Here is a 52,252-nt window from a genome sequence, read left to right as displayed (position 1 = left end):
TAATTGTCGATTAAGGCATTATGAAAACATGTATTCTTTTAAATAGTAAAGTCAAAAACTATATACAGAATATATATATATATATATATATATATATATATATATATATATATATATATATATATATATATTACACTTTGAACCAAAAATTACCTCCTGTTTTGGGGAAATCAAAAAAATCAGTTATTTATTTTGCCTCATTGAAGTTTACAGTGGTGTGTGTTTCATGTGTTATAGTGTGTTTACATGTACTCTGCAATCACAGCATCCACACAATGGTATCACTTGCGATACACAACGCCCTTCGAACCTCACACCTTCCCCCGACTACCATAGCTTTGTCTGATGCCATGTGATTGAAAGCACAAGATTCAGCATTTGACAATGAAGAACGTTTTGCAGGAGTGCTCTTGGCTACATACTGTTTCCAATACTGTTGGCCGCAGCACATAAATGACACTTTTTCCTTCTTCCTCTTCGATTTTATACACGACGTACCGGCGGTACTGAAGGGATATATCCACCGACCTTCGTAGATGTTGCGAGATGTCTCACCAAAATATGCAGACCGAGAGTGCAAATATGTAAATAGCAACTCGTTTTATTCGTCCTTTTATTTATTAGACCCTTACCTCAACATGATGCAATGCATTGTAAAATTGTCTCGTTTATTTTTGCACAGATCAACACACTATGACTTGAGTGTAGTGAATGACCACTAGGCTTACAATGGCACTGTAATTATTCAGACGGACAAACGGTGTCCTCTCAATAATTATCTACCTTAATCAAGGACAGAGAAGGGGAACAGAGTTGACCTATTTAAAACTTCATAAGGACTGGTTGTTAACGAGTGGGTTACCAAGCACCTACTGAGGATATTATGAGAGATCATTTGAAGGCCTATCAATATGTTGAGAGAGATACTGTGTGGTGCAGATTGACAGTGTGTGGTCGTCATGGGGTTGACCATTGTGGCATTATTCCAGGTGAAGAGTCTGTCATGGTATATAAATTCCACAGGGCACTCTAGTTGGTGTTTGTTATCAGATCCTTATTTGGTGTAAATTTATCAGTGATTGTTCTTTTGGGTGGTGTTTTTGAGCTGTTATAAAGAAAATATTTAAATATGGTAAGTAATTGAGGGTTGCATTATCACAGAGGTGCAAATTATGAGCAAACACAATTAGTAACCAGATAAAATGTGCTGTTTTAAACTGAAATTGCAACCGATAAAGAAGATTCATTGTTCAAATAGAATCTGCAGTTTCTTTCACCATAACTTTTTGAGGGATTGTGGGAAATATTTCCCATTTGGTGTCAAAGCCAATGAGGGTCACTTTTGAAAGCTTGTAAATTAACCTCCAATTATTGTTGCTGCCACCATTTTGTACACCATTTAATTGGCCCGCAGGATTTTCAAAGTTGCTGCAAACGTATCTCGAGAGCTCCTTTCATTGCTCTTAAACCAAGGCAGAGTCACATGAAATTGGGCCCACTGGTTTTCATTCAAACGCCTCAATCATATGGGGTAAGGGCATCCGACCAACCCTGCTCTGAAATTCCACTCACGTAACTACGTATGCGTCAGCGTACCGGCATTTTGTCATATGTTGCATGTACCATACCACTTGCACAATTGCAATCAATGGCTCCTTTTCCATCTCCTCGTGCCATGATCACCTCTGCTTCCCCAGCCTCTGATCCTCTGACCCAAGTGCGTGCTCTCCTATTGCGTGTTATGCAATATGATGGCTTGTGCCGTGACGACTGTGTGCAAATACAGAGTACTGTATATGATTTCAGTCGTACACAATAAAGTTAATGCTCAGAGCTGAATCACTTGAGACTTTGCTTTTGTGGAATCCAACTTCTCATTGCTTTCACCTCGATGTGAGTTCCAGTCATGTCACTAGCCTGGACAACCTATGCCGCTTTACTTTGGTGTGGTCTCTTCAAAATATATAGGCACCTGTTGAGCTTTAAGTAAATTATTATCTCCAAGAAGCAGCGTTGCCTAGGAGAGCATAAAACCCCCTCTCTCTAGCATCAGTGAAGCACTTGCACAACGGCACGTATATGGTGCAAAATTGGAACTCATCTCCACGGATGACTTGTAATACCCTGCCCCACCACCACCGTGTGGCAGCATATGCTACACATTTGCATAATTTGCATCATCTCCTTCCACCCCCCCCCCCCCCACTCCCATTCTGACGACAAAACCCCAAGACGACAAAAAGATATTAACACCTAAAACCTTACACTGCACACCCCAAGTACAACCACCAGATGTCAACTCGTTATATCTAGTGGTTTAGGAATGTGTACAAGTCAAACACGCATGCTCACATACACGCACGAATACACACACACACACACACACACACACACACACACACACACACACACACACACACACACACACACACGCACACACACACACACACACCAAATTATATACAGTACAAACAAGACAACACTTGTGGTTTTGGTGTGAGTCTCACGATTTTAGCTCCAGTTTCACAGTCACATCAGCTAATATCATGGGTTTGTTGGCCTTCCGGAAGCAAATGGAAAGTTTTTGCATATTTTTGCGATCAGTCGTTGAAAGTCATTTCTTCACTCACAGCCAGATTGCAAAACAGTACTCTAGTTGTAGGACGAAGACAACAAGTCATTGCTCCCCACATTCAGGGTAAAGAGTGGGTTTTCAAATAGTGTACCAATGGTCATCCACTATTTATGCACGAAGTAGAGGTGTGTGAATGTACCATTATTAAAGACTAGCAAATGCCACCCATCGTCTCTCTCTCTCTCTCTCTCTCTCTCTCTCTCTCTCTCTCTCTCTCTCTCTCTCTCTCTCTCTCTCTCTCTCTCTCTGCCTCTCTCTCTCTCTCTCTCTCTCTCTCTCTCTCTCTCTCTCTCTCTCTCTCTCCCTCTCCCTCTCCCTCTCCCTCTCCCTCTCCCTCTCCCTCTCCCTCTCCCTCTCCCTCTCCCTCTCCCTGCCTCTCTCTCTCTGCCTCTCTCTCTGCCTCTCCCTCTCCCTCTCCCTCTCCCTCTCCCTCTCCCTCTCCCTCTCCCTCTCCCTCTCTCTCCCTCTCTCTCTCCCTCTCCCTCTCCCTCTCCCTCTCCCTCTCCCTCTCCCTCTCCCTCTCCCTCTCCCTCTCCCTCTCCCTCTCTCTCCCTCACTCTCCCTCTCTCTCCCTCTCTCTCTGTCTCTCCCTCTCTCTCTCCCTCTCTGTCTCTCTCCCTCTCTGTCTCTCTGTCTCTCTGTCTCTCTGTCTCTCTGTCTCTCTGTCTCTCTGTCTCTCTGTCTCTCTGTCTCTCTGTCTCTCTGTCTCTCTGTCTCTCTGTCTCTCTGTCTCTCTGTCTCTCTGTCTCTCTGTCTCTCTCTCTCCCGCTGATGCAGTGTCCCCCTTACCAGTGCACTGGTACTCATTTTGCCAACCTCGGAAGGATGACAGGCTGAGTCAACCTCCTGGTGTATTAATTCAACGGCCCAACAGGGCTTGAACTCAGGACCCTAGGATCCCAAGCCGCCACCCTAACCACTAAGCCAACACCAGGCTATCGCTTCACTGAAGGGAATACGAAGAGAGGAGGGGGGAGAGAAAAAGGGGTGAGAGGGGAAGACAGCATGAGGAGGGGAAGGCAGATGTGTGATGGAGGAGCATTAATTACCATTCATACTGTCACATTAAAATGATTCTGCATAAAATAACAGTGAAGACACGGAAACAAAATAATGTATGAAATCCATCGGCCATACTAAAAACCCGCCCGGAGACGAACACAGCCTGGAGACAAACACCGCCCGGAGGCGAACACCGCCTGGAGACAAACACCGCCCAGACATATCCGGAGGCAAACACTACCCGGACATGTCTGGAGACGAGTACCATCCAAACACGTCTGGAGACAAACACCGTCTGGAGACAACCACTGCCCGGACATGTCTGGAGACAACCACGTCCGGAGATAGAACCATCTGCACACGTCCGGAGTATCAAATAATGTGTGAATAAAATTCTCTGGACGTTTGTTTATAAGCATTACAGCTGAAATGCGATAATAGATGCCCGGAATGTCAAACAATGTACGAAATGGACAAATGAACATTCTTTTTTAGCAGTCGTAACTGCTGCTAGGGTCAATTCTGCATTTTAAATGTTGAAATTCAGCTCAGGTTAAGAGATTCTCGAGGTTATCACATGTATGGAAATAATATAAAGCCACGAACACTGGCGTCTCCAGGAGTTTATAAGCATTGCAATGTATCCAGCAATTCGAAGGTATGATGATCAGGCATTCGATGATATGAGAGGAAAGTGAAATAAATTTCATGAGTGTTTTATCATTAAGAAACCGTTGCAGCTTGTTCCAAGTCGAGACATTATTGAGTAGGCCGAACAAAATGGTGAATTTAGACCCCAGTAAGCTGTCAGATGGCTGACTCAGGGAATTACCAAGGGTGATGCCTTGATCAAGGATATCATTAAATAAGACCATTAATTATATTTTCAAAAGGGGTGTTTTAATTAACTCAAACACCCAGTTTTCATTTGTGCACTGCCTTGGAGTTCCCTTAGGATGCATGCAAAGTTTCAGGCCGCTCGATTTCTTGGTTTCTTGAGTTATGGATGAGACGCACACAAACACACATTTATTATCATAGATTCAAGTGTTTCACATGTACAGTAGCTGTATAATATTTCTGCATTTCCAGTTGCCTTGGTTGAATAGATGAATGAAGACCAGTCCTTTAAGGTCTTGCAGTTGAATTCCGGTATCTAATGGCAGGACTGGAAAAGCTAAATCCCTTGACAGTGAAGATTGTCCATAGAGTAGAGAATTCTTCACCCAGAGGGTAGAACAGATGAGAATTTCCTGGATTTAGTCCACAATTGTTTTTTTTAACCCAGTTTGTAGATAAGCCCACGAGGGGGAGTGCAGTGTTAGACCTCCTTTTAAGTAACGATCCCAATATGGTGGAGATAGGGGACCATTTAAGATCAAGTGACCATAACATTGTGTGTGCAAGGAATCTATTAAGGGTTAGAGTTCAGGATAGTAGAGTAAGGCTATTAGATTTCAGGAAAACAAACCTTGAGGGTATGAGGAGAGAGTTGGGTGATGTAGATTGGGAGAAGCTAACAACAGGACAATCAGCATCAGAGAAATGGGAAACCTTCAAGGAGCAAATGTGTCGAGTGCAGAGTAAGTACATTCCAATGAGGTGTAAAACCAGAAACAGAAAGAGGCCAGGGTGGTTGAGTCGTGAGATAAGGAAGTATGATTAAGGAGAAACAGAAGGGATTTATTAGGTTGTCGTGTCTTCTGCCACCTGTGACACCATTCCAATAGTCATGTGACTGTTTTACCATTTTTAACCACCAATCATAGTTTTTCATTCCTGGTGCTTTTTCCATTCCTTGGCTTGGTTTCGGAAAGAGAAAAGGCGATTCATTTTATTTCTCGGCCGATCTTCATCTTGAAAGAATAATGTCACCTGGAACACCTAAGGGCGGCACGATGACGAGGAAAGGACACAGCCTTGTGGACAGCTCAATCTTAGTTCCCACTGGTTTTGGAGTTCTACCCAGCGAAACATCATTTTTGTGGAACGTCTCTTACGTGTCCTGGTTGTGAATTTTTTTGTTTTTTTCACTTCAACTTCTCATTGGTGTTATGCCCTCCAGAGGTATTTTTGTTTTATTTACAGACATTCCACGTTGTCGCCAAGGCCTCGGATGTATTATCTTGGACTTTTTTGTGAGTTACTTAGTTTTCTCAATTACTGCTCGCTATTTGTTTAAGATCGTCATTCCCGAGTGGAGAAGGTTTTTCTTGAATTTGAAGTCACATTTTCACAAGTGAACGCTTATTCCAATTGCACATCAATCAACCGAATAAATGGTGAGTAGGAATTGTATTTATCATCTTCGCAATTTCTATATTGGTGACTCTGATGTGATTTGAACATGTGACTATGTATGATGATTCATCTTCTTGGTTTCCATCAACCTCATGTACATCTGTGTCACCTGTGAGTTTAAAACTACCTCTGTTAAGGCCAAATGACTCAACTTTTGGCCAAACGCAGAATTGATACGCCGAACCTCTACATCTGAGCAACAACGCCTGCATCAACTCATGGTCTCTGAGGAATTGGGTCATCGGAAACCATCACAGTTACTCCGCAGGATGAGGCAGCTATTCGGGACAACATATAGGATAAAATCCTCAAACATGGTTTTCCTCCGACATCTGCGAAGCAACGCACAGATCATCTTGGCATCTATAGACAATTTGGTGAGCATCGAGCAACTCACTGATGTTGCTGACAACATCGTTGAGGTCGTCGCACCTGTTTCCTCCACCATCAGGACAGATGCCACACAAGCAACAGGATCAACATGTGCTCCAGCCAGCACAGATATCCAACACCCGCAACAAGAGGTAAAGCAGTTGACAGCTCAGGTGGATGCTCTTACTTGTCAGCTAAGAGACTAGCAACACTGAAACCAGACCCGGGCTAACACACAGCATAGATTGTTGTGTGGCTACAGCCGAGTGCTCAATGCCACTCAGAAAGTGAATGCTAGTATCATTGGAGTTTTGGCTCAGATGCATAAAGGTGCCTACCTCCCTGCTTTTTCACCACTCATCCTTATTCCAACCAGGGAAACTTAACCAGCGATTAGCAACGACAGGTCACCCTGGCAGAGACATGACTGGTCGCCTATTTTACATCAGGGACAACAACACCGGCACACACTTTCTGGTTGACATTCGTGCTGAAGGAAGCGTTTCTACCCTTGGAGGATAAGCGCAAGACTTCACCTGCATCAGTCAACCTGCAAGCTGTCAACAATTCTCCCATCGCAAAATCTGGTCATCACAACGAAGGTGGACGGAGGTTATGTTTTCAACCCTGTTTGTCTGATTGTGAGCAGGACATCTCAAAACGTTATGGACGGATTGGGGCAGGTTAGGTGTGTGATGAGGACAAATTGATCAGGTTTTGGTGACGATCCGGATCTGGATCCGAGAATCTTCAAAGTGATTCTTCACCATTGAGTGATGGGGCGAAAAACGATACATAGCACGATATCTCAAAAAGTTATGGACGAGTTATGACAAAACTTGGTGGATGAATTGGTCAGGTGACAAGAACAAGACTGGTCTGGTCTCCTATCACTACTTTCTAAAACATCAACTCATCCTGGGAATTCTTTCAAAGAAACTTGCTCTCCCTCATGCACAGATTTATCCCCTCTCATGTTCAGTTGTCCTACCCTTCCTCACGCCCTTGGTTTACTGAAGCTTGTGGCGAGGCAGTTGTCCTGAAACAACTTGCCTTTGCCTCATGGAAAGCAAACCCAACTGAGGGCAATCTCAGTTCCTTCCACAAAGCTCGGAACAAGTGTGTATCTACCCTCAGGAGAGCCAGAAAACAACATCTTTCTCATCTCAAGTCTGAACTCTCAAACCTCTCTCCCTCCTCCAAATCCTGGTGGCGTTTAATCAAATCTGTTTCTGGTGTATGTTCCCCCTCCATCCCCTCCCTTACCTCAAATGGCCGCACTGCTGATTCCACACGTGATAAAGCTGAATGTCTAAACTCGGTGTTTGCAGCTAAATCCTGTGTCCTAAACCCATCACTATCTCTACCCACTTTACCCAGTCGCACCCAACTGTCCCTGGACTCTGTATCCTTTTCTCCTGACAAGGTGGAGAGCTTGCTTTCAAACCTCGAGTCAGATTCTGCAACCGGTCCAGACGGCATCAGCCTACGTGTCCTCAAAGCCTGCTCTTCTGCTCTTGCTCACCCTCTCTCTGTTCTATTCACCCTCTCATTTGCCCAAGGGCATCTGCCATCTGCTTGGAAATCTGCTAACATCACTGCCCTGCATAAAAAAGGTGCAAAAACAGATCCCTGTAACTACAGACCAATCAGCCTTCTCCCAATCATCAGCAAGGTTATGGAATCCATCATCACTTCAGACATGAAATCCTTCCTCCTCTCCAATGGCTTGATTTCCAATCATCAATTTGGTTTCAGACCAGGTCACTCTACCCTGGATATGCTGCTTCTGCTCTCCCATCAATGGATGGAGGTCCTCAATGCCAGACAGGAAATCCGAGCCGTATCCCTGGACATATCACGTGCTTTTGACACAGTCTGGCACCCTGCCCTACTCACCAAACTCTCTTCCCATGGTATTCAAGGCCATCTCCACTCATGGCTCGCAGACTTCCTCTCCTGTCGCAGTCAACGTGTGGCCCTAAATGGAGTTCTCTCATCCCCTCTTCCAGTCCAGGCTAGAGTTCCTCAAGGTAGCGTTCTGGGCCCTGTTCTTTTTCTGGTTTTCATCAATGATCTCTCGGACTCTCTGGAAAATCCTCTATTTCTCTTTGCCGACGACTCCACCCTCTGCCGTACCATCTGTCATCCCTCAGACCGGCAAGCAGCAGCTTCTTCACTCACTGCAGATCTGGATAAAATCACAAACTGGTCCAACACGTGGAACATGTCTTTCAATCCAGACAAATCTCACACTCTCACTATGTCTCTTCGAAAGGACCGTTTACAAAACCCCCCCATCCACTTTCTCAACAATCCTCTGGAAGAAGTCTTTTCTTTCAAGCTTCTGGGTCTCACTATCTGCCATGACCGTTCCTGGGAAAGTCACATTTCCAACCTCGCCTCAAAAGCCAGTCGCCGACTGGGAATCCTCCGTCGTGCAAAGTCCTTCCTCGGCCCTCTTGAGCTCTTTACTACTTACAAAGCTTTTGTCCGTAGCCTGATGGAGTACTGCTCTCCCCTCTGGGCTGGTGCTCCTGCCTCCCACCTTTCTCGGCTTCACGCTGTCGTAACCAGGGCATTTAAGATCATCGGCATCTCCCGCAATGAAGCTGAGTCTTTGGGCCTCTCATTCAATCACCGCAGGTTGGTCGGTGGTCTTTCTGTCTTCTACCGACTCCTCTCCAGCCTTGCCCCCCTGCTCTCTCTGCGATTTGTCCCCACCACATTTCCACAGGGCGCTCAAGGTCCGCCAACAACCCCCTTCTGGTAAAACTACCAAAATCACGAATCACTGCCCATCTTCACTCTTTCATTCCTCTTTTTTCCCGCCTTTGGAATAAACTTCCTCACGCTATTCTTTCCCATTCTTCCCTCCAGGCTTTCAAAACAGCTGTTAACCACCACCTCTTATCTTCCGCCATCCAAATCCTCGGTCTTTTCTACCCCCGATAATCCACCCAAGCCCACTTCCTTCAATTCCCCTGCTTTCCTTCCTGAAAGTCCCTGTAATGTCCATCTTCTCTTCGCCATGTTCCCCATCCCATCCCAATCCCTCTCCCTTCCACAGTTCACCTAATGTGTCTGTTCCCCACTGTTTTGTCCCTCCCACTCCCGCCCCTCTTGTCTCATTACCCCTCGCTGTGAGTTGTGTGTTTGCTCTCATACAAGCCTCGACCAAGGTATACAAAAAAAAAAAAAGCCAATTAGATTTTGGGTAAAATCTGGATCCAGTTCTATCCTACCAGTGCGAGACAAAACTAAAACTGTTCAGCCTGGCAGAGGTATGCACTCTACCGAGTGCCGTTTCAGTTGAGGTGTGCTCACCCCCATATAAAGCAAGGAGAAGCCGAGGTTTCAGGTATTAACCTTTCGTCGGAGTAGAAGAGCAGACTCTTTTCTTCAGATAACCCTACTCAGAGTTGCCGCTTGTACTTCCTCTGGCCTCTTCTTCAGGCTCGTTGCTAATAAATAATCCTCAAGTTCAGCTCTAAAATCGTGCCAATTACCGCTCCAGTCACCCCTCATTGTCGTCACGTCTGGGGGTGGAATGTTGGCAGCCATGTTGGTCAAGGCCAATGCACGTGGCATTTCAGCGCAGCACGTTGCAGTGTGAGACCACAGTGTTCAGTTATTTAGTCACTTTTGCACGCGCGGTGGTGCTTGAAGGAGTCGGTTCCTGAATAGGATGGGTAACTTGCATCGAACCACTTCTGAATGCACCACGTTTCAGATGCTTATAATAAAGGACGTGGAACCAGTGTTCATTCAGGTCGGCCATGTTGCACGCCCCAGCACCCAGGGGTTTCACGTGGCTCCAGAGGGACATGCACACAGCACTGCAATGCCCTAGTCATCCACTAGGCGGTGTTATGAAACGAGCTTCCATTCGGAACCGGATGTGTCAAAATAACGCGTTGCATGCTGGGAATAAGATCGCCAATTGGGTGGTACTCTGCTGCTAACAGTTTAAATTGACCAATTATCAATTTATAATTCCAGCAATCTCTATGTCTGTGTGTGTGTGTGTGTGTGTGTGTGTGTGTGTGTGTGTGTGTGTGTGTGTGTGTGTGTGTCTGTGTGTGTGTGTGTGTGTGTGTGTGTGTGTCTGTGTGTGTGTGTGTGTGTGTGTGTGTGTGTGTGTGTGTGTGTGTGTGTGTGTGTGTGTGTGTGTGTGTGTGTGTGTGTGTGTGTGTGTGTGTGTGTGTGTGTGTGTCTGTCTGCGACCGATGTTTCTCGCCAACCGCTGGTCCGATCTAATTGAAACTTCCCAGGAATATTGCTGGGGACCTGAGGATGTGCCTTTTCAAGGTTTGATATTAATCGGATAAGCGGTTCCCAAGTTATGGCCATTTATTTACCAAACCAATGACAGCACACGTACTATGACGTCACGATTGATGTCACAAGTCTTCTTTTTTTTCTTTTTTTTTCTTCTTTTTTTTTTGCACGAACCTCCACGCACGTACGGGCACGCATTGTGTGGTTGTTGTTTCTGGCACGCGGTTTGAAAGTTTTCTTTTTTGCACGTACGGCCGGCCACGCACCGACGGGCCCGCACTAGTTCAAAAAATTAACCCATTAGCAATTCAGGGAGAATTAATGTCTGCTAGGAATAGTTCCTCGGTAATGTACTTTAACTGAAAAAGGTAATCCGAGTCGGCGATGGCGGTGATTTGAGGAACTTGTTTTTGTCTGCAGACCAAAAAAGAGAGAGGGAAAAGCGACATAGGACATCATTTTCACTTTCCTGTCTGCGCGCGAAATTAGGATAATAATATAATACATTGCGCAGTCTTCATTCTGCATGTCTGATTTCATCGATTTTCCTTATCGTTCTGTGACGACGTGAAATCACATAGGCGGTGTATAGGCTGTCCGTGTGTGAAAAATTTTCAGACAGAATTTAATGAGTTTTTTTTTTTACTTGCTTCGTCATTCCACCCTATACAGCGGGTTTTTATTGTTCTCGGCGCGAGGTACTCACGGTATCTTTCGTTTGTTTGGATTTTTAAAAGATTTTTTTTTGACGGTCTTCGCCTCAGAAACTCCCGCTTCAGATGCGGTGTTTGGGTCCTCAAGTTGAATTTTTTTTCCAGTCGTCGACGATTGTAAACGGATGAGTTCAACTTCATGGATTTGTTGAGAAGCCGTGTGATGTGAGTAGTGGAATACCACAACGCAGTGTACTGGGCGGGTTCAGTTGTTTTCGTGTTGTTAATAAATGACCTTTAATACAGAGGTGAACTAACTAACCCATTGCAAACTCTTTGCTGATGACACGAAGGTGCATAGTCATTCCCATATATATATATATATATATATATATATATATATATATATATATATATATATATATATATATATATATATATATATATATATATATATATATATATATATATATATAACCAATATTTTCAGGATGACGTGAGAGACGAGACACAAACGGAAACGCTTTTAGGAGATGAGAACTGAAAAAATAATTTTGCGTACTCTATTTGTAGACGGCCAGCTTAACTTGAATCGACATATTCTGAAGCTTGTAAATAGAGTATATCAAGATAACTTTTACATTTATGGATGGGGGGGGGGTCTTTATGTCTGGTGTTGGCTTCATGGTCGGAGTGGTGGGCTTGGGATCCGAGGATCCTAAGTTCAAATCCTGCTTTCCTATTGAATTAATACCAGGTGGGGTTGACTCTGCCTGCCATCGTGATGGCAGTGTGACCGCTCCTCATTTTCATAAATGCCAAGGCGAGCCAATGAAAAAAAGCCCAGAATTCACAAGGTTTCAGAAAAGCGATGATAATAGAAAACCTGTAGAAAACCAAGACGCCAAGGTGAACAACGAATAGCCAAGATCTTGTGAAAAACAGCCAAGGAGTGGTCACACTGATCCTGAGGTTGGCAAAATGAGTGCCAGCTTGCTGGTATCCTGTGTCAGAGTGGCGATCCGTCCAGGATTGTGCCCAATAGCCCAGGAGACTGCTTCAGCAGCACCAACGCTCTGCACAGACTATGGTCCCAATGGAGCGGTAGGGGTCTTTGTGACTGTGCAAGTGCTTAATTTGACTAAGATTGGAGTGTGCAATTTGTGTGTGGTCTCCATTGTATGAGAAGGATGAGAACGGCACTCAGTGTTGAACAGTTTATGTTTTGTATCCCACTGATAGGTCGGATCTGGATCTGGACCTGAACTGAAATCTGATCGCCTTGTTCTTCACACCTACCCAACTCATTCACCAAGTTTCATCTGAATCCGTCCACAACCTTTTTGAGATATCGTGCTATGTATCATTTTTGGCCCTATCTCTCGATGGTCAAGAATAAATGAAATAAATTCGAGTGTCAGGATCTACATCTTCACCAAAATCGAATCCATTCGTCCTCGTCACACACCCAACATGTCCACCAAATTTTGTCCGAATCCGTCCATAACTTTTTTTGAGATAATGTGCTTGCAGACAAACGGGTGTGAAAACATAAATTCCGTCCACCTTTGCTGGCAGAGGTAACAAGAGCGATAATTGCTTTGCAATACATATCCCTTGGCGATGTTATATTTTCTAAGTCCAAAAGGGGTATGACTATGAAAAGTTTACAAAATGCCCTTAAACTCAAACCCGTTCTGTAACTTATCATAATAAAGTTCTGAAACTTATCATAATAGCCTGGAGTTGGCTTAGTGGTTCGGGTGGCACCTTGGGATCCTAGGGTCCCGAGTTCAAGCCCCGTTGGCCGCTGAATTAATACACCAGGAGGTTGACTCAGCCTGTCATCCTTCCGAGGTTGGCAAAATGAGTAATAGTGTACTGGTAAGGGGGACACTGCATCAGTGGCATAGCCGTGTCCCAACCAATGATGCAACCAGCAGCCACAGGCTGCACTCGACAGCGAGAGAGATAGAGATGTAGACATATAGACATATAGACATATCATAATAAAGCCACTAAGTTTCAGTGGAATATGTTAAAGGGGATGGAAAAAAAAGTCTGAAAAACGACAGGTGGGACGGAAGGACAGAGAGCAAACCGTTCGTCCCCTCCGGTGAAACCGTTAAGGGATTAATAAGGATGAATGCGATGGAGGGCAATAAATTTGTTAATGGGCAAAGGGTTGGTGGAGTCATATTGCGAATGGTTGCATGTATTACGACTTCCCACTTTAGTACATGTCGGTGCTTAAGGGATCTCGTCCATTTGTGCAAAATTACTAAGTGTGGATGATGTAAAGTGTGGATACCTGGTTAAATACCAGGGGTACGACAGAATATGAGCCATGAATAGATGGAGAGCTGAGTATTGTAGGGTGAGGAAGAGTCATTGTCAGTGGAAGGATGGTTGTGGAATACTTCAGTGTTCAGTAATAGCAGTGGTGCTACGTAATTTCTATTAATAATTTGGATAGCAGGGTAAAGAGCAGATTTTTAAAATTCACAGACAGCAAGCTTGGAGTGAAGGGATGGATGATGAAATATGGGGATGATCAGACACAACAAAGTTTGCACACGCAATGAATTGGCATATAATTTGTAGATGCAATTCGATGTCAGGAAATTTTAAGGCATCGCACAGGGTCCGCAACAATGGATGGAAAGACTTTATGCAAGGGGTGGTTTTGGATCATGATACGGAGGAGAAAGATTGAGGTGTGGTTGGCGATCTTGAGCTTAAGCAGTCAGTCCATCGACTGCATTGCCAGGCAGCAATCAGCAAAGCTAAGATGAGGGGGAAAAAAATCGAATTGGTTCTATCGGTTGTATTTGCAGGAGCATATTTGTTAATTGATGGAGGTAGTGTTACTCGATGTTAGACAGGAATTAAGTGAAAGCCTCATCTCAATTATTGTGTTCCATTTTTGTCGCCAAGTTTGAGAAGATTCAGCGTAGAGCTATTAAATTGATTTCAGGGAAAGATTGCCGAAACTTTGAGGAGTGGCTGAGGGAGAATGGTCATTTTACTTCGGAAAGGAGCTGATTTTCATATCTCAGAAATATTTACGATAGTCATCATTTCGTATCATCACACCACTGTCTGCCATTGGTGAGCACACTCTAACGTGACATCATTAACCCCTGCCAAATCCTTTGGCGTGCATTTCCTATGCAGCATACCACAGCTCAAGAGATGTTCCATGGTCTAGGGGCCAAGGCTGCAGTCGCAGTCTGCTGCGTCTTCAGTGTATCCTCATCTTGACATGTTTAATTTACATCTTCCCATGTCAACCGTAGTCTGTTCAGGCTGTGCCAGGTTATCCCCTGGCAAGTCTGCACCTGATGGGAGCTGCTCTGATGGCTTGAGGGTCATGTGTTCATTTTCTGAAGGTTGTTCCAGTCTCTCTTCCCACAGTTTCAGCCTTCTCGATGATGAGTTACATTTACATTAATGAAGGGCAAGGATAAAATAGATGCAGGTAAGCATTTCACACATAGTTATTAATGTATCGAGAATATTCTTCCGAGAAAAGTGATACCAGCAGCAGCTTCGAATGGAGCGCCATCACTCACGATGGCTACCACTATATGCTTGGTCCTAGATAGATAGCTCAATGATGGTCAAACTAAAGATTTTCCTCACAGGTCTGCATCGAGCAGTTGCCGCGGCCCTGTGAAAGGACTACCCAATACCACACCATTTATCAAGCCAAGTCAGAACTACAAAGCATCGCAAAATGCAAAGCCCATCCACATCTGCTTTGTACTAAAAAAAAAAAACTGAATTTATTAATTATTGTTCTCCATATTCTCAAAATATGTTTTTGTAGAAAAAGTTATGACAAAAACTCAAATAGTAAGCTAAAAAGCATCTCAAAATGCAAGCAGAAAAAATAAAGAAGCACAGAGGCGATTACACAACCTGGCCATTTCGCATTGCAGACGGGCTGACGAGGTCGATTTTTACTCATGGTGACTTTTCCCTTGGACATTTTGACCCAATTATTAGTCTTCTCCATATTCTCATGGACGCGACAGCCTGGACACGATATGATGCATGCATGCACGCACGCACAAGGAAACCGAAGCCCGAAGCTAAAGAAGAGCTCTCATACGAGCCTTACGAGCTCGTATGTTAGCTCTCATACGAGCCTCGACAAGGTATACAAAAAAAAATAAGAGAATCCAAAATATGAGTGTATATATATATATATATATATACTGAACAAAAATATTAACGCACCAACCTAAATATCTAAGTCAAGATTGCCATTATGGGAAAATGGTCAAACCGATGATATGTTTGAGCAATGGTTCCTTTGTTTTGCTCAAGACAGATGTTCCCATTGAAATTGACCACTCTGAGTGTGTGGACTCACACGTTGAGTAATTCTTCCCATGAGCACCATGGGGCTTGACAGAGTGATGGTCAGTGAGCGTGACCAGGACACAAACACTCCCTATAGCTTGCCCTATAAAAGGCCTCCCCAAAATGTGGACTGGTGCCAAATGTCAACATGCCACAGATGTCACAAATCTTGAGGGAGCGTGCCATTGGCATGCTGAATGCTGGGACGTCAGTACGGGCCATTGCAGCACACTTCAATGTCCACCACTCCACCATTAGCCGCCTGAGAACGCTCCTCAGAGAGACTGGAAGCACCGTGAACCGCCCACATGCCCGGCGACCACGTGTGACCACCGCCGGTCAGGATCGTCACATGAGGCTGCAACATCTCCGGGATCGACTCCGACCGGCCACGAGGACTGCCGATGAGACTGTCGGGCTGCATAACAGGCGCATTTCAGCCCAGACGGTGCGTAACCGCTTGAGGGAGGCCAAGCTTGAGGGAGGCCAACACCCGCTACTGATTGTGTGAACTCTGACAGTGACACCTCGGTTGTGTCGGCTGTTGTAGCGCAAAGACTGTCGCCAGAATTCTCAAGGAACTCTTTGAAATTTAATGCTCAATTGTCAGGGATTCTATAACCAAATTGTTGTGAAGATTTAGTATTAATGAGTTTGAGGTAAAATAGTAACAATCGCTTGGTGCGTTTATATTTTTGTTCAGTATATATATTATCCCTGTGTTGTAAGAGGCGACCAGGGTTGCGTCAGGAAGGGCATCCAGCGTAAAACATGTGCCAAATCACTATGCAGATCATACGGATGATCCGCTGTGGCGACCCCGAACTGGAGCAGCCGAAAGAAGAAGAAGAAGATATATATATATATATATATATATAATATCACGAGCGGGGCGTGCTTACACATTGTCTTGGGTTGCTTACCTGCATTTGATTTTTCATTTGTTTATATTTTAATTTATTGATGCTCTCAGACACTTCTGTGATTTTTTTTTCCTTGTGTATCGGCTTCAATGTCCGTTGGCACACAAAATTACCGTGTTTCCCCATTGTCTGGTCACTCACCTGCATTTTTTTTCATTTGTTTTTTTTCATTTATTTATATTTTCATTTACGGATTATTTCCAACGATTCTGTAAATTTTTTCCGGTGTACTGGTTTCGATGTCCATCGACATGCAAAATTTCAGCTTTCTACGTCACCCCAAAGGTTCCGATCTTTAATATAATTTGGTGAGTCAGTCAGTGGTTAGAAATATATATATATATTCATAAACGAAGAAAAAAACCTAGAGATAATGCTCACTGAAAACAATCTCAAAAAAGATAACTACGATTAAATCAACTGGAGAAAACAAAAGCACATGTTGGAAAATAACCAAAAAAGATTACACTGCAAACTCAGGAAACAAAAGCAAAATGTATTTAATCCCACACCCCCTGCCCCCATGAAAAACATAAACTTGAAGGTTTCTGGAAAGATTTTTTATTGATAAAGACCCGAAATAACACTACAAGGAGGTGGATTGGATCTGCAACTTGGAAAAGAAAAAGCAACACTTAAGGAAATGCCCCCATGATATTTGATGATTTGTTTTTTTCAAACAACACGCAAAAATCCCAAACTTTAAAAGCCCAGGCCCAGATAGAATTCCAAACAATCACTCCACTCGAACATTCAACAAACTTGTCCAGTAATAAAAAGTAATGCATGAGTGGCTCACAAAAGGTAACATTTATCATCCCAAAATCTGAAGAAACCCAACTAACTCACCAGTATAAGCCAATAACATGTCTACCAATCCTCACAAGTGCAAACCAATATAAAGTAATAAATAAAGCAATATATACCAACAACATGTCTACTAATAGCTGGTGATGCACCACCATCTAATTCAACAAGGAGGCCTAGAGGCAGAACAGAGGATGCTATGGAACAATAGACCACTGACTACTAAATATACAAGGCCATACTCAAAAACTGTAAAACCAGAGCAACGAAATTGTCCACAGCCTGGATAGACGACAAAAAAGGTTTTGATGGTGTTCCACATTCATCTATGATAAAATGTATGCAATTGTACAAGATCAAGCCCAAAATAGTCACACTAATTCAGGAAGCAATGGAACTCTGGCATACCACAGTGATATTACAGCACTCGCAAGGAAAGATCGAAATACCAGCAGTGAAAATGTGTTGCGGGATATTCCAGAGCAACAGCGTTCCCACGCTCCTGTTTTGCCTCCCCTCGACCCACTGAGCAACCTTATTAATAAGCACGGACACAGATACACCCTGACATCCAATAAGAGGGCGTCCAGAGAGACAAGAAAGGTGACTGTACATGGATGATTTAAAACTGTTCACATCGAATGACAAAAAATTGGCAGAACAGCCAAAAATAGTAAAACGGTACTCTGACGACATTCAAATGCAATATAGCCTCGATAAGTGCACATTTGTACAATTTGATTGGCAATTTGGCAATACAATTTGATTGGCAATACAATTTGATTGGCAATACAATTTGATTGGCTGTTGTGTGCAAAGGGAGCGGTGAGAGGTCTCCTTCGGGGCTCCCTGCTGACGTTCTCAAAGTTAAGTTTCCGGTTGTTATTTGTCCCGTTTTAACTGTTTAATTTCCTCACCTACATGTTACTGTGTGTTCCTAGTTCGGTTTTGTTTCAAAAATTGTGCTATTTTGTGAGTATTTTTGTCGACGTTCTTACCTGGTGTTTGAGGCCTAGGCCTAGGCTTGAGGTGTACCGGTTCCACTCGGTGTTCGATCGTTTTTTTTGTTTTTTGTTTGTTTGTTTTTTCTTCCCATTACCTTCAATTTCTCTCCTCCCCATTGCCTCCAATTTTCATCCTCCCCACTTTCCAAACATCCCCCATTCTCCCAACTAATCTCTTTCTTATCTCAAAAAAATAAAAAATAAAAAAAAATACCCAACAACAACAACACGCTCACCTTCTCCCGATTCTGCTTCTTCTTCTTCCTCTTAACTTAATCCTCGTCTTCTTCCTCAATTTTTTTTTTTTTTTTTTTTTTTTTAACACTTCAATGACCTAATCTGTTGAACTCTCTCATACATTATTTTTAACTACAAAAACGATCTTATAATGCTTCATCTTCCTCTCTCACACATGTGGTACTCTTTACTGTTTCACAATGCACGACTTCTGCTATTTTAACAGACTGCTCTCATTTCGACCTCTCCTTCATTCCTTGCCTAAAAAATCCAACTATTACAGCGCTTCTTCTCTCCATGCTCTGAATTCTCCTTCATTACATCCATCAAGAATTGTGTTAAATCGCATCTCTGACCTAAAACTTTTAAAAACCACAGTTTGCCATGGATGCTCGCTTTCCATCAAACATTCTTTTTTTCCAACTTCAGTGCCAACTCACCCCCCTCACCCCTCACTCTCACTCTCAAAGCAACCATCCCACTCTTCTCCCTCCAAGCCTCCCTCTCACCTCTCTCAAAAATTCCCCCCTCACCTTTCTCCCACCTTTCATCCCCCTCACTCTTCCTTATCTAAGTCCCCCCCCTCTCATCCACCAACCTGCCTCCCTCCAGTGCCCTCTCACCTCCATCTCTTCACTCCACCTCCTCAAATCCTCAACTGCCTTCTTCCTTGTCTCTTGTCCCCCTCTCTCCCCAGCTCCACAGAGCCTTTTCTCCTCCTCATTCGGCCCCCTCCCCTCGCTATTCTGCAATACCCCACACTCTTTCAGCAACCCTCCTTACCTCCCCCCCTCGTCCCTTGTCCTACCCTCCCCCTCCCCCTCCTGCACCCAAAGCCTCCTCCCCTACCGCTTCATTAAAAGTGTGGACCTCAAATATCCGGGGCCTTCGCTCAAACCTTTCAGATATTTCCATACAGGTTGCCACTGACAAACCAGACATTATCTACCTAACAGAAACTTTCCTCTCCCAAGACGTGTCTGACTCCCAAGTATCTCTCCCTGGTTACTCCCTCTTACGGTATGACAGACCTGAGCCTCGTCCTGGTGGAGGTGTTGCTCTCTTCATCAAAGACTCTATTCCTCACTCTCCATGCACTGCTCTCACTCCCCCACACCCCCAGGAATACCTCTGGCTTCGGCTTCCCCTCCACTCCCACCTCATGTTTATATGTGTACTGTACCGTCCACCGAACAGTGATGACTCCATCTACACCTCACTATCCGAAAACATGGACCATCTTCTATCTTCTCATCCAAACTCTCTCTTCCTCTTATGTGGTGACTTCAATTGTCATCACGCCAGTTGGCTTGGTGTGGGTACCTCTCTCACCTGCCATGGCACCTCAGCAAAAGCTTTCTGCGACTCATTGGGACTGACTCAATCGGTCAACTTCCCGACCCGGATCTCAACCAATGGTACTCCATCTCTTCTGGATCTGATATTGACAAATTTCCCTGACAATATCTGCTGCTCTTCCTTCGCTCCAATTGGTTCTTCTGACCACGTCCTTGTTAAAGTGGACATCTCTCTGGCTGTTATCAGAGAACCACCTCACCGCCGTCGAGTCTGGCATTTCACTCAAGCCGACTGGCAGGGTCTCCGAGCAGCCATCAAACTTACAGACTGGTCTCCTATCACTACTTTCTCAAACATCAACTCATCCTGGGAATTCTTTCAAAGAAACTTGCTCTCCCTCATGCACAGATTTATCCCCTCTCGTGTTCAGTTGTCTTACCCTTCCTCCCGCCCTTGGTTTACTGAAGCTTGTGGCGAGGCAGTTGTCCTGAAACAACTTGCCTTTGCCTCATGGAAAGCAAACCCAACTGAGGGCAATCTCAGTTCTTTCCACAAAGCTCGGAACAAGTGTGTAGCTACCCTCAGGAGAGCCAGAAAACAACATCTTTCTCATCTCAAGTCTGAACTCTCAAACCTCTCTCCCTCCTCAAAATCCTGGTGGCGTTTAATCAAATCTGTTTCTGGTGTATGTTCCCGCTCCATCCCCTCCCTTACCTCAAATGGCCGCACTGCTGATTCCACACGTGATAAAGCTGAATGTCTAAACTCGGTGTTTGCAGCTAAAGCTTGTGTCCTAAACCCATCACTATCTCTACCCACTTTACCCAGTCGCACCCAACTGTCCCTGGACTCTGTATCCTTTTCTCCTGACAAGGTGGAGAGCTTGCTTTCAAACCTCGAGTCAGATTCTGCAACCAGTCCAGACGGCATCAGCCCACGTGTCCTCAAAGCCTGCTCTTCTGCTCTTGCTCACCCTCTCTCTGTTCTATTCACCCTCTCATTTGCCCACGGTCATCTGCCATCTGCTTGGAAATCTGCTAACATCACTGCCCTGCATAAAAAAGGTGCAAAAATAGATCCCTGCAACTACAGACCAATCAGCCTTCTCCCAATCATCAGCAAGGTGATGGAATCCATCATCGCTTCAGACATGAAATCCTTCCTCTTCTCCAATGGCTTGATTTCCAATCAGCAATTTGGTTTCAGAGCAGGTCACTCTACCCTGGATATGCTGCTTCTGCTCTCCCATCAATGGATGGAGGTCCTCAATGCCAGACAGGAAATCCGAGCCGTATCCCTGGACATATCACGTGCTTTTGACACAGTCTGGCACCCTGCCCTACTCACCAAACTCTCTTCCCATGGTATTCAAGGCCATCTCCACTCATGGCTCGCAGACTTCCTCTCCTGTCGCAGTCAACGTGTGACCCTAAATGGAGTTCTTTCATCCCCTCTTCCTGTGCAGGCTGGAGTTCCTCAAGGCAGCGTTATGGGCCCTGTTCTTTTTCTGGTTTTCATCAATGATCTCTCGGACTCTCTGGAAAATCCTCTATTTCTCTTTGCCGACGACTCCACCCTCTGCCGTACCATCTGTCATCCCTCAGACCGGCAAGCAGCAGCTTCTTCGCTCACTGCAGATTTGGATAAAATCACAAACTGGTCCAACACGTGGAACATGTCTTTCAATCCAGACAAATCTCACACTCTCACTATGTCTGTTCGAAAGGACCGTTTAGAAAACCCCCCCATCCACTTTCTCAACAATCCTCTGGAAGAAATCTTTTCTTTCAAGCTTCTGGGTCTCACTATCTGCCATGACCTTTCCTGGGAAAGTCACATTTCCAACCTCGCCTCAAAAGCCAGTCGCCGACTGGGAATCCTCCGTCGTGCAAAGTCCTTCCTCGGCCCTCTTGAGCTCCTGACCACTTACAAAGCTTTTGTCCGTAGCCTGATGGAGTACTGCTCTCCCCTCTGGGCTGGTGCTCCTGCCTCCCACCTTTCTCGGCTTCACGCTGTGGAAACCAGGGCATTTAAGATCATCGGCATATCCTGCAATGAAGCTGAGTCTTTGGGCCTCTCACTCAATCACCGCAGGTTGGTCGGTGGTCTTTCTGTCTTCTACCGACTCCTCTCCAGCCTTGCCCCCCCTGCTCTCTCTCTGCGATTTGTCCCCACCACATTTCCACAGGGCGCTCAAGGTCCGCCAACAACCCCCTTCTGGTAAAACTACCAAAATCGCGAATCACTGCTCATCTTCACTCTTTCATTCCTCTTTTTTCCCGCCTTTGGAATAAACTTCCTCACTCTATTCTTTCCCATTCTTCCCTCCAGGCTTTCAAAACAGCTGTTCACCACCACCTCTTATCGTCCCCCTTCCAAATCCTCGATCTTTTCTACCCCCGATAATCCACCCAAGCCCACTTCCTTCAATTCGCCTGCTTTCCTTCCTGAAAGTCCCTGTAATGTCCATCTTCTCTTCGCCATGTTCCCCGTCCCATCCCCATCCATCTCCCTTCCACAGTTCACCTAATGTGTCTGTTCCCCACTGTTTTGTCCCTTCCACTCCCGCCCCTCTTGTCTCATGGCTCCTTGCTGTGAGTTGTGTGTTCGCTCTCATACGAGCCTCGACCAAGGTATACAAAAAAAAAAAAATTGTACAAGGTAGACTAACAAAAACGGACAACAAAAATCGACCAAATTATATTACAGGAGCAAGACAACGAAGCATCATACAAATTCCTTGGAGTAGAAGGGGGCCGCCAACAATATGTCACAAAGAAATGCGCAAAACGATTCTTAAAGAATACCGACGTAGAATGAGGTTGATCCTGAAAACATACCTCTCCCAAGAAACAAAATCAAAACCCTAAACCAACTTGCAGTCCCAGTATTCCAACACAGCAGCAGAATAAAAATTGGCCACAATTGGAAATCAACAAACTACATATCAAAACAAGGATGCTCCACACTATCCACAAAATTTTCCACAAAAATCGATGCATCCTGAAAAAGTACATGTTGCGACAAGGAGGGAGCGTCTTGATGGAGCTCAACCAAGTGCAGAGAATGACAGACAACTGTAGGACTGGCTGAATATGTGAAATGTTCAACAGACTACAGAATCCATTTTGTATGCAAACACGAAGAGAGGAAACCAGAGAGGGTATTCCTCACCCGCCTTGCAAAAAATTTCCAAAAACAGGTGCGAATGGAAGATTAGATATCACGCATGATACCGAAACACCAATGAATACAACCTCAACTATTGCAAAAAGGACAAACTAAATATATAAAGTGACATCTAAGCAAAAAAAGCATTGATAAATAGTAGAACGATATAAGAGCAGGGAGAGATTTTTAAAAAATGGAAAAGTTGGACAGATTAGTCAGGTCAGTTTTGGGAGCATGCGCTGGAGCAGAGCGTCACGACGTCCACTTTCTGCCAGTACTCCAGGGGCCTCCATCTGGCCATCCCCCAGCCCGATGCCTGCCCCATCTCCATCTCCTTGAGATGATTAACCTGATGCATCCATGAGGCACGTGGTCGGCCCATTGGCGTCCTCCACTCACTGGTGGACGACACCTCAGCACCATCCTGACACACACTACCACAATCCAACCCGGGAAGGTTACTCCATGTTTTTGCTCCTATCATCAAAGAGTGGGGGTCTCGACTGCTTTGCCCCAATCCCGTCATCCAGTGAGCTGCCCTGCGAAGGACAACTGAACAGGAGGTACTCCCACAGAGTGGGTTTTCAGTTTTCTTTGCACTTTTGGTATGTTTTGTGGAGTGAAGGGTTTTACGGTGGCCAGAGTGCAAATTCTGCCACCAACCTCCTAAAAAATGTAACAACTGCAGGAGGACGTCCGCAGACACAGTTGGACGCTAGAAATGGATGGCTGTTGGCTCACAAGGAGCTCCTCCGTCCTTTGACAGGTTTTGTTTTTAATCCTGCTGGGTGTCCATATCATATACCCTTCTCACCAGGAAACCTGGTGGGGGAGACGGTTTACTCGCCGACAACCCGACAGATTGGGCAGAGACAAAAAATGGCTCATTCGAATGGCTAAGAAGAGCTCAGCTCAACTCGGATGGAGAACAAATCATTATTAATGCCGAAGAACAAGGACACTACACCAATGGCCTTAAGAAAATGGTGGGACTGAGCCAATTGGACAAGTGTAGGTTTTGCAAGGTAGAAACAAAGAGTACCTCCTATCGGGAAGTAAAATACTTATTTCAAAACAACTGTGCACACAAACACACAACAAAGTATGTAGAATAATCCACTGACACATCTGCAAAAACTTCAATATCCCAGTTTCAGAAAACTCATGAAAACATGAACCAAAAGCGATCGTTGAAAACAAGGAAGTATGACCTGATGAATCAACCTATTGAGCGTGAACACAGAAAACAAAGCCTTGCAACTGGATATAGTACTGAGGTACAAAAATGAAATGACAGCCTTGCTAATTGAGGTGTCGGTACCCAGATATTTTAGCCTAAACAACACAGAAATTACGAAAATGACCAAATACTAGGATCTCAAAAATGAAGTGAAAAGATCTAGGAAGCTGAATAGAATTCACCGAAATTGTACCAGTGATAATTGGAGCAACGGGAAAGTCAAAGAAGAACCTCACGGAGATCCTGGAAACCATCCCAGGGAATATTACTACAAACGAACTACACTTGGAAGCTGTCTGGGGCTCAGTGATGATCCTGAAAAGAGCCTTTCCAACAAAACTTTGAAAACTTAATAGTTTTGTCCATGAATCGTGATCCCTTACTCAAACGGAAGTGGATACTTCGAGACCTGGGAGAACTCCATACCATCTCCTGAACCCACCCACGTGTGGAGATAGCAGCTAACAAAAGCAACTTTCACACACATATATGCATACCTGCCAAACTTTTTTGAAGGAACAGTGGTAGGCTGGCGTCACACGCGTCCCTAGGGGGGTCCGGGGGCATGCACCCCCGGAAATTTTTCAAAAAAATGAAGCAAAATGGTGCAATCTCCTGCATTTTGAGCCCACAGTTAGCTGAAATATATCAACATATTTTTAGAGTGAAAAAGAGAAAACTTAACATGGTTGATCAACTCACCAATCTTAATTTTTCTAAGACATCATGATCATCAGTCACGTTTCCATAAATTACTGACTGTCCAAGCTCCACATGTATGTGCCCATACATGTACACAAGAGTTTACATTAACTCACCGATACATCTTTATGAATGAAATGACTGGCCACTCTGATTTCATAACATATTTACAGTTTACCTCACGTGAAGCCTTCATACACTTGAACTCTGTTGTCCAACTTGTTTCCGTAATCATTCATTCACAGATAACGCCGATGACCACCGATTCTGATTCAGCAGACGTGAAACACGTTTATTCCAAAAGCAGCCATGATACACACACACACAACACCAGCTGCGCATGCGCAATGCAAGAAGGCTTGGGCGGCCGTGCCACTCATGACAATGACAGTTAAAGATTAATATCGTTACACAACTTGGCTTAAACTCGTTGACCCAGCGTGGGGGTGGTTTTTTCTTTTCTGGTGTTTGCATTGTTGTCGTGCACTGAAGCGATGAGTCCTCTCTGTTAACTGCAGTCTTTGATCATGAATGGGAAATGCCAATGGCGCGTTGTCTGGAAATGAATGCCCACTGTTTCCTGTCATCCCATTTGATTGGTCATGCTTAGTTTGGAAGCAATAACCAATTGCTGATGAGATAAGAAATCAAGTTCAGGCACGAGTTTTGTAGAATGTAGAAGCAGCCTCGTGTAATACGATCTTGGCAGTGAGAAACGAACGCAAAAATGAAAAAAACACAACTATTTTTTTTTCCAATAATAATTTCCAAATGCGGTATGTCTGACTAATAAAATCGGTAGGCGTTGGGAGCTATAGAAAATCGGTAGGCTACCGCGCAAATTGGTCGGGTTGGCAGGTATGATATACACACACACACACACACACACACATAGGTAGATACTTCGAGACTTGGTAGGGCTCTGTTCCACCTTCATAAAGATAACAACCAACAGCACAAACACAATAGCAAAATCCCGTCTCACGCTGCGCAACAAGATAGACGCGTTTGCTGCCATGAGAGCACAATTCATCGTGACTTTTTACTTCCTGACTTATCAACCATTGCTATTGACCACTAATCCATGCTTTCATGAAGTGCTTTGTCAATTTTGTGCTTTTCACGTACACAGACCATGATTGCCATTCCATTGAAGCGCCATTGCAGCCTACGCTTCTCCTTACGACGAGTTATGTCTCACACTGGCCCCTTTCGACGTTCAATGTCAGAGTTTGAGGAGACTGCAGAGACTCCAGACCAGCGGCATCTCGCTGCGGTGATTGCCTTTTACCTGAATGACCATTTATGAGCATTAACACACTATATTTTTGTTTTCTCAGGGTCAAGACATAATTTTAAAAATAAATGCCTCACATCTAAGTTTCAATGTTACTTGTATATCATTTTTGGGCCCATCTCTCAATGGTAGTAACCCGAGGATGCGCACCCTCTATTGCAGCTATGTCATTCCTCAGATGTGGTGACCAAAACTGTACACAGTATTCGAGATGAGGCCTCACTAAATTCCTGTACAGTGTCGACACTACCTCTTTTGATTTGTCATTTATCCCCCTACGAATAAAACCTAAAACCCAATCAGCTTTTCTTGTAGCTGCCTGGCACTGTGCTGTCTGCTTCACCCCCATATCTATTACAACCCCCAGATCCTTTTCCTGTGTCACACTGTGATCGATCACGTGACAACGTCACTTGTTTAAAATGGCTGCTCATTCTGAGTGCACACAAATTAGAGAGCTGTGATTAAAGTTTTTTTAAAATTACTTCAGAGGGAGTACATTCTGTTTGACATTCATGTGCAACTGTATAATATGTACCTTCACTCCACTGTTGATGTGAGCGGTACCAGCCCGAGATCAAATGAACAAATGATTTGAAAATTGTTTCCAACTTCGTTTCTTTCCCTTCCAGTTGCATTTTTTTTTCTCATTTCACTCTAACCTGTCCACTCAGGACATCTTCATCAGCTCTGTCAAGGCAGTGTTTCCTAAAACCACACTGAACAAGTCTATTCGAGTGGAAAACTCAACGCTTGCTGTCGGAGAGTGGATAAAAACGCTGAACCACAATGTTACTATCGTGGGCTTTGGAAAGGCAGTGCTTGGCATGGCAGCTTGTGTGGAGGCACTTCTGGGAGATCATCTCATTCGTGGCATTGTTAGCGTACCCAAGGGACTACCAAAGTTTTTGCTTGAGAATCGATGCAGGTGAGATGTTATGGACTTTGGAAAGCATTGTGAACCCAATAGCCTGTTGGGGGGTAACACCTGCTTTTGGCCTCCAACTGTTGCAGGTTATTGCTTTATGAGTAATCTGTGTTTGGGAGGGGTTTGCATTGAGAAGGTAATATGGTAAAGGAGTTGGGAAAGTTGGCAAGCGGTGTTGAAAAGGGAAGTTATAATGGAAGACAAGAGAGAGAAAGTAGGAATGAATGTGGTTTTGAGGTTGATCACAACAAAATTTGGTTGGTCAAGCTTTTGACCAGACTGTACTACTGCTGTTTGTTCAGTGAAATGCTACTGAAAGCGACAAGCCGGATTGAGGTGAGAGAAGGTGCAAAGGATAACCTACCAGATGATGCATCACTGGCTGCAGCGAAGTCCATCCATGACATGGTGGAACCCCTGGGTGAAGAGGATCTTCTGATTGTCCTTATTTCAGGTAGGAAGTAAACATACTTGTGTCATTCTAGAAAGTTCCAAGTGATATTTTTTTTGATCGAAACAGCATCTGTAGGAACATCAGTTTGTGAGTCTTTAGCTTTTTCTGAAATGGCTAAAAAAACTGTTATTAATTACAATGGCACTCAGTAAAGCACATACCTCCACCAGGCCGTACACTTTACGCTTTGTATCCCACTGATAGGCTGGATTTGCATCTGCCCCATCTCTCAATGGTGAATGAGGAATCACTTTTAAAAATCTAGTATCTGGGTCTGGATCTTCACCAAAATCTAATCAATTCGTCCTTGTCACGCACCCATCCTGTCCACTAAGTTTCATTGGAATCCATCCATAACCCTTTGAGATATCCTGCTCAAAGACAGATAGACAAAACAGACAAACAAAAAGGGGGTGAAAACAACGTCCACCTTTGGTGATTGAGGTAATTAAAATCATAAAAAAGCATTTGGTGTTGTGGAAAAGGCGTCAAATTACAGGATGCCATTTTGGAAAAATCGGATTTTAAAAGCATTTTGGAGGATGCTAAAGAAGAACAATGGTAATGCAACTGATGAAATTAACATCATTTTTAATAACAATGACACAACAAAAATCTTATTCACAATTACCGACGAGTTTTGGATTTAACGGATGTGCCATTATTCCACCAATAGGTGCATGTCAACTTTTAAATAAAATAATTGATTGTTATTTCGGAAAATATCCGTTATTTATTTGCTGATAAAATGCTAATACCTATTTCCTGCCCAGTACACTGTCCCAGTTATGCAGTTGAATTAAGAGGTAAGTTGTGCAGCCTGGCGGAGTTGTGCTGTCCCTCGAATGGACATTAAACATGGGCGTCCCATCTGCCGGCATTATTTTGTGTGAGTTAGAGATCCCACAGTGTCCTTCATGAAGAGTAAACGAGCTATCGCCAGCACCCAAGCCAAATTTCCTGCTGTAACCTACAAGGGGGCACCGCATCAGTGGCACTGCTGTGCCCCCAGAAAATGATGCTGCTTGAAGCCATGCGTTGCATACGACCGAAGGATAACTCGACCTGTTGAAAGAGCAGCCATCGCACAGGAGACCTGCGTCACTGCTGTCATTATATGTCACTGCTGGGTTCTCGCATCCATGAAAAAAAGCTGACATCAACCAACAATGGCAGAAACTGAGTTTTATGTCGGCAAAAGAAAATGTGTATGAGATGTTAAGGCTGTTTGTTGAAAACATTTGATTTTTTTTAAGACAGACTACAAATTAGTAATAATTTCACACTTCTTCAATTATGAATGAAGAACAAATCCAACAATTAAGTACGAGATTCGTTTTACGATACTGCCAAACGCTGTGGTTTACTTGCAGGCGGAGGATCCTCTCTGCTGCCTAGTCCGGCTCCACCAATCACCTTGTCTGAAAAGCGTCACATGACAAAACTAATGGCGTCTCGCGGAGCTACAATTGCTGAACTCAATATGCTCCGTCGAGAGCTCTCTTGTCTCAAGGGAGGTGGCCTGGCACAGCTGGCCTTTCCGGCACAGGTACAGAACCTTTGATGCTGAGATACATTGCAGGCTATTTTGTGATACCATTGTAACGAAGGGTGCCATGCACAGCTTTGATGAAAGTTTAAAAAATTTAAATGCATCTTCTTGTTGTACAAATAATATAAAAAAAACACGTTCATCAATGTCAGCCTGACGTACAGTAAACTGTTCAGCCCAATGGAAGTATGCACTCCTCCTGAGTGCCTCTCTTGTTTGTAATATTATAATTTGTGGTTTTCCTTTGTTACAGCGTGGCGACATCGCGCTGTTATATAATTGGCTATTCTGTCCTGTGTCTTCTGTTACACTTATTGTTGGGTGTGATGTGGGCGGAAATTGCTGGGTGAATTGTGGGCGGGGTTAATGCAGAAGAGCGACGTTTTTTGTGCTGAATCGTTTTCTGTGTGATGCCGGAAGTTGATTTTCTGAGCAGGAAGTGATAATCTTCCTGTTCCGTTAGTTGTTGACGCGCAGCGTTGTAACTCTCGTTATTAATTTTTTTTTTTGCACGTTTTTTTTTACAGCGCGGCGACATCGCGCTATTTTATAATTGGCTATTCTGTCCTGTGTCTTCTGTCACGTCTTCTGTCACACTTATGGCCGCGTGTATCCCTTTGATCTGAGGGCGATAAATAGAAATTTGTTCAACATCACAACTCTTCCCATCATGCATGCCAATTCACCGTGTCTACATTTAAATTTTATAACTGCAAAATTGTTTCATCATTCTTAACCTAGACTTTTACTGCCCCCACCCGCACGATATCAAAGTATTCGCTTCTTGTTGTAGCAATTTTGCTGTGTCATTTAATTTCTGTTGTTGAATGCAAAGAATACTTTTTCCTTTTCCTTTTTAGGTCATCTCTTCGAGCATGACCTAATAATATTGGTGTTGAGAGGAGAGGTGACGATCTGTCCGTCCGTCCATCCGTCCGTTCACAATGAAGTTGAAGCAGGAGATCTGGTCATTAGTGATCCTGATAAAGGTTGATGAGACGTACACGATGGTATGACTTTCAAGGTCACGAGGCCTTTGAAGTTGCGAAAATGACGATTTTCAAAATCTATCTCCTCCTACATTTCTCAAGCAATCTTGAATTTGATTGTGGCATATGAATCTATGGGACAATATCTAAATTTTGTCGGGCCAGATTTTCGATATTCGCTTTCGTTTTCGTGTCACTTGACTTCAAAGTTGGCAAAAAATGCGAAAATGATTTTCAAAATCTATCTCCTACATTTCTCAAGCAATCTTGAATTTGATTGTGGCATATGAATCTATGGGACAATATCTAAATTTGGTCAGGACGGATTTTCGAATTTCGCTTTCGTTTTCGCGTCACGTGACTTCAAAGTTTGCAAAAACTGCTCTACCTTCAGGAGGCTATATATTTTCTCGCAGAGATGACCGTCACTCCCGCATGGGTGTATTTTTTAAATTTCTAATCAGTGTCGTATTACTTGTTTGCTTCCATGGTGCATTTGGGCTTGAGGTTAAAGCATTTGCGAGTTTAAACAACTTGTTCTGTTTGGCGTCGGAGTTCACGTTTATAGGTACTGCCCCCAACCCCTCACCCACGTAACCCCCTTACACTCTCTCCTCCCCACCCCCCATGCTCCCCCCCCGCCACCGAGCACTGCAATTACATTTTTTTCTTGTATGGTAAGATGAACCATCTTATACAATATATGTACTGTAGACTTGACATTCAACACTATTTGTATGCATTTGGGTTTTTTTGTGTTTACAGAAAAAACATTTTTTTATAAACATTTAATTGTTTTATTCACTTAACGTTGTGCTGTTAGAAAATAATCACATTTTGAACTCTCGCTTATGTCCTGCAGATGCTTTCTGTCATCATCTCCGATGCTATTGGTGACCCTTTGGAAGTCATTGCCAGCGGGCCTACTGTGCCCAACCCAACAGGTCCAACTGAATGTTTGGACGTGCTTGAAAAGTTGGGTATCTCCAACCTGGTGCCTTCTGTTACAAACTACCTGCAAAGAAAACTTGCAGCCGAAGCACGCAGCCATCGCAGTGCACCACAGAGCTTTGCTCACGTCCATAACGTTATTGTTGGCAATAACAAGCTCGCCCTGGAAGCGGCTGAACAATGTGCGACCTCCTTAGGCTATTCTACTCTTGTGCTTTCCACTAGCATAATGGGGGACGTTCGTGCAGTAGCTCACTTCTACAGAAAGCTGACCACAGTGGCTTGTCGACTCCTGACTGTGTGCACCTCAGGATCTCCACCGGAAGATTTGGTTGGAACTCTCCAGGATGTTGAAAGTGCTGCTATTACCGTTGGGTTAAGGACCTTCCCTTCGAAGAGGCTGATTGCACTGGCACAAACTGCAGCAGCACATGGTTGTGGTCTTTGCCTCCTGGCTGGTGGTGAAACCACGGTCGAAGTTCGAGGGCGTGGCAAAGGAGGGCGAAATCAGGAGCTGGCCATGCGAGTGGCTTGTGAAATGGATGCATGCCTTGCCACACATGAACTAAGCTTGGTATACTACCTTTACCCTTTGCAAAACACTGGTTAAGTTAATGAAAGATTATAATTAAGAGGGAGAGGAGAGGGAAGGGTGAGAGGTGAGGGAGAGAATCATGCACAAGGGAGAGGAGGGAGGTGGGTGGATGAGGGCTGGGAGAGGATGTGAAGTAACTTACTTCAACCTTGACTTGATTGACCCTGAGAGGGGGGAGAACCTTCCTTGATTGAATTACATTGAACACACTTCACAAATTAAAAATTACTTAAAACCAAACACTACAAATAAATAATTGGATTCCATTGTTGGTCCACATATTCAATTAATTATGTATAAAGTTTTCCTCAGTATTGTTTCATTATATAGTTGGAAAAGAGTTCACTCACCCTAAATAAACTCTTTATATATTGTTGCGAATTCGCGCCCGCCGGCGTGCGAACGGCCACGTAACTCGGATCGCGGCACGTCGCCCACCGGACGGACAATTCAGTCGTGACCCTCCGGGAACTATCGCCTGGAGCCAGTCACGGGTGGGCCTTTCGACCTCACCACAATCGTGCCAATCGGCCACCCGCGTAGGATAGGGTTGTTCGCCAAACTCGACCTACCTAAGTACCCACGCGGATGGTAAACCGGGCGATCGTACCTCGCCGCAGGTCGACTCCGGACACGAGCCGCTTGTGCGGCCTGTTCCATACTATCGGGATAACCGAGCGGTGTTATTGTCGACCTCGACGGTTCAGATTATTTACCGGGCGTTTTGCACCCGCTACGAACCCATTACGTGAAGCAGGAGGGAGAGTCAAAAGGAAGGAGACGAAGCGAAACGGGAAAACAGTCCACACAATCCACATTTATTTCCCGGCACACGGAAAGCACGTATATACAGCCATACAGTCAAAATGCACATAAAGCCACTCAAACAATAAAAGCAACAATGACGCAGAGTTAATTCCGACTACGCGCACACACGGCAACACTTATACAGTTCTACTTCACAGACGGCGCCAACACACATTTACACAAAAGCAAAGGAAAGAAGCCACCCTCATGGACAAGGAGGCAGACAGGCCTGTAGGCCAAATGTGCGCGTGACCTGGAGGAGCGGCCAGGTCCGCGAGACCGGGTGGGTCCTACCCGCGTCCTCGTGACTCGTTGGCGGGCGAGCCGCAAATGTGGCCGCGCGGCTGTGCCCCGACTCCGTGCTCCTTGGTGGGTTTCGTTGGCACCACGTGTCGGGTGGGGGGGGAATGGGGCCCCCTTTTGCACTATCTCAGCGTGGGGGAAAGGGAGATTGTTGATGCCCTGGGGGAGGGGAGTGGCTGGCTGGCTTGGGTCCCGAGACGAGCGATCCCACACCGCGACCTCGTCGCCGACCGCCGTCCTTCTTGCCTCGGACCCGAGCTCCCTTGCCTGCAGTTCCACCGCTCTCCCTCACCCGACTCTCTCTGCAACTCTTCTCCGTTCCACACTCTCCTCGCCCGACTCCCCCGATCACCACTCTCAATTCGCCTTGCACTCGCCTTATTATAGGCCGGCAGGAGAAACCAATATGCAAATATTCGGATCAGAATGACCTCGGGGGCGGAGCCACGCTCGCCCATTGGTCAGAGGAAACGGGGGCGTGAACCTCCCCTGATCCTAGAATTTGCATATATCGACTTCACACACACGCGCCTGGAGGTGGGGCCAAGCCGCCCCGCGCTCGCGAATTGGACGGAGGAGAAGTGGGCGTGTAGCATTTTTGATCCGAATTTTCCCTCGGAAAGGCTGCCATTTGCGCTCGCGGCTCAGCACTTTCGGCACCAATCGCCAAACGGGCTCGAGACAGCCTGACGTTCAGTGTTCACAGGTGGTGCGGTTGTTGGTTGTGAAGGAAAGAGGCGAAGGTGGTGGAGGGTTTTCGGTGGTGAGGGTTGATGGTTATGGTGCCGTTGGGAATGGCGGTGATGCGATGTTTGCGGGATTGAGTTGTGAAGGTGAAGGTCGTGGCTGTTGGCGTTGTTGTTGTTGTCTGAGGGTTTGAGCATGGTTGTAGTTGGTGACAATGGCTGGCGTGGTGGTTAAGGTGGTTGTTGTGTGATGGCGGTTGAGACGTGGTTGGTTCAAAATAAAGATAGAACAGAAAAAATGGCTAACTCAAAGCATCGCAGCCCGAATGGATCACATAAATTCCCTCTATACAACGGGTTTGGGCTAACTACACATGTACTTAGAGATATCTCACTTGAATGGTGGTTCGTGAATTTCCACAGCCGTAACAATATATACTCCAGGAACATGAAAAAATATAATTAGACCACAGTTTGAACCTTAACTTCAGTTTTTCTTTGCAGAGAACCCTACCCTCACACTTAGCTACTACCCCTCCCTCCTTTCACTACTTTCCCTACCTTCGCTCTTCTACTTCCCCTTCCTCCTCTCACGACTCCCCAACCCGTGCTCTTCCACTTCCCCTCCCTCCTCTCACTACTCTCACTACCTTCACTCTTCTGATTCCCCTCCCCTCTCTCCTCTACGCCGTCTACCTCCTCTTACAACTCCACCTACCCTCGCTCTTCTACCAATCCCTCCCACCTCTACTCCCCTTCTTTCCTTCTATACTTTCTCCCCTCCCAACAGTCCAAACAGATTCATATACATAGGGCTATTAGAATTCATTTTTGTGTAAAAATGCCAATATTTGTCTGATTTTGTCACGTTTTGCTGAAAATGAAACTTGAACCATCTTAACGACTACAAAAAATGAATTCAGATGGTGAATTAGAGTGAAGATACAGCTGTGAGGGAGTCTGAATGGACTTTATATTACAGGCCTTGATTTCACTTAAAATGCATTTTTGTCTAAAAATGCAAATTTTCTTCCCGTTTTTTGCATCTGAAACTTGCGCCATCTTAGCGACTACAAAAAATGAAATCAGATATTGAATTAGAGTTGAGATAAAGCCGTGACAGTGTAAGAAAGTGCGAGCCTTACAAAAGAGGCTCCCCAGAGCAAAAAACATATGGTGGCGATTTGATTTTGAAGCCCCACACTGAACTGAGAAGCCCCTCGCCGAACAGACAGACGCGCTATATATATATATATCTATATATCTATATATATATGTATATATATATATATATCTATATATATATATCTATATATATATCTATATATATATATATATATTGTTGCGGATTCCGCGCCCGCCGGCGTGCGACGGCCACGTAACTCGAATCGCGGCACGTCGCCCACCGGACGGACAATCCAGTCGTGACCCTCTCGGACTAACGCCGGGAACCAGTCACGGGTGGACCTTTCGGTCTCACCGCGATCGAGCCAATCAGCCCCCGCGTGGGATAGGGTTGCTCGCCAAATTCGAACTACCTAAGTACCCACGCGGAGGGTAGACCGGGCGATCGCACCTCGCCGCAGGTCGACTTCGGACACGGGCCACTTAAGCGACCCGTTCCGTACTATCAGAATAACCGAGCGGTGTTATCGTCGACCTCGACGGTTCGATTAATTATCGGGCGTACTCAGCCCACTACCAACCCTTTACGTGAAGCAAGATGAGGGTTCAATGGGGGAAAAGACGGCGAAGCGGGAGAACAGTTCAACAATAAAGCACATTTATTCGCGGCACACGGGAAGCACACAAATACAATTCCACCAAATGCACACAAAAAAAGAAAACACAATTCCATTTACACAAAAAGCAAACATAAAAGTGAAAACACAGTGCAGAGCTAATACCGACTACCGAGCACACGGCAACACTTATACAATTCTACTTCACAGACGGCGCCGACAACACATACCCAAAACCAAGGAAAAGAAATACCCTCAAGAATGAGGCAGGCCTGAGGCCGAGACCGGGTCGGGCCTACCCGTCTGGTGATGAGACGCGGAGCGGCGATGGCCCCGCAACCCGCGGGCCTCGTGGACAGTGCCTGGCAGGGGGTGCGAACGGGGCCCCCTTGGTCGCACTATCTCAGCGCGGGGGGAAACAGGAGGGGGTTGCTGATGCTCGGGGTATAGAGGATCTTTATTATCCCTGGTGTGCGTCTCCACCTCGGCCAGGTCGCGCTGCCGGCCTCCCTCGGGCGTGCAGCTCCTGGCACCGACGCGAGCACCCCCTCGTCCGACTCTCTTCAGCTTCTCCAGCCACTGCAGGCTTCGGGCTCCAGTCTTCCACACTCGTCCCCTCCGTTCCGACTCCTTCTCGTTCTCGACTCCTTCTCGTTCTCGTTTGCGACCCTTTCTCGTTCCCGTTCTCTTTTTCGTTCTCCTTTGTTCCGACTCCTTCTCGTTCTCGTTTGCGACTCTCCTCTGACTGACGAACACCGTCCTTTTATCCCCCCGTCACTTCGCCTTTGACCCCCTCCCTTTGACCTTTCACCTCGCTCCCCATTGGCCCGAGAAAAAGTGGGCGTGAAGGCTTTTTGATCCACAAATTTGCATATATCGATCGTTCTGGAGGCGGGGCCAAATCGCCCCTCGCTCACCGATTGGACGGCAAAAAGTGGGCGTGTGTCGTTTTTGAAGCACAAAATCCGTGATTTTGTACACGCTGTTCAACGTGCGCTCTGCATGAGTCCAACACCGGTACCCACAGCGGGGCAAGAACGGTGGCGATGCTACGGTTGCGAGGTGTGACGGGAAGGTCGTGGCGGTTGTGGTGAAGCGGCGTTGTGGTTGGTGGTTGATGTTGTGGTTGTGATCATGGCGGTTGGTCCAAAATAAAGATAGTGAAAGAAAAACGGCTATCCTGAAGAGTCGCAGCTCGCATAAATGACATGTATTCCCACTAGACAACGGGTTTGGGCCTAACTACACATGCACTTACCGAGATACCTCACCCAAGGGACCTGAATGGTGGTTTGCGAATCTGGTAACCATAACACTACCCCCTTCCCTTTTTACAGACTCGTCCCGAGTCGTCAAATTTTCGTGGGCCATCATGTGTAGTTTTCCCCTAGTACACTTTACCTACGGATCCCTGAGTGCGACATTCATGGTATTCGTGTCCCCAAAATAAATAACCTGAGGGCTGCGTAACTATCTAAACAAACTCACTCATACGGACGACTTAAATAAAATTGCCGGCGCTAAGACAAACATGCCGGGGGCGCACTCATATTTACAGTACATCTTAACCTTAACTTACAAATTTTACACTAAACCATGGCCCAGGATCATCGAACTCTGCAAAAAGAAAGCAGTTAGCAGGGAGCCAGGCTGCCCACATGCAGTCTCTGACTCAAACAATGCAGGTGACAGGGAACGTGGCTGGCTGCTCACACGCAGTCCAAGGCCTTCCCTTTTGAACTGAACGCAGTGAACCACAACGGTGCATGGGCTGCACAACGCAGTCTCCGTGCCAGCTCAAGTGGCACACGCAATGAGCACAACGAATGAATGCATGAACGGTTTGAACTGAATGCAGTGAACCACAACGGTGCATGGGCTGCACAAACGCAGTCTCCGTGCCAGCTCAAGTGGCACACGCAATGAGCACAACGAATGGATGCATGGACACAAACACGGTGCACGGGCTGCCACTGCAGGCCCGTGTTGTAGCTGCCAACAGGGCAGTTCTCGCAGCTTGCAAACTGTTGCCTTGATCCTGGCGCACATGGAAATGAACAGGGGGGGCAAAGCAAAAATTGAACGGGGCTGGTGAACGTGGGCAGTGGGCATGGCATGGCAAAGGCAGCAGGCAAACACAGCCCGTAGAAGAAGGCCGCTGCAGGCAAACATAGCGGGCAGATGAACTGGCCGGCACAGGCCTTGAAGCAAACACGGCCAGCCGATGGCACAGGCCTTGCAGCAAAACAACAGCTGCCGATGAAGTTGGCCGGCCTCCGCCTTGAAGCAAAACACGGCCAGCCGATGAAGTTGGCCAGCCTTTGCCGTTCAGTGAAGGTTGGTGGAGGGAGTGCGGTGGTGCTGGCCACTTGGAAGGCGGGCTCGGACCTACCTACCTGTCTCCCTCCCACCTATCGCCTTTGCCTGTCACTGTACATACCCACTCCCTTAATTTGTGAAAAACCAATTTAGCCCCAACTTTTTTTTTTGTTTGTTTTTATTTTTACTTCCCCACTATAAATCGTCCCCTAACCCCCTTTATCGTCCTTGTTCGGCTAACCTATCCTGTCACCTAGCCTACTCCCAACCCCTACGTTCCCTTCCCGGAGGGGAATAAGGGAGAGCTAACGTCCTGTTTCGAGGCCCAACGAAGCCTCAGAATGGCCTCCCCAGAGTTCGGCGATCTATAACCCAAGTGGGTCCAGCGGCCCACAACGAGAGCGAGGGGATGGATGGTGCGGAGGGGTACATCTCCTAATCTACCCTAACCATTAACTCTTAAACTACCCCGGGGCTTTCAACAAGCGCCTCTCGCTTAAACTATTGGTTCTAACAACCCAGATTCCCGTCGCCTGTGTTGGTGTCCTCACAATTTCGGGCCTCGCCCCCCAATTTTCTCTCCGTGCCCTCACACGGTCTCCTGGCTGGGACACGTGGCTCCCTTTGGCAGGCACGACCCTCTGCCGAATCTCCCGCTATGGCACCCCCGGGCACTACACTGCCTCCGAGCCTACCAGCTCCCTAACACCGGGAGTGCCCCCTGGCACCTCCCCTGAAACGCACACGTGGCAGGCCGGCCTCCCGGGCCCCTTTCCGAGGGTCACCCGTGCCCACAACACTGCCCACGCGGCTAATGGCGCCCCGGGCCCCCGCACCAAGCAGGCGCACCCGTGCCCACTACGCTATCCCGGCCCCCATGGGCCCTTGGCCTACCACGGCCGACTAGCCTGGTGCCCGGGGTACCCACTCAGCGATACTCACCTTTCGCAGCCACGCTCCCAAGCCCGTCAACAGGGCTCCTGCACCCCTCCAAACGGGTTTCGAGCCTACACACCCATCAACAACAAAACGACCTCCATTTTTCAATTTGACTAACCCAGCTAACTCACTCTACACTGACCCCGGGGTCCCTTGGGCGGGAGTCACTCCTCCCCCCAATCACTCATCGCACCATGCATTCCCCATTCGCTCCACACACACACAGACCCGCTGGCCTCACTCACTCACCAAGCACATGCTTCCACTTCACTCACCAACTCTTCAACACACTCACCACTGAACTCTGCCATCCTTCTAACTACCTCCCCTAACTAACTCGTGCTCCCACGTCATCCCTTACACTAAAGCACGTTCCTTTTAACACTACGTAGCTAAGCTACGTCCCCGCTACACATCCAAAGTCTGTCTGTCTCCAAACTCAAAAATTCATTTTATTTCCCAACCTAAAGCTCACTAAATCCCTCTAACTAATCCATTCCACGGACTCCATGAGGACTTACCCCTGCCCCATGAAGTCGGTCTAACTAAGCTAACCCTTCCCCCTAACTAGTTTCCATCCTGTGCCCAGGGTCAAGGGGGTCTTCCACCCCTTGCCCAGGAATCCTGTACACCCGAAAGTGAGGCTTGCTCTTTTCCCTTTATTTTTTCTTTCCATGCGCAGCACCTGCGCGGCAACTCAGAGCTCGCGCACTTTGCACCTGCCCGTGACGTCATGCAGCTGCACGTGTTCCTCGTCCCTCCTTGGACGCTACCATCCGGCAGAGATACCCCTCCTGCCGGATTCCAACCCCACGTGCAGCCATGGCGTCACCGTGCGCATAAAAAAAACAAGCCCCACGTCTCGAGGGGTTCCCCACGCGAACACATGTGCTTTGCCCGTTGGAGCTTAACACACACGATCGCGTTGAGAACCCGTCCGGTCCAAATCCGTTTACCTGCCTAAACTTTGTCCGTCCGCGGGATCGGCAAATCCACCGCGTGCGTTTCCGGACCGGGACTTCACTCTCGCAAGCGAGCACGTGGCGGTCTCGTGCGTTGCACAGCACGAACCGCGTGCTCACTGCTGGGTGAACCCGGCACGGTCCTCGAAATAGCTACAGCCGCTACTCGGCTTTCTTTACTCGCATGTCGCCGTCGTCGTCGCCATTCAACCCACGCACACCTGCGTGTTACGACGCACACAGTCCACTCCATCACATTCACACGGGGAGACGCGGCTGCGTGCTCCCGCATGCCAACCGACATCTCCCTCTCATACCGCTCTCTCACACACACGGTCTCCCTTGCACACGGCAACCTTGCACACGGCCGTTCACTCACGCGTGCGGGGGCACTCACCCGCGGTGCCTCACTCGCACTCCGTGCTTCATCCACACACGCGGGGGCACTCACCCGCGGTACCTCATCCACACACCGTGCCTCACTCATACACGCGGGGGCACTAACCCGCGGTGCCTCACTCGCACTCCGTGCCTCATCCACACACGGTGTGCTGGGAAGCACGTACTCCGGCAACATCGCCACCACACCACTCACACACGGGGTCGCTTCCACACACGGGGACGCACTCACACCTTGCACCACACACACAGGGACAACCACACTGGGGATTCGTGTCCCCACAAGGGTCTCCGGGGCCTCTATACCCCCCAAGCTCTCCGTGCACCTGTCCACAGCACTCCTCCCCTCAACCTCGCAAAGCACGACCGAACTCACCTGGTCGTGACTCACCTCAAGGGGGCATACTCCCTCCCCTCGTTCCTGGAGGAGGCCATCCAGGTGCTCGCACTGGGTCCCCACACGCTCCGCGAGCTCACCCCCATTGTCCTCCACTACCTCCGTGTGTGTGTGCGCGTCACTTACCCCGTCTTCATCGTGTTTATTGGTCTCTGCTTCTTTCTGGCGTCTTTCCCTTATCTTTATGTAGGTCAACCTTGCTTTCTCTTTAAGTCGCTCCCGTCCTTCCCTGTTTTTCACTCCTTGCTCTTTCACGATCTCCGCGTACCTCATCCTTGCTTTCCGTATTAATTGTTCTTTTCTCTCCCTCGCAATTACTTTCACCTCGTCTCTTGTCTCCCGAATTACTTTTTCCTTATCCGCCTCCACCGCGGGCCTGTCAGCCGTTGCACCCCCTTCCAGCTCGTTTGTTCCGACACGTGGAGTTGCCATTTTAAGTTCCCTGCTCACGGCCTTCATGCCCGCCTGCAGGCATCGGCCCATGTTCTGCGTCTCACCCCGTAGTTCTTTCATTTCTTTTTTCATTTGCTTGCCCATGCTTTTCATTTCGTTTTTTATTTCATTTGTCATTGCCGCCAGCATGGCGCATAGCTGGGCCACGTCGGGTGCGCTTGAGTGAGCCGTTTCGGCAGGGGTTGGGGAAGGGTCTTGGTGGAGAGGGGGGGGGAGGTGTCATACACTGCGGCCGCTGCCGCTCCCATTTCGGGCTCTGGGTTCAGTTGGGCGAGTCCGTGTTCCTGCACAATCAACATTTCCTGCTCGGGGATTCCATCCTGGACCATGGATTCTACATTACTACACATATACATTTCTAATACCCCCGGCTCCCGCTCGCCTTGAGACGCCATCTTGCTTCTCGTGAAGGGTTAATTTAACTCGCTCGTAATTTGGAGGGAATCGGGGGTCGCTTCTCTCACCCCTGGACCGATTCCCGTAAATTTAGCCGGAGACAGGAGAGCCCGTTTTCCTGTTCTCCGATACCAGTGCCGCGAGGAGGGCGATGAATTTGTATCGCACGACCTGACACCAGTGTTGCGGATTCCGCGCCCGCCGGCGTGCGACGGCCACGTAACTCGAATCGCGGCACGTCGCCCACCGGACGGACAATCCAGTCGTGACCCTCTCGGACTAACGCCGGGAACCAGTCACGGGTGGACCTTTCGGTCTCACCGCGATCGAGCCAATCAGCCCCCGCGTGGGATAGGGTTGCTCGCCAAATTCGAACTACCTAAGTACCCACGCGGAGGGTAGACCGGGCGATCGCACCTCGCCGCAGGTCGACTTCGGACACGGGCCACTTAAGCGACCCGTTCCGTACTATCAGAATAACCGAGCGGTGTTATCGTCGACCTCGACGGTTCGATTAATTATCGGGCGTACTCAGCCCACTACCAACCCTTTACGTGAAGCAAGATGAGGGTTCAATGGGGGAAAAGACGAAGCGAAGCGGGAGAACAGTTCAACAATAAAGCACATTTATTCGCGGCACACGGGAAGCACACAAATACAATTCCACCAAATGCACACAAAAAAAGAAAACACAATTCCATTTACACAAAAAGCAAACATAAAAGTGAAAACACAGTGCAGAGCTAATACCGACTACCGAGCACACGGCAACACTTATACAATTCTACTTCACAGACGGCGCCGACAACACATACCCAAAACCAAGGAAAAGAAATACCCTCAAGAATGAGGCAGGCCTGAGGCCGAGACCGGGTCGGGCCTACCCGTCTGGTGATGAGACGCGGAGCGGCGATGGCCCCGCAACCCGCGGGCCTCGTGGACAGTGCCTGGCAGGGGGTGGGAAAAGGGGCCCCCTTGGTCGCACTATCTCAGCGCGGGGGGAAACAGGAGGGGGTTGCTGATGCTCGGGGTATAGAGGATCTTTATTATCCCTGGTGTGCGTCTCCACCTCGGCCAGGTCGCGCTGCCGGCCTCCCTCGGGCGTGCAGCTCCTGGCACCGACGCGAGCACCCCCTCGTCCGACTCTCTTCAGCTTCTCCAGCCACTGCAGGCTTCGGGCTCCAGTCTTCCACACTCGTCCCCTCCGTTCCGACTCCTTCTCGTTCTCGACTCCTTCTCGTTCTCGTTTGCGACCCTTTCTCGTTCCCGTTCTCTTTTTCGTTCTCCTTTGTTCCGACTCCTTCTCGTTCTCGTTTGCGACTCTCCTCTGACTGACGAACACCGTCCTTTTATCCCCCCGTCACTTCGCCTTTGACCCCCTCCCTTTGACCTTTCACCTCGCTCCCCATTGGCCCGAGAAAAAGTGGGCGTGAAGGCTTTTTGATCCACAAATTTGCATATATCGATCGTTCTGGAGGCGGGGCCAAATCGCCCCTCGCTCACCGATTGGACGGCAAAAAGTGGGCGTGTGTCGTTTTTGAAGCACAAAATCCGTGATTTTGTACACGCTGTTCAACGTGCGCTCTGCATGAGTCCAACACCGGTACCCACAGCGGGGCAAGAACGGTGGCGATGCTACGGTTGCGAGGTGTGACGGGAAGGTCGTGGCGGTTGTGGTGAAGCGGCGTTGTGGTTGGTGGTTGATGTTGTGGTTGTGATCATGGCGGTTGGTCCAAAATAAAGATAGTGAAAGAAAAACGGCTATCCTGAAGAGTCGCAGCTCGCATAAATGACATGTATTCCCACTAGACAACGGGTTTGGGCCTAACTACACATGCACTTACCGAGATACCTCACCCAAGGGACCTGAATGGTGGTTTGCGAATCTGGTAACCACAACAATATATATATATATATATATATATATATATATATATATATATATATATATATATATATATATATATATATATTTTGTTACGAATTTCGCCCACCCGGCGTGCGATCGGCCACGTAACTCGAATCACAACGCATCGCCCACCGGAACGGACAATTCAGTCGTGACCCTCCTGGAACTACCGCCGGGAGCCAGTCACGGGTGGGGGTTTGACCTCACCACGGTCGTGCCAATTGCCCACCCACGCAGGATAGGGTTGCTCGCCAAATTCGACCTACCTAAGTACCTGCACGAGTGGTTGACCGGGCGATCGTACCTCGCCGCAGGTCGACTTCGAACACGAACCGCTTAAGCGGCTCGTTCCGTGCTGCAGGGATAACAGAGCGGAGTTATCGTCGACCTCATCGGTTCAGATTATTTATTGGGTGTCTACACCCACTACCAATCCCTTACATGATGCAAGATGGAACTTTCAACGGAGGAAAGGACGCAACGAAACGGGAAAACAGTTCAACGAGCAAGCACTTTATTTCACACACACACACACACACACACACACACACACACACACACACACACACACACACACACACACACACACACACGGCAAGCACGTATTCACAGCCATACAAAAATGCACATATAACAGTTAAAGCAAGAACAATACGCAGTTACTACCGAATAAAAAGAGGCAATTATTTTCAGCACACTTATACAGGTTTACTTACAAGACTGGCGCCACACATACATTTACACAAAAAGCAAAGAAAACACAAGCCACCCTCACAGGCAAGGAGGCAGACTGGTCCGTGGACCAAATGAACGTGTGACCTGGGTGATCGGTCAGGTCCACGAGACTGAAGTGGTCTTACCCGCGCCCTCGTGGCGCGATGGCGGGACAGCCGCAATGTCCGCGTAACTCGCTTCACTCCGTGCCCCTGGTATGGTCGGTGAGCTCCTCCAGGCGTGCGTCGCGCATGCACCACGGTTGAGTTGGGGAATGGACGGGGTTACCGGCGCTATCTCAGCGTGGATGGAGGGGGGAATTGTTGATGCTCGGGGTCGGGAGAGGGGAATGGCGGACGCTCCGTCACGCTAGCGGGGTCCCGGGACCGCACCTGACTCTGGCGAACTCTCACCCCTGAGCCCTCCTCCGTGTCCCTGTTCCACTCCGCGACTCGTCCCTCGACCTCCACTCCGAACTCCGTCCCCTTCGCCGTCCGATCCCCGCAAACACACGCCTCAGACTTCACGACTTCCGACCGGCGCCACTTTCTGCACCCCTTCCGGACACACGAGCTGGACACCTTTCTGGACACGTTTCTTCACACTCCTTCCTGGACACACACACACGAGCTGCGTCGTGCTCGCGTCTTTTATTGACCAGGGAAGGAGCCTGTATGCAGATTCGCGGATCAAAACGCGCTTGGATGCGGGGCCATGCCACCTGACGTTCAGCCATTGGTTGGGCAAAAAGGGGCGTGAAGCCTTCCTGATCCGTTTTCCTCTCCTAAAAAGGCACCCATTTGTACCCGCGGCTCGACGCGTGCGGCATCAATTACCGAACGGGCCTTGGACAGCACGACATTTGGTGTTGACTGGTGGTGTGGTTGATGGTTGTGGAAGGAGAAAGGCGAAGGTGGTGGGGGGTTTGCTGTAGTGGTCTGGTTGTTGGCGGGCGTTGTTTGGGAATGGCGGTGAAGTGATGTTTGCGGGATGGAGTTGTGGAGGGAAAGAGGCGAAGGTGGTGGTGTTTGAGTTGTTGGCGGCTTAATGGTCCAAAATAACGATAGAGAAAGAAAAATGGCTAACTCAAAGTGTCGCAGCCTGGATGAATCACATATTCCCCCTAAACAACAGGTGTGGACGAACTACACATGAACTTAGCGTCATAACTGATCTAAGGACCCTTTATGGTGTATTGCGAATTTCCATAGCTGGAACTATATATATATATATATATATATATATATATATATATATATATATATATATATATATATATATATATATATATATATATATATATATATATATATATATATATATATATATATATATATATTGGGTCGCCGAAATAGGTGACCCTTATTGTCAGTAATTCTGTCTGTTTGTTTGGATGTTTGTTTGTTTGTCATCAGCATAATTGGTAGTAAACGTGGCCCGATTTTGACCAAACTCGGGTGGTAGGTACATCTTATGACCTCGTGCTTTGGAAATTGTGATGGTTGCTCGGGACGCTTTGGTTCCCTAGCAACAGCCGAAAAACATTCAAAATCGGTACCGTTCACGCGAAATCAATTCCGAAAGCCATTATCCCATGTAGGCTTATGAAATTTGGCATGCATCATCTACAGGTGATGCTCTACCAAATATATTCTGGTTTTTGTGATATATGGAATAGTTTACCCGCAGCACCCCCTACAAATGGCATATGCCCGAAAATTGGCGAAAATTGAAGGCGCCCTAGCGACCAGGTGAGTGCATCGATCTGAATGAAACTTTGCAGGTTCATAGTACGCAATGAGTACTGCAGCTTTGCCTCAGGACATATTGACTGATATTGCTTAGGTCAGGGGTCAAACGGCAAAAATCGATAATATGCGAGAGCTGGAGGTGCCTTCACGCCAAATGCTACTCCTCCTAGGGTTATGGTCAGATGGTCATGAAAATTCACACTAATCATCTGGAATGCATTGTGCACAAACGATCGAGCCGGATTTTCGATTTATATCTTTGTTCACCCACAGCACCCCCTCGAACTTTGGGGATTTCCGATATCAAACCGCATTTTCGGTACTTTTCATTCAAATTGATACTGAGTAGTTATCAGTCGATGGAACTCGATGAGATTTGGAATGGATAATCTTAAGGTGATTCTCTATCCGCTATATGACATCCATTTTTTTCTATATCTTATAGTTTCCAAATGGTAACCCTCTCAACTTGGGTGTCTGAGGGCCATTGAGCATTCCCGCTGAAAATTCAAAGTACACTAGCTCCAAGACGGTTGAACCGAATCAAATGAATCTTTGCATGCTTATAGACCGGAATGAGTACTACAACTTTGCTCATTTGCATAATGACCTATATCGAGTAGGTCAGGGGTCAAAGGTCAATGAGTGCATTGTTCGGGCAAAATGAACATTCAAAGCCCCCTTGCTCATACATGGGTGAACCGATTCAATTGCAATTTCGTAAGTACTTCGCACATCACAGAACCCAGCTGGAGGTCATTAATAGTGATTTGACACTTATTCGGTGTCATGATGAAGTTCTCCGTCCTCACATCCCTGTTCCTGTAGGTTCATGGCCGTCACATCACACTTAAACAGGAAAATGCACACCCTCACGTCGCATGAATGGTCACTGACTTCATCACACAACAGAACATTCCCACGTTTCCCTGGCCAGCTGTTTCGCTTGGTCTTTCTCCCATAGAATTAGAAGATGTGTGGGATGAAATGGAATGACGATTGCGCCATCTTCAAAACCATCTTCAAAAACGCTAAATATTGATATGACCAAACCATGTGATGTGTTTGTTTTCATTTCTCACTTCACCATTGATGTAAATGATGCACAGGCACTTTTTTCCGCTATTATATATAGACATTTCAGCTTTTCATGTTTAATTAATTTGTAAAAATTTCTAAAAACATGTTTTCACTTTGTCATTATGTGGTATTTTGTGTAGATTGGTGACAAAAAAAATTTCATTCAATACATTATAAATTAAGGCTGTAACACAATGTGACAAAAGTCAAAGGGTGTGAATACTTCCTGAAGACACTGTACCTGGTGTTATAAAATCGAGATGGTTGAGCAAGAGCCAGTATGTAATGAAGGAAAGTTAAAATATCAGGTGTGTTTGCTAATTCTCCAGTAATTCGGGCACTTGTGCGAAATACCATACTGCTTGTGTCTAAGATTCCACCAAGTTTTCCTGCATTGATCAATAATAGGCATTTGTAAAGGAGTTGAGACACTAAAAGGCATGTTTTGTGTTGCAGGATGATTTTAACTTGACATTTTTGGCTGCTGGCACCGATGGCCAGGATGGGCCAACAGAAGCAGCCGGAGCAGTAATTTATCCCGGCAGTCTCGGCCAGGCTCGAGCATTGGGGTTGGACCCTTTCGTCTTTCTGAGCCACAGTGACTCATTTGGCTTTTTTTCTGCCATGGGTGGTCAAAATCTGGTACTAACGGGGTTCACAGGCACCAACGTTATGGACCTGCATTTGCTGATGGTGTACCCACGCAGCCAAGATGCCTCAGCCTTTCAGCAGTGATGACCCAAAAGGTGCATGGTTACAAATTATCATTTCATGGATGAAATGCAACAAATTCAAAATAAGTCAAACTGATTTGGTTGGTTAGTACTAAACCTTAGGCCAAGAGCAAAGTGCTGGCTTAATTTGTCTAATTAATTCTCAATCTCACTTGAAGCTGTTGCATTGGTGCTTTGCAGGAAGGGCATTTTATCAATCAGTAAATTATCCCTCAGATGGACATTAAGCTGAGGACCCATCTGCGAGTATTATTTTGCTGGAGAACATTAAAGTGGACCACAGGCCCTTCCATGACCCCCCTTCCTTTGCCTGCTCTGTAGAGGCAAAGACGAGACAGTCATTGCTAGCATCCATGCCAAATTATAAGTTCCTGCCTGAATGTGCAGGCACAGCCACACTTCATTAATGACAACCATTGGGCTGGATTTTTAATCGAATCCCAGTGTAATGTGCATTCACCAACATCAACAAAGGTGCAGTGCCTTTAGAAAGTATTCACACTCGACTTTTTCACATTTTGTTGTGTTGCAGCCTGAATTTAAAATGGATTGAATTTAAATTTTTTGTAACCGATTTACAGAAAAATACCTCATAATGACAGTGAAAACATGTTTTTAGAAATATTAACAAATTAATTGAAAATTACACACAGAAGTATCTTATTTACATAAGTATTTAGCCCTAAGTCAATATTTTGATGAAGCACCTTTGGCAGGAATTATAGCTTCGGGTCTTCTTGGGTTAGGTCTGTATCAGGTTTGCACATCTGGATTTGGGGATTTTCTCCCATTCTTCCTTGCACATTTGCTCAAGCTCTGTCAAGTTGGATGGGGAGTGTTGGTGAACAGCAATCTTCAAGTCTTTCCACAGATTCTCAATGGGATTTGAGTCTGCGTTGTATTATAAATACAGTCAGGGCTGTATTATATATAAAATAAGGGCCACTCAAGTACTTTCATGTTCTTGTTATGAAGCCATTGCAGTGTTGCTTTGGCTCTATGCTTGGGGTCATTGTCCTGTTGGAATGTAAATCTTCACCGCAGTCTAATGTCTTTTGCACTCTGAAGCAGGTTCTCCTCAAGGATTTGCCTGTATTTGGCTCCATTAATTGTTCTCTCAAGCCTTACAAGTCTCCCAGTCCCTGGCACTGAAAAGCATCCCCATAGCATGATGCTGCCACCACCATGCTTCATAGTGGGGATGGCGTTAGATGGGTGATGAGCTGTGCTGGGTTTCTGCTAGACATAGCACTTTGCATTCAGGCCAAAAAGTTTAATTTTCATCTCATCAGCCCACAGAATCTTTTGCCTCGTGCTCTCTTTCACGTGGCTTTTTACAAACTCCAGGCGTGCTGTCATGTGCCTTTTTCTCAGGGGTGGCATCTGTCTGATCACTCTCCCATAAAGCCTAGATTTGTGAAGTGCTGCAGAGATTGTTGTGCTTCTGGCAGGTTCTCCCATATCAGCCAAGGAACTCTAGTTCTGTCAGAGTGGTCATTGGATTCTTGGTCACCTCCCTAACCAAGGTCCTTGCCCCGTTGCTCCTTTTGGTCGGACTGTCAGCTCTTGGAAGTCTGGGTAATTTCATATTCTTTCCATTTCCAAATGGTGGAGTTCACTGCTCTTGGGAACCTTCAACACTCTACAAATTGTTTTATACTCTTACCCAGATCTATGCCTCCTCCCAATTCTCTCTCAGAGTTATACAGACAGTTCCTTGGAATTCATGGTAGAGTTTCTGCTCTTACATGCACCGTCAACTGTGGGACCTTATATAGAAAGGTGTGTTTCTTTCTAAATCATGTGCAATCAATTGAATTGGCCACAGGTGGACTCCAATCAAGTTGTCAATCTTGAGGATTATCAAAGGAAAATAGATGCACTTGAGCTCAATTTGGAGTGTCATAGTAAGGGTGTTGAATACTTATTGATGCAAGATATTTCAGCTTTTTATTTTTAATTAATTTGTAAAAATGTCTAAAAACATTTTTCACTTTGTCATTATGAGGTATTTTGTGTAGATCAGTGACAAAAAAAATCTAAATTTAACCAATTTCAAATTCAGGTTGCAACAAAACAAAATTAAAAAGTCAAGGGGTGTGAATACTGTTACGAATCTGGAAGCTTACTGCACTCAACATTCAGGTCCCTATAGAACAGTTATATCGGTAAGTACGTGTTTCTTGTTAGGGTCCCGTCCCTAGTCTAATGGGAATTAAATGTTCATGTGCTGCAGAGTTATTTTGATAGTCAGGGTTTTCTTTCACACTTATAACAAGAACAACAACAGCGATGACACCTGCCTTCGCTTCCTTCCACCATCCTCCACCGGCACCATTACACGCGTGCGTGTCAGTACGTACATGGGTAGAGTTCATGAGGACCTGACGTCTCTCGCCCAATCTGGGGGATGCGAGCGAGGTTGCCACCGGTCGGCCAATAAGCGCAGCCCGCGCAGGACCATGTTACTCTCCTTGTTTGAGGGGCGGTCCGCCGCGACTGCCGTGACGCCTCCCCCCCCCCACCCCCCCGGTTCAATCAGCGGACTTGGCGCCCTTTCGGCCAATCACGGGGGTGACGAGCGAATCGCATAACGCAACTGTCCAATCAGGAGGCGAATAGCCAGAAGAGAAGCCGCCTCCTGCATGAGGAGAAGAGTGGTTGTCTGGACCAGCGTTGAGAGAGACGGTGTGCTTGTGGCAGGAGCGTTGGCCAGTATCAGTGTTTGGGGCGTTCTGGCTGGAACGAAAAGGTCTCGTCGCCTGGTCGTCTGGTCTGGCCTACCGGCGTTCTGCCTGGTCCACCTTCACGCCGGCTGGCGTCTATCATTGCATTGAGTTGCGGGTTCGAGTCCCGCCGATCCAGGTCGTCGAAGACCGCACGAGGCGGGAAGGTCCGAGATAGCTCTGGTTCCCAGAACCGTCGAGGGTGTGAATTCTTCGGTAGCTCGCCACGTGGGCCGCTAGGTATTTTGAAGTTTGGCAAATAACCCTGTCCCACGCGGCTGAATTATTGACGATTCACGGTCCTGTAAGGGACCCGTACCTTTTGAGTTATTGGAAGGTACGATCTAGATTCCGGGTGTTCGGTGGAGCCGACTCAACTGCGCCATCTAGCGATCGTGCTCGCTGCCGACGCTCAGCCCACAACAATACTTCCTGAAGACACTAAATATGCAATTTTTTCGAAAAGGATACAAATAGGGAGGGGGGGGAGATAGGAAACCACGAATGGATTTTCTGTACAAACAAGCATCAAGGATAAACGTCTAGGATCCTTATGCAGCCATTTGCATTGCTGGTCATATGAAGCTTTTGATTGAGAATCATGCATAAGCACAGACAGTGAGTAGAAGAGGGTAACAAGTCACTTCCAGTGCCATCATGCCTGTTTCCTGCTGTGACATCATCCATTGTGAGTGAGACCTACAATGCATATCAAAGAAAGGATGTCAAAAATGGTCTTATGTCTATTTTCTTTCACGTGAAGGGTTGGACATGATACAGTTACACATAAAATATAAAGTGCGTGTGTGTTATTATGCGCTTCCTCCGAGCACTGAATTACCCAGAGGGGTAACACGGCAGAAAAGCTTTACGGGCTATAATATGTCCTGTCTATTCTTAACAGGTAAAACCAACTTCGAAACAAAGCAGAAGGATATTTAATAATTATTTATGAATCTCTCCTGTCTCCCTCTCAAACACTAATACCATTTAATAACATAATATCTCAATGATTTTAAAAGAAACACTCAATTATTTTTATACTCCCCAAAGTTACACACACATGAAAGGTTTCAATGCACTTTTGAATTCATTCAGAACTTTCAAGTCAGCAACTTATCTCATGTACCTAGTTCTTCAAAAATCCCAGCAGGATACGAATTGTTGTTGAAGTCAGTTGGTCATATTCGAAGCAAAGCCACCTTGCTTTAGTTGAGTGCGCACAGCATGAAGTCCAACTGGCCAGTCGTGTTGCAAGTCCCCAGAGGGTGATCATCTTATCACCGAAACAAGCAGATGAATCCAAATCCACCACTCACCGTTGAAGACCACTCTGCAGACGGATGGTCAGTTTCATGAATTATCATGGTCAGTGGGCTGTTAGGGTTAGGGCTCTCACAGTTCACATTGTGTTCTCCTCCTGAAGGTTTGGCTCTCTGCCTGCCTTTTATTGTGTCTTTCACAAGGTCACACCGAGGCCTGGCGTCGAGGTGTCTGCACACCTTTTCTCTGTAGATGCATGTGGTTAGAATCAGCATGTCCCATAATAATTATTTCTCCCAGTCCATTCCTCCTTTTTATGGGATTATAGTTGTTACGTATTACTTTAAACACAGCTTTGTACAGAGTGATTTGTTGAACATTAGGCCCCACATACTGCTTCTTATCAGTGCACTGACATTCCTCAGCCTGACAGTCTGCAGCTGCACGAGTGCCTTTCCACAGTAACTAGTTCAATACTTATTTAATTTCAGTTGCAATGACCACAGAATATACCTTAACAACATTTCCAATTAAATGGTTTATATTATTGGTCTGTAACAGTATGGGTGTGTTTTTACATGTACATAGTGCTTTATTGGGAAATCCATATCGCGGGTTGAGAGACATAATGTTGTAACTGCATTTTTGGCGAAACCGAATAAAATGGCTCTCATGTCGAACAAAACACCGTTTCGCGGGTTGAGAGACAATGTTGTAACTGAAAATTTCCCATTTCCTGCAAATCGCTAATAAAAGATAAATGGTGTTTTGTTAGACATGAGAGCCATTCCATTCAACCTCGCCAAAAATGCAGTTACAACATTATGTCTCTCAACCCGCGATATTTTCCTTGTATATTTAAACTAGTAATAGTCATCTACAACCACCCTTGGCCATGTTATGGAACG

At 46.4% G+C, this 52,252-nt stretch overlaps 1 protein-coding gene across 2 annotated transcripts; it reads left to right on the top strand.

The window, feature by feature from the left end:
* Positions 1-11,213: 11,213 nt before the first annotated feature.
* Positions 11,214-50,813, top strand: GLYCTK (glycerate kinase). 2 transcript variants are annotated; one of them, XM_085894257.1, is made up of 8 exons: positions 11,238-11,469; positions 23,332-23,619; positions 26,131-26,274; positions 26,970-27,223; positions 27,526-27,677; positions 29,051-29,226; positions 31,081-31,743; positions 47,078-50,813. In XM_085894257.1, the coding sequence occupies exons 3-8, from the start codon at positions 26,134-26,136 to the stop codon at positions 47,354-47,356; spliced, it is 1,665 nt and encodes a 554-aa protein (XP_085750383.1). In that variant the 5' UTR covers positions 11,238-11,469; positions 23,332-23,619; positions 26,131-26,133; the 3' UTR covers positions 47,357-50,813. The 2 variants fall into 2 exon arrangements, with proteins under 2 accessions (XP_085750382.1, XP_085750383.1); XM_085894256.1 differs by lacking the exon at positions 23,332-23,619 and having other exon boundaries at positions 11,214-11,469.
* Positions 50,814-52,252: the final 1,439 nt, after the last annotated feature.

Source organism: Eptatretus burgeri, chromosome 9 (assembly GCF_056783735.1).
Source record: "Eptatretus burgeri isolate ZD-2024b chromosome 9, Ebu_testis_v1, whole genome shotgun sequence".
In the NCBI taxonomy this organism is placed as follows: Eukaryota; Metazoa; Chordata; class Myxini; order Myxiniformes; family Myxinidae; genus Eptatretus; species Eptatretus burgeri.
The sequence above is the reverse complement of the archived record's forward strand: the minus strand, read 5'-3'. Positions and strand labels throughout refer to the sequence as shown.

Coding starts and splice junctions, on each gene's coding strand:
- GLYCTK (XM_085894256.1), top strand. CDS start 26,134: ATGATTGCCATTCCATTGAAGCGCCATTGCAGCCTACGCTTCTCCTTA. Junction 26,275..26,969: donor ACCAGCGGCATCTCGCTGCG/GTGATTGCCTTT, acceptor CTGTCCACTCAG/GACATCTTCATCAGCTCTGT. Junction 27,224..27,525: donor TTGCTTGAGAATCGATGCAG/GTGAGATGTTAT, acceptor CTGTTTGTTCAG/TGAAATGCTACTGAAAGCGA.